Below are 72,089 nucleotides of genomic sequence, written 5' to 3' on the forward strand. Positions count from 1 at the left end.
CTTAAACATTCCAACAACTCAAACTTGAATTGTATGAACGTTTAAGCACTCTTTTCTTCCTCGTTGTTGTAGCACAAGGTCTAAGGTGAGCTTTGGGGATTATGTGAAGTGTTTTGGAGGGATGGGAAGTGGTTGGATAGTGGCTGCAATGAAGGAGAAAAACTGCACAGAAAATGGAAGGGGAATTGCGGCAATGGATGTGTATTTGTGTTGTGTGAAGTGTTGTGAATGGAAATATGAGATATGAATTGAATGAATGAATGCAAGGGTATTTATAGGAGTAGTGGAGGGAACATATGGTTGTTTGTTTAAGATGCAAGTGGCTAATTAATGATGGAAAAGTATGTGATTTAAAGGATGCAAAGTGAATGAATCATGAATCATTGTGGATGAAAGGTGGAAGTGCATGTGTTGATGACTAGGTTAGTGGGTGGAAATCTGAAAATGGCATATAGGAATGGGAGCTCACGGTTTGAATGTGTAAAGTGTGTGTGAATGCATGTGAAGATGCAATAAATAACGCATGTAGGGTTAGGAAATAATGAAGAAATGCATGTGAGATGTTTGGAAAGGAAATGGGAACCCACGGCAATGAAGTTGTTTTGTGTTGTGAATTATGATGAATGCATGTGAGTTAAAGAGGGAGAATGTGGTGAAATGATGAAGTAGGAAGGTGGAAATGCATGTGAGATGTTTGGAAAGGAATAAAGAATGAATGGTGGAAATGTGAGTGAATGATGTGCATGTGTGAGAATGCATGTGGAATTAAGAGGAGTATGGAAGTGAAATAAATGAATGATATGTTAAGTGATAAGTGAATGATATGTGGTGAGTGATAAGTGAATGGTTTGATAAGTGATAAATGAATTAGTTTAAAGGGCTAGGGTTTCAGTACATAGAATGGGCCTAAAATAGGTTGGTTTGTATGGCATAATGTGTTTGATTGGGCTAGAGCCATTGTTTTGTGTCTTCAAGTGCATACAAGGCCTTCAAATTCGTCCATCCTCTTGGCTCCATGGATAAGCTATCCAATCCATGCCCAAAAATGCTCCAAATGGCCTCAAAATGCACTTTCTTGCTCCCTAGGCCCTTAGAACCTGAAAACACACAAAAGAAGCATAAAGGACTAAAATAACGAGAGAAACATAACGTAAATGCACGAGAACAAGCCATTTAAGTCGCATGAATATGCTCCTATCAAATACCCCCACACTTAGCTTTTGCTAGTCCTCGAGCAAAACAGAATAAAAACAAATAAACAAAACGACACTAAACACGTAAAACACAACCTAAACCTTCCAACAACCGTCTTAGGGATTTCCAATGCACATGACAAGTTAAAAATCATCATTCTCACAGATTTTAGTCATCTTCACATTTAAGTACATTCTTAATCATATTCACCATATACTAGTTCACAATTAAGCATTTAAAACCATGTTTTGAATGTAGTAACATGCCTTAGAGAATTTGCTCAATTCCTTTCAAGATATGCACTCAATTTTTACTCAGATTTTCTAACTACACACCCTAATCTAGTCATATGTGAGAAGATTGATGTAAACATGAAAACGACACTCACATATATGTATCACAAAGAACGCAAATTCTGGAGTTAATAATCAAGTTTAGATATGATCTCATGAATGGAATGCTACTACTTAGATGCGAGAACCAGTGACACCATAAGCTCATACCAAGTTCAAACTCCACAAATTGAAATACACAACACTCAAGATAGAAGTCAAGGGTTGTAACGGGGCTTGGGGTATGTGGATAAAGAAGGGATATGGAAAACAAAGGTTCTTAAAGAAATAGTGAGCAAAGCATTTTAATCAACTTAGAATTCACTTTTGAATGAAAACTCAACTTTTGAACAAAAAGGGAGAATTTAGACAATTTACGCCCAGAATTGGTGTTTTGGAACCTTTCTTCAATCACTTATTCTTTTCTCTCTTTTTTTCTTTTTTTTTTTTTTTTTTTTTTTTTTTTTTTTTTTTTTTTTTTTTTCTTTTGAATCTCAAAACAAAAACACTTAAACATTCTCTCCCCCACACTTATTTTCTTTCATAATGTAACTCAAAAGGAATTCAATTAAGTCATGCTCACTATCTTTTAAGAACAAGGGTAAGGACGGTCATATTCTAGGTTAGGTGAAGATAAAGTGGGTAAACAAAGAACATGGGTTAACATGGCTCAACGGGGGTAAAACTTACAACATATACGAAATATGGGAAGCGAGGCTATTTGGCTATGGTGGCAACTACACAACTTCATCTTGATATATGTTATGCAAATCAATAACATGCTTTGAATGAAATGGGCATGAGTTCTAGCATTTGGAACTATATGATGAAACGCCTTCTAAGTAGTAACCAAGCAAAGAATAATGAGGTCATGCAACGATTTTAGAAAACAAGAAATCACAGATTATACTCTCCAAAGAACGTTATAGGCTCAAGTCTCTCAGGGTTGTAGCATTTGTTTGAGTTCCTTCCTTCAGGCATGTTACAAAAACTAAATTTTTTTTTTTTTTTTTTTTTTTTTTTTTGATTGCATGTGAAGTTATACATTATAACCATAACCAAGCATATACCAAGAGTAAATCAAACTTTTCTCTATGTTAATAACTCTTTTTAACAGTCATGCAATTACAAACCAAATCCTTATCATTGTGTTGGAAGGTATCCTAAGACACAAACACACACACAAAAACAACTTTAAAACAACTCTTTTTGGGTTTTTCAAAACAATTTTTCAAATTTTTATGGGATTTTTGAATTTTTAAGACAAAACACACTAAAACAGTTTTAAAACAGTGAGAAACAACATGTGAAGTGATAGGTGATAAAATCCAACGAATTTGCATCAAATATACTTAGTTACCCCCCCACACTTAAATCAAACATTGTCCTCAATGTTTTAAGCATAGATTCACACAAAGCATAAGTAAATACATAAAAAGCACTTAAACATACTAAACATGGCATAATGTAATTAACAAAGAGAAGAGTTTAGAGACGCAAATCTGGTTATAGAGTGTAAATTCCATCTTCTCCTTGGTAATTGCATTGAGGCTTTTGATCTTTGTGATTCCACAGGCTTACTCTTGAACTGGTTTCTGCCCATCGTTGATTTTCCTTTGTGCTACTTCTTGAACTGGGCAGCAGGATGGTTCTTTTGGTCTCCCCCGAAGGTCTGAGCTTACCCCTTTGGTCTGTTTCTTTGTTCAATCTTTCCAATTCGTATTGAAAAGGGTTGGAGGATAACTCAGCCTATGTTTGTCTCCACATGCTTCAATGTATCATTTTCACTTGCCTTACTCGCTCCCCTTTGCAGAAGTGGTCCCTTCTCCGGAAGTGTATCAACCGTTGAAGATGACTACTCGAGAGCAACGCTAGGTAAGCAATCAGGAATAGATTCCAGGCAGTTGGCTCCAGATCGGGAGACTGACTCCAAGTGCCGGCTGATTGCTTCGTTTACTTTGCCATGCGAGTAAGAACAAGGACAAAGAAAAAGACAGGGAAAGAGCATGATATGAGATACTTTTGCTTTTGACCTTGATGATATGAGATACCTTTGCTTTTGAAGAAGCGGTGAATGAATCAGCACATGTTTCAATCCGCCGTTTCCTCCTGGGTCATATGTACTCCAGGCATCTGGTATCATCTTTGGGGAAGAAGAAAGAATTGAGTATTTCGAAAGGCTTTGCTGGGAGTGCGCCCTCAGAGGTGAGGGAGAGTTGGGCATTTTCTTCAGGTTTGCCCTGCCATCAAAGACGAAGGTCGACATATATAGAGATAATATCAAGTGGTGGTATTTTTTTACCTTTGTCGACAAACGTTTTGATCCCGCAAATCCGGCTTTTTGAAATAATGGCGCCTCTTCGATTTCTGAACACACCTCTTCGATTTCTGAGCAGGCGCCCCTTCGCTTTCTGAACGACACGTGGTAGTGCAGATGCGGCTCCTTTTGACAAAGCTGCACGCGTCTTCTGAAAAGCAGAGAAAGCGTCGCCGAACTTTGCGCTTGTCGGCTAAAGATGTGTAGTTGCGGTGATGGCCTCCACGTGTTGTCTGAAAAGAAGAAATCTTTTGACAAAGTTGAACGCGCCTTCTGAAAAGCCGAGAAAGCGTCGCCGAACTTACGCCGGAAATTCCGGCTTTTTGAATTGGTGGACGCGTCGCCTTGGCTTTTTTATTGAGCTATCGATCACCACAACAAACACACTCTGAAGAAAATCGACTCCGGCCCTTTGAAATTTAACTCCATCCCTTCTCTTTGAACACTTTTGAAAAATGGCAAACTCATCGAACCTTAGCTTGGAATTGAGCCTTAGCAGTGATACGGGCGCGCCGCGTCAAGGTAACGTATGGCGCCCTTCTTTCTTTTCTTCTAACGGTCCTCTCACAGGTGAAGACTCCGTGATGCAGGACGCCACAACAGCTACAATAGTAGCTAGGAACCTCCTCACTCCGAAAGATAGTAGGCTGCTGTCAGGACGGTCCGATGAGCTGGCCGTTCAAGAGTCCCTCGCACTTAGTGTTCAGTGTGCGAGTTCTGTGTCCAACATGGGCCAACGCCTGCTTGCCCGCTCCCGTCAGGTGGAATCATTGATGGCAGAGGTGGAAAGTCTCAAGCAGGAAATCCAGCAGCTGAAGTATGAGAATAGAAGTTTGCACGTGCTTGCAAACAACTATTCGACGGGCATGAAGAGGAAGCTTGATGAGCTGCAAGAGTCTGAAGGTCGGATTCACAGTGACCGTCAAAGGTTCTCGTCTTTCCTCCAGAGGCACCTTTTTCCTGGCTCATCCAGCGCTTGGCCAAGTATTGAGGCCTGGAATGCTCTATCTTCGATGCCTTCTGCTCCTACGCCTTCCGCTCCGATGCCTTCTGCTCCTACGCCTTCCGCTCCGATGCCTTCTGTTCCTACGCCTTCCGCTTCAAGAGTAAAGCCACGTAGTGGGGCCTCAAGCAAACACCCTTTGTGAAGCACCATCTTTCTTTGTTTAGCAGTGCCTATCAATAAATCAAACATTTTCTCAATGTTACAATCATAGACTCACACAATTAATAAACAAACAAACAATAACAACTAAACAACCTAACAAGGCAGACACCAAAATGACTCAAATGACTCTAAAAACACATATTTTTGGGTTTTTCAAAAGAATTTTTTTTTTTTTTAAATTTTTATCAAATTTTCGGAGTTTTATACCAAGACACTATAAAACACACTAAAACACTCTAAAAACGCTTAAAACAGCAAGAAACAACATTCTAAGTGAAAGGTGAATAAATCCCACGAAATTCATGCAAATACAAATTGTTTACCCCCCCCACACTTAAATCAAACTTTGTCCTCAATGTTTTAAGTAGAAAGTCACAACAGAGCAAGCAAATAAACAAATACGAGAAAGAAAGCAAAGTAAAGGCAGTAAAGAAAAAGAAAGGAATAAAAATAAGTCTCTTAAAGGGGTTTCCAAGTTCTTCTCTATTCGGATGCATGGGTTGCCTCCCACGAAGCGCTTTCTTTTACGTCTTGCAGCCGGACGGTACCTCCGTTTAAGCTTGACTAGGTTCCACGGCATGGAGGGGTACCTCCTCCACGACATGCTCCTCAAACATCTCGTAATAGGGCTTCAATCGATGCCCATTCACTTTGAATTCTTGCTGCGTCTTTGACCTTTTGATTTGCACTGCACCATGAGGGAAAACATTAGTAACAACAAACGGGCCAATCCATTTAGAACGCAACTTACCAGGAAACAAACGTAGGCGAGAGTTGAAAAGTAACACTTTCTGCCCAACTGTGAAGGTCTTGGTTCGAATCATTTTATCATGGAATGCTTTGGTCTTGGCTTTGTACATCCGGGCATTCTCATAGGCTTCATTCCGAATCTCCTCAAGTTCATTCAATTGGAGCTTCCTATGAACTCCCGCTGCATCTATGTCCATGTTGAAAATCTTCACGGCCCAATGTGCCTTGTGCTCTAACTCTACGGGCAAATGACATGGCTTACCATAGACGAGCCGAAAAGGTGACATCCCAATGGGTGTTTTGTATGCCGTACGATATGCCCACAGTGCATCATCTAAACGTAAGCTCCAATCCCTCCTTGTTGGTCCAACGGTCTTCTCCAAAATTTGTTTGATTTCTCGGTTAGACACCTCGGCTTGGCCATTTGTTTGAGGATGGTAAGGTGTGGAGACCTTATGGTTGACATGGTACTTTCTTAGCAACGCCTCAATGGTCCGATTGCAAAAGTGAGACCCTCCATCACTTATGATTACTCTCGGCATTCCAAACCTAGCAAAAATGTTAGTTTTCACGAAATCTGCAACCACCTTAGAATCGTTAGTACGGGTGGCTTTTGCTTCCACCCATTTAGAAACATAATCAACGGCAAGCAAGATATAAGTGAAACCATAAGATGGAGGGAAAGGGCCCATGAAATCAATGCCCCAAACATCAAAAATTTCAACATTAAAGACAGGGGTTTGCGGCATTTGGTCCTTGGTACCTATGTTACCCATTCGTTGGCAACGATCACAAGACATACAAAAGGTTCTAGCATCCCTAAATATAGTCGGCCAATAAAAACCACACTCTAAAACCTTGAGGGCAGTGCGTTGTGTGCCAAAATGACCACCACATGCATATGTGTGACAAAAGCTTAGAATTGAGTGAAATTCAGAATCATGCACACATCTACGTATAATTTGATCTAAGCAATACTTCCACAAATAAGGGTCATCCCAAACATAGAAACGTGCATCATTTTTAAGCTTATCACGTTGGTGCTTGTTTAGTTCATTTGGAATTTGTTTAGCCACCAAGTAATTCACTAAATCTGCATACCATGGTTCACTTACCTCAATGGAAAGTAGCTGCTCATCGGGAAAAGTTTCAGGGATAGGTACGGCATGTTCATGCTCCTCGTGGATCATTCGGCTTAAATGGTCAGCCACTACATTCTCGCTTCCTTTCTTATCCCGGATTTCAATATCAAATTCTTGAAGAAGAAGAATCCAACGGATAAGCCTCGGCTTTGCTTCATTTTTCGTGAGCAAGTACCTCAAAGCTGCATGATCAGAATAAACGATTACTTTAGTACCAATTAAATATGAACGGAATTTATCTAAAGCAAAAACCACAGCTAGAAGTTCTTTTTCCGTCGTGGAGTAGTTCAATTGGGCATCATTGAGAGTCCGAGAGGCATAGTATATGACATGCGGCCGCTTGTCTCTTCTTTGTCCTAGAATAGCTCCTAATGCATAGTCGGATGCATCGCACATGAGCTCGAACGGGAGGCTCCAATCTGGAGGTACAATAATGGGGGCCGAGACTAGCTTCTCCTTGAGTTGGTTAAATGCCGAATTACACTCTTCATCAAACTTGAATGGCACATCTTTTTGAAGCAATCGGCAAAGAGGGTTGGACATCTTGGAGAAGTCCTTGATAAAACGCCTATAGAACCCTGCATGGCCAAGAAACGAACGTACCTCTCTAACCGAAGTAGGAGAGGGTAAGTGACGTACAAGGTCTATTTTCGATTTATCTACTTCAATTCCTTTTTCTGAAACAATATGTCCTAAAACTATACCTTGTTTCACCATAAAGTGACATTTCTCCCAATTCAAGACAAGGTTAGTTTCAACACATCGTTTCAAAATTAAGGTTAGATTATCCAAGCAATTATCAAATGAACTCCCAAATACACTGAAATCATCCATGAAAACCTCAATGATCTTTTCAACAAAATCGGAAAATATACTTACCATACACCTTTGGAAAGTGGCCGGTGCGTTGCATAAGCCAAATGGCATGCGACGATAAGCAAATGTTCCAAAGGGACATGTGAATGTGGTCTTCTCTTGATCATCCGGGGCTATCACAATTTGGTTATATCCAGAGTATCCATCAAGAAAACAGTAAAAAGCATGACCGGCTAACCTTTCGAGCATCTGGTCGATGAATGGCAAAGGAAAGTGATCTTTCCTAGTCATGGCATTTAGCTTCCGGTAATCGATACATACTCGCCATCCAGTCTGAATGCGTGTAGGCACGAGCTCATTCTCATCATTCTTGATAACAGTTACTCCGGACTTCTTGGGAACGACTTGAACTGGAGAGACCCAACGGCTATCGGAGATAGGGTAGATCACTCCGCAATCCAAAAGCTTGATTATTTCTTTCTTCACCACTTCCATCATCGGAGGGTTGAGACGGCGTTGAGCCTCTCGAGTTGGTTTAGCCCCCTCCTCAAGAAGTATACGGTGCATGCATGTGGTAGGGCTTATTCCTTTAATGTCGGCCAAAGTCCACCCTATGGCCGTTTTGTGCTCTCGCAGCACCCTCACAAGCTTCTCCTCCTCCATTGCCGTGAGACTTGATGAAATGATGACGGGCAATGTTTCGCCTTTTCCCAAAAACACATACTTCAAATGGTCTGGCAACGGCTTAAGTTCAAGCGATGGTGCCTGAACAACAGAAGGTAGCATCTTAGTGGAAACTGAATTTGAAAGTGAGAGTGGAACCTTACCATATTGTTGTGGCAATGACTCAAGGGCTGCCACAACCTCAATTATTTCTTCACTAGAACCCATTGCAAAGAATTCCTCCTCCTTGCCGTGGCCTTGCATTGGCCCAAATCCTTCATTTTTGCGCTCTATGGCCTTAGTGATGGTTGTTTCCAGGGCGTCCTCGTTCAATTCTTCAAGGTATACCTGCGCCAAAGAATCGATAACATCAATGGAAAAACAAGAATGGTCATCAACGGGATATCTCATAGTTTCAGAAATATTAAAATCAATCACTTCCCCATCGAATTCCATTGTCAAGGTGCCTTTGTATACATCAATCTTCGTTCGGGCCGTCTTCATGAATGGCCTACCAAGGAGAATCGGCAAAGATGTAGAATGGGCTGAATCCTCCATGTCTAGGACGTAGAAATCAGCCGGAAAAATTAAATGGTTCACCTGCACAAGCACATCCTCCAAAACTCCTTTTGGATACGCGTTAGAACGATCAGCCAATTGTATAATTACACCATCTTGTTTTAATTCACCCAAATTCATAGATGCATAAATAGAATAAGGCATGACATTTATGGATGCACCTAAATCAAGCATGGCATGTTCAAAACGATTATGTCCAATCACACAAGGAATCGTGAAACTACCGGGGTCTTTGCACTTGGTAGGCAGTTTACGTTGCAAAACAGCGGACACATTCTCGCTTACCTTCACTACCTCTTTGTTTGCCCTTCTTCTCTTTGTATTGCATAGGTCCTTGAGGAATTTAGCATACTTTGGAACCTGTTTGATTGCATCGAGAAGTGGTATGTTCACTTGCACCTTCCGGAACGTTTCAAGAATGTCCTTCTCGCTTTCTTCCTTTTTTTCTTGCATGAACCTGCGAGGAAAAGGTACATTGGGCAGATTAGGACGTGAAGTACATGAATTTGAACTTAAATTACCTGATTTGGCCGAGTTAGGGTGATCTGCCTCAGGTTGTGTCGTCTCTTCATCTACTTTCTGGGCAGATTTGGGATTGTTTGGCTCGGTCCCAACTTCTTTTCCACCCCTTAGGGTGATGGCCTTGGCGGATTCGAATCCTCCCTTTGGATTGACTGTGGTTGAGCTAGGAAGCTTTCCTTGCTCTCTAATCTATCCAAGGAACTCAGAAATCTGCCCTATTTGTTTCTTCATATCCATCATCTCCTTCTCGTTATTTTCTATTCGGTTGTTTTGATTTTGCAACCCCTGCGAAATAGAGGTTAGTAATTGCATAGCTTGATTACTTTCCAAAGACGTACCTGAATGAGATGATGCCGAAGGTTGTTGGGATTGTTGGGGTGCATACGGCTTGGAATAAAAACCAGGGGGGTTTGGCCTAAATCCTCCTTGTTGGGCAGCTTGTTGTGGCTCCCTCCATTTGAAGTTTGGATGGTCCCTCCATCCGGCATTGTAAGTGTTCGAGTATGGGTTGTTTTGATTTTGTCCTTGGAAACCAATTGCATTGGCAGATTCCCACCCACCATTATCGATTAGTTGAGGGCACTTGTCGGATGGATGCCCTTGAATTGAGCACACGCCACAAACTTGGTGTTCTTGTGCTTTTGGACCAATCACAACCTGAGAAACAAGAGAAGTAAGATTAGCAAGTTGTGATTGAATTTCAGAAATAGCACTCACCTCATTTACACTTTGTTGCCGTGAGGCTTCCCTTTGGCCCACTCCTTCATATTGTTGAGCGTTGAGCGCTCGGTTGGCTATGAGAATCTTGGCATCCCTTGGTGTTTTGTCCACCAATGCTCCTCCCGCTGATGCATCAAGCATTTGACGTTCGATAGGAAGGAGGCCCTCATAGAAATATTGAAGGAGAAGTTCCTCCTTCATTTGATGTTGAGGACATGAAGCTACAAGGCCCTTGAAGCGCTCATAATAAGCCGGGAATGTCTCACCATGATTCTGTTGAATACCACTAATTTTCTTCCGTAGGAGAATCACTCTCGAAGTAGGGAAGAATTTCTCCAAGAAAGCACGCTTCATACTCTCCCACGAAGTCACAGTTCCCGGGGCTAGTTCGTAGAGCCAATCTTTGGCCTTGTCCATAAGTGAAAATGGAAAGGCCTTCATCTTCAATATACTCCCATCCACATTGACGGGGGTCATGCTCGAACAAACCACCTCGAACTCCTTCAAGTGTTTGTTGGGGTCTTCCATAGACAAGCCATGGAACTTCGGAATATGGTGTAACAAACTGGATTTGAGTTCAAATTCCTCAGTCTTCCCCTCTGCAGCCGTGGGGTATTGGATACAAAGAGGCAATGCATTATCCAAACCCGAGGCCGAAAGCTCCTTGATGGTTCTATTATCTGCTGCCATGGCTTGTTCTTCTTCAAAAATCTGATCCGTGGGCTTTTCTTCTACACCTACTTCGTCTTCTTCAAGCCCAGGTTGTGGTGGAGGTTGTGATGGCTCTTGTTGACTCCTCGTTCTCCTCAAAGTGCGTTCAAAATCACCGTCAAAGTCGGAGATGTTCTCTATAATAGGCCGAGAGCTACGAGTCATACACAGTACCTAAAAAAAAAACAAGGAAACAAACAAACTAAGAATTTGAAATAAGAATGCACGAAAAACAAAATATAAAAATAAAGACAAAGGATTAGCAAAGTTGCTAATCCCCGGCAACGGCGCCAAAATTTGATGCGAGATTTACTTGACACTCAAATTAAACCCTCGTTTGACAATTGTAGTAGAATGGATAAGTGAGGGATCGTTCTAGACCGGGGATTAGGAGGGCTTGCTAAAACCTTCTAAATTGACTTAAAAACATAAAAACTAAATTAAAATACTCTTAACAAGACTACTATGACTCAGAAAGGCTTTGAAAAACTCAAATTGTCTAAAACAATCAAATTGACTCAAATAGAAGCTAGAACTTGATTTAGACGAATTTGCAATTGTTTATGACTCCAAAAGCTTAAAGATACAAAACTAAAACACATACGAATGATTAAAACTTAACAAAATAGAGGGGGGGAATTGTGTTTGGACGATATTAAATTAAAAAGACAGAATATAATTAAAGGCAAAATGTAAATATGAATGTGATGAAAATATGGATGATGGAATAGCCAAGGGGTTCTTCTCCACACATGTTACACTTGCAAACAAAATTGATTCTCAGTTGGTCTTTCGATAAGTTGTGAAACTCAATGCTCCAAGTTAATTAGATCCGCTTAGATTAACTTTCAGATTTCCCTAAATTCGTTGGATTGAATGGAATACGCATTACAACCAAATTATTCTTAATCAAAGTCCCTAACCATGGAATACGCATGATAGAGACATTTAACCAAGATCATTAAGTTCAACGGAAATCATAAACATCGACGAGGCATTCGTTACTATGGAATACGCATGAAACTTATGCCAAGAATTCGTTTAACGAGATTGTTTATAAGCAACCTCTACTACTTGTGAATATAAGTTCATAACGATTAGGTGAAATTCACTTATATTCTAGCGTCATATTTATGCATGAAAATTAAGCTTGCAATCTCAATGAACATACATAAATAAGTTATCAATCAAACAGTTAAACGAATTGAATCCACAACTTATGAAATTCCAACCAAACGTAATCAATTCAAAATGCAAATATAAACATAGTTTCGAATCACCCCCTAGCTAAAGGGGGGTTTAGTTCCTCATAACTTTGAAATCAAAGAAACACCTAAACATTCCAACAACTCAAACGTGAATTGTATGAACGTTTAGGCACTCTTCTCTTCCCTTCTCATACGTACAAAACAAAGAGAATTAAATTTAAACTTTGAAATCAAAGAAACACTTAAACATTCCAACAACTCAAACTTGAATTGTATGAACGTTTAAGCACTCTTTTCTTCCTCGTTGTTGTAGCACAAGGTCTAAGGTGAGCTTTGGGGATTATGTGAAGTGTTTTGGAGGGATGGGAAGTGGTTGGATAGTGGCTGCAATGAAGGAGAAAAACTGCACAGAAAATGGAAGGGGAATTGCGGCAATGGATGTGTATTTGTGTTGTGTGAAGTGTTGTGAATGGAAATATGAGATATGAATTGAATGAATGAATGCAAGGGTATTTATAGGAGTAGTGGAGGGAACATATGGTTGTTTGTTTAAGATGCAAGTGGCTAATTAATGATGGAAAAGTATGTGATTTAAAGGATGCAAAGTGAATGAATCATGAATCATTGTGGATGAAAGGTGGAAGTGCATGTGTTGATGACTAGGTTAGTGGGTGGAAATCTGAAAATGGCATATAGGAATGGGAGCTCACGGTTTGAATGTGTAAAGTGTGTGTGAATGCATGTGAAGATGCAATAAATAACGCATGTAGGGTTAGGAAATAATGAAGAAATGCATGTGAGATGTTTGGAAAGGAAATGGGAACCCATGGCAATGAAGTTGTTTTGTGTTGTGAATTATGATGAATGCATGTGAGTTAAAGAGGGAGAATGTGGTGAAATGATGAAGTAGGAAGGTGGAAATGCATGTGAGATGTTTGGAAAGGAATAAAGAATGAATGGTGGAAATGTGAGTGAATGATGTGCATGTGTGAGAATGCATGTGGAATTAAGAGGAGTATGGAAGTGAAATAAATGAATGATATGTTAAGTGATAAGTGAATGATATGTGGTGAGTGATAAGTGAATGGTTTGATAAGTGATAAATGAATTAGTTTAAAGGGCTAGGGTTTCAGTACATAGAATGGGCCTAAAATAGGTTGGTTTGTATGGCATAATGTGTTTGATTGGGCTAGAGCCATTGTTTTGTGTCTTCAAGTGCATACAAGGCCTTCAAATTCGTCCATCCTCTTGGCTCCATGGATAAGCTATCCAATCCATGCCCAAAAATGCTCCAAATGGCCTCAAAATGCACTTTCTTGCTCCCTAGGCCCTTAGAACCTGAAAACACACAAAAGAAGCATAAAGGACTAAAATAACGAGAGAAACATAACGTAAATGCACGAGAACAAGCCATTTAAGTCGCATGAATATGCTCCTATCATTAGGTCTCTTTCTTCCATATAAATACCCTTAGCTGCACCCTTAGAGACCTTAATCACCCTTCCACACAACCTGCCTTCATCCATTCAGAAAACCAACCATTGCCGCAGGCTTCCATTCAACTTCCCACCATTCCCCTACTTCCAAACCTTCATCCAATCCTCCATACACTACCCATAATCCTTGTCGCACCACCCTATCTTCCTAATCCATTCAAAACCCAGAAAATCATCCACAAAACCACCCTAACAGCTTGTGACGTGACTTAGCAAGGAGAAGGAGAAGGAAGACGAAGCCTTGGACGTTTATGCATTCAAGTTGGAGTGTTGGAACGTTTTTAGGTGTAATCTATCTTTTATTTTCAATGTTTAATTCTCTTTTCCATTGTTTTGTTATGAACATGAGAGGCTAAACTCGTTTTAGCCTAGGGATGCTTTGAAACCATGATTACGTTTATAATATGAGTTGATAAATTCCAGTTGTGATTTCATAAATTGTGAATGCAATTTACTTAACCGTTTGATGGATAACTTATTCTTGTATGTTGATTAGGGAGTCCTACTTAATTTGCATGCTTGAATTTGGTGCTAGAATATAAGGGTGTTTCACATAATCGTTACAAACTTATATTCACAAGTAGTTACGGTTGTTTTCACAATCATGTTAAGTAAATTCCTAGCATGAGTATCATGATGTCATAGTTACAAGTGCTTTGTCAATACTTATGATTTCCATTGAACGTAATGATCTTTGATTGTATCTCTATTATGATGTCATGTAGGGGACTTTTGAAGAATGCTTTGGGTTGTCGTATGATGTCATCCAATCCAATAACTTAAGGGAAATCTGAGGGTTAATTAGTGATGTCACGGTTAATCTGGGGTATTGAGGTTCATGGTTTATCGGAAAAGCAACTGGAAATCAACTTATGTTTGAATGTATCATGTGTGGAGAAGTATCCCTTGGCTAGTTCATCATCCATTTGTTTTTATTAAATTCGTCCAAAATCTGTTTTAAAGTTTTAAGTTACTTGTTTTCTTTTCAATTCGTCCAAAATCAAACCCCCTTTCCTTACTTGTTCTAAATTTGTCCAAAAGTGTCTTTTTAAGTCTTTTGAGTCAAAACTAGTGTATTTTCGTCCAAATTGAGTCTTAGAGTCTAAATTAAGTCTTTTTGATTGTTTTGAGTTGTTTTGAGTCTTTAAAGATTGTTTTGAGTCATACAAGTTTAGTTAGAGTCTTTTGAGTGTGTTTAAGTGTTTTAAAGCTTATTTTTACATCTTTGAGTCGATTTTCATTAGATTAGCAATCCCTCCTAATCCCTGATAGGAGCATATTCATGCGACTTAATTAGCTTGTTCTCGTGCATTTATGTTGTGTTTCCTTAGTTATTTTAGTGTTTAAAGTCACTTTTGTGTATTTTCAGATTATAAGGCCAAAGTGTGCAAGAAGATGCAAATTGGAGCCTTTTGGAGCAAAAGAGGAATGAATGAGTTGAAGACTTGAAGAAACGATGAATTCCTACTCAAACGAGGATTCCTACTTCAACAAGGATTCCTACTTGAAGTAGGAAAGTTAACCCTAGGTTTCCCGTTTTGGTAACCTTTCCTAATCTTAAACGTCCGTATTTTCTAGCCACTTTGAAGGCCTTGTAGGCACTTTAGGACACAAAACAAAGGCCCTAGCCCCCTTAAACCTCTTTGCCGTGCCTTTCCCCTAATTCGCTTCCCTTGCCGTGCAAGGGGGGGTAGTTTTGTCCTAGGTTGTGCAAATAAACACATGCTCCTCTCCTAATTTAAAACCCTAGCCGCACCTTGCAGCCATTCCCTCTTTAATTTCTGATTTTATTTCCTAATTCTAAAAGCCTTTGATTTAATTTTAATTAACCAAAATAAGCTAGGGTTTTATTTCTGAAACCATATATATTTTAAACCCTAGCCGCACCCTACTCTCTTCTCTCATTCATTCATTCTTCCATAATTCAGCCACAAAACCTTGTTGCCGCAGCCACCATCCCTTCTCCCACCTTCAGTCCGCAACAACCATCCATTGCAGCCACCTTCCACTCTCTGCCCCAGCACCACCATCCACACCTCCATACATCATCCCACCACCTTGCCGCACCACCATCTCCCCATAAACCCATCCCTAAACCAGAAAATCATCCAAACTCACCATAAACCTTCTCTGCCGCAGCAAGAAGAAAGGAGAAAGAGGAATTTGAAATGTGCAGAAATTCAAGTGGATTCCTTGGGTGTTTTAGGTGTAATCAATCTTTTGTTCTTTATGTTTAATTTCAATTTTGTTTATCTTTCTGTGAACATGAGAGGCTAAATCCCTAGTTAGCTAGGGGGTGATTCAAAACCATGTTTATGCTTGCAATATGAATTGATTACCTTTGGTTGGAATTTCATGAGTTGTGGATTCAATTTGTTTAACTGCTTGATTGATAACTTATTTGTGTATGTTTATTGAGAGTGCACGCTTAGTTTTCATGCATGAATATGATGCTAGAATATAAGTGATGCGAGAATTATACGCACACAAATTAAACCCTCTTTTTGACAATTGTAGTAAGTATGTAAGTAGGGATCGTTCTGGACCGGGGATTAGGAGGGATTGTTAATCACTTGGATTTGACTCAAAAACGCTAAAAACACAATCTAAAACACTATACTAGACTCAAAGAATGCAAAACTAAACTTTAAAACACTAAGACAAACCAAAGACTCAAAATGCTTTAAAGCATAAACTAAATTGATTTCTAACTAAATTGAACAATAAGGTAAAGGGGGATTTAGGTTTTGATTAAACTAAATGACAGATTGTAAATTAAAGCATAAGGAAATGAAGTAAACACAAAATGAATGAATCAACAGCTAATAAAAAGAGATAGCACAAATGGAGATGAAGCTAGAGATTCGATTTCACCATTGCTAAGCCAAGTCCATGCTTGTTAAGTCAGATTATACTCATCCCTCTACTTATTTCTTGGGTTTGTTTCACTTAGATATGATCAGCCATATGATGTGTGGATTTGATCAAATGTCTCTAATCAAGACTATGTAGTGCACAAGAAACTTTCACAAAACCAAAGGGAACACTCGACAGGATGTTTGCAAAACATTCCCTTCATTCATTCACATATCTACCAAGATTATGCATGATGTGTGCTTTAATCTTGGCTAAACAACCTGTGGTTAATTCAAATGATGATCAAGCATTAAAATCAACACACTAAGTCACAATTAAATCGGAGAATGAAACAAGAAATAGATAGATTAAATGAGAATTCCGAATTAACTACATGGCAATCTTGCAAGGCTACATCGAATCCCTAGAGAGAGATTAGTTACACTTCATGTTTACAAAAGGTTTGACATAAAAATATATAACATGAGTGAACATATGATTAAGAAGAAAGAACCCTTGAAGCAAAACTGATGTCGAAATCCTTTAAGAAATGGGAGAGTGTATCTAATGGAATGAAGCCGAGAGGAAGTTCCTCATGGTACAAAACAAAGAGAATCAAAGAAACACCTAAACATTCCAACAACTCAAACTTGAATTGTATGAACGTTTAGGCCCTCTTATCTTCCTCTTCGTCGTAGCACAAGGTCTAAGGGATGTTGTTGGTGTGTTGAATGGATTGGGGAATTATGGAAATGGATGAGGAGTGGTGTTTGGATTATAAGGGAATGGTAGCTCACGGCAATGAGGGAAGATTGGATGTGTTTGTGATGTGTTGTGTATGAAAATGAGATGTGATTTTTGTGTATGAATGCATGGGTTTTTATAGGGGGAATGGGAGAATATGTGGGTGATTGTTTAAGAGTGAATGTGGTTGTTAATTGAGAGTGCATGTGGATGAAATGATGAAGTAGGAAGGTGGAAATGCATGTGTTGAATTGGTGGTGCAATGATGAAAGAGTAAGTGCATGTGTGTGTGAATGGTGGTAGCTAGGGTGAATTATGATGAATGCATGTGGAATAAAGATGGAGAAGGTGGTGTAATGATGAAGGATTAAGTGCATGTGTGTGTGAATGGTGTTTCTTGATGGTTTTGGGGTTGTGATGCATGTGAATGCATGTGGCTAAGGGTTGTTGATTGGGCTAGAGGTTTTGCATGGCTCAAAGGATTGTTTGATTGGGCTAGGCCCTTTGTTTTATGTCCAAAGTGCATACAAGGCTTTCAAATTCGTCCAACACTTTGGCTCCAAGCATATGCTATCCATTCCAAGCCCAATTTTTCTCCAAAATGCTCCAAAATGCATCTTTTTGCTTCCTTAGCCATATGAACCTAAAAACACACGAAAATGGCTTAAACTACTAAAACAATTATGAATTAACAACATAGATGCACGAAAACAAGCTAAGTAAGTCGCCTAAATATGCTCCTATCAATAAGTGAGTTTCACCTAATAGTTACAAACTTATATTCACAAGTAGTGGAGGTTGCTTATAAACAATCGCGTTAAACGAATTCTTGGCACTAGTTTCATGCTCATCATAGTAACGAATGCCTCGTCAACACTTATAGTTTTCATGTTGCTTAATGATCTTTGATTGTATCTTTATTGTGCTTTTCACGTAAAGGACTTTTGGAGAATGTTTTGAATTGTGTATACGCTGTCCCATCCAATTCATTAACTTAAGGAGAACTTGAAGGTTAATTTAAGCGGACCTAATTAACCCGGGGTGTTGAGTTTCATGATTCATCGAAAGACCAACTGAAAATCATCTTGTATGCAAGTGTGACATGTGTGGAGAAGAACCTTCTAGCTAGCATTCCATCCATATTTTCATCAATTTCATCTTTACAATCTGTTTTAATTACAATCTGTGCATTTTATTTAATTTCGTCAAAAACTAAATCCCCCTTTACTTGAGTGTCCAATTTAGTTAGAAAGTGTCTTAGTTTGTGTTTCTAAGTGTTTTGATTCAAGTTATTACCCAAATTCGTCCAAAATAGTGTAAGTGCTCAAAACTGCCCAGATTGTGTTTTTAAGGCAGTTTTGAGTGTTTTGGGGCTGTTTTGAGTCTTTTGGTTTGTTTTAGTGTTTTATTGTTTAGTTTTGCTTTCTTTGAGTCTAGTTTAGTGTTTTAACTTTTGTTTTACGTTTTTGAGTCAGTTTTCAAGTGATTTAGCAATCCCTCCTAATCCCCGGTCTAGAACGATCCCTACTTATTCATATACTACAATTGTCAAAAGAGGGTTTTAATTTGTGTGCTTATATAATTCGCATCAATCCCCGGCCTAGAACGATCCCTACTTATATCTATACTACAATTGTCTAAAAGAGGGTTTAATTTGAGTGCTATCTTTTATCACATCAAATTTTCTGTAACCCAGAAACACAATAAGCCATTCCACCTTCTTCCACCATCATTGCCGAGTCCTCCACCACCTTCCAACCATCAAACACTCATCCACACTCAACCTACGTCCCTTGTCGTGCCTCTAAACACCCCAAATCCATTCTACATCATCACAACAACCCAGAAACCATCATCACCCAATCTGCCGCAAGCAAGGGAAATGAGACAGATTCACTCAATTGTTTGGCTCTTCATTCTGAGTTGTTGAATAATTTTGGGTGTATTCTATCTTATATTTCAATGTCTAATTCATGTAATCTTTGTTTTTCTTTGAGTATGATTGGCTAAATTCGTTTTGGCTAAGGGTGTATTCGAAACCATGATTATATATGTGAAATAAGTTGATTACTTCCAGTTATCGTTGTATAAGTCGTGAATACAATTTGCTTAACCGTTTGATTTAGAACTTATTCTTGTATTTGACAATTGTAACATATAAGTAAGTAGGGATCGTTCTTAAACCGGGGATTAGGAGGGATTGCTAAACACTTTAAAGTAAATCAAATAAATAAAACAAAGCTTCTAAACACTTAACTCAACTCAAAAGACGCAAAACAAGTTCACAAGACTCACGATGAGCTGAAAACACTCAAAACTGCCTACAAAACACAAACTGGGTAGATTTGACTCTAAACACAAAATTGGACGAAATTTGGTTCTCACTTGACTCGAAACACTTGAAAACACAATCTAAAACATATTCTAACTATTTAGACACTCTAGAATAAATGGGGATTTGGTTTTGGACGAAAATAAAATAAACAAAACAAGACTTTAAACTAGGCAGATTTGGACGAATTTGATGGAATTAAGTTGATGATGGTTTAGCTAAGAGGTCTTTCTCCACACATGGCATACTTGCATACAAAACAATCTCCAGTTGCTTATTCAATGAATCATGAACCTCAACACCCCAAGTTAATTAGGTACGCTTAAATTAACTCTCAGATTTCCCTTAGGTCATTGAATTGAATGGAATTAGCGCACTGCAATCAAATTATTCCTCAAAAGTTCTCTATGTGAAAGCGCATAATAGAAAAACAATCAAAGATCATTAGGTTCTATGGAAATCATAAGTGTTGACAAGGCATTCGTAACTATGAAAGCGTATGATACTTATGCCAAGAATTTACTTAACATGATTGTGACTAACAACCTTAACTACTCATGAATATAAGTTCCCAACGATTAGGTGAAGTTTCCTTATACCCTAGCATCAGATTAATGCATACAAATTAAGTGTGCACTCCCAATTCATATACATAAACAAGTCTTAATTCAAATAGATAAGTAAATTCAATTCACCATTCATGAAATCACAACTGAAAGTAATCAAATCATAATGCAAATATAGCCATGGTTTCGAAATTCCCCCTAGCAAAAAGGGGATTAGTTCCTCATACTCGCAAAGCAAAGATTCTTGAAATTAAACATTGAAAACACAAGAAAGATTACACCTAAACGTTTCAGCAATTCCAGGATGAATGGCATGCACGGCTAGGCTCCCCTTCCTCTTCCTTGCTGCGGCACAAGTTGTGGGTGATGGTTTTGGGGGTTGTGAATGGTGTGTTCTTGTTTAGAGGGATGAATGATGGTTGGTTATGGTGGTAGGGTGCGGCAGGTGGTGTATGGAGCTGTATGGAGTGGATGGAGGATGAGAATGGAGGCTAGGGTGTTGCGGCAACAAGGTTTCTGAATAGCATAAAAGGTGGTCCAATTTGTGGCTGATTTGATGTTTAGGTAGTCCGAGGGTTACTTAGATTAGGGTTACACTTAGCAGAGTTAGTGGATTAGGGCCCTAGGGTTCGGCAATAGGTGATTAAATCCACCTAGGATGGGGTTTGGCCCACTTAGTTTCATACAAGGATTTGTGTAACCCAAATCCATAAGGAATGAGGCCTTAGAAATCAGAATCCAAAAGGGATAGGGCCTAGAGAGGTGTGGCACACATGGAGGGAAGGATGGAATGGCTTGCAAGGCAAGGCAAGGCCTTCTAGAAGGGATTAGGCGCCACCTCTGTAGGGTTTCTAGAAAGAATGAGCTTTGTGGCTGATTTGGGGCTTCTAGAAGAGAATGCTTCTAGAAATAGGTTCTAGAAATATCTATTTAGGTCCCCTTGCAACTAGGATTAAGACATGATAAGGTTAGGATAGGATAAGATGAGATAAGGTTTTGGATAATGTTTTGGACAATGTTGGATAATGTTTTGGACAATGTTGGATAAGGTTTTGGGTAAGGTTTCCTCTTTTGAGCTACTTCCTTATCCACTTTGTCTTGAGCTTAGTTCCTTCCTCTTCTCATCATATTTCTAGCCTCTTGAACTCCAAATTCGTCCATCCATGTTAGCCCATATACAAGCTATCCACATAGTGCCCAAAACGACTCCAAAATGCACTTTCTTGGTACTTTAACCCTTTGGACATACAAACACACGAAAATGAGTTGTAATACGACATTAACTAAGAAATAATAGCACAAATGCACAAGAATAAGCTAGCTAAGTCGCCTAAATATGCTCCTATCAACCAATACTTGTGAGTTCATTCTCTCTTATTTCTCAACTCTTTTTCTTTCTTTTCACAACTTTTCTCACTTTTTTTTCTTTGTTTTCTTTCTTTGCCGTGCCTTTTTACATTCCCCCACACTTATTTTCTGCAATATGTTGATCAAAAGGAATTCACTCTAAGTCATGCTTCACTATCCTTTAAGAACAAGGGTATGGATAATCCTAATCTAGGCTAGGTGAGGATAATGTGGTTAACAAAAAAAATAGGCTAGATAAGGCTCAAAAAGGGGTAAACCTATAATACAAATGCAAAGGGATAAGGCTTTTTGGCTTTGGTTTAACTAACAACTTCATCTTATTGTATGTTTGCAATCAGTATCATGCTTTAAATGAAATGGGCATGAGTTATAGTATTTGGAACTATAATGATGAAACGCATTCTAAGTAGCAACCAAGCAAAGAATAATTGATGCGTGAATTATACGCACACAAATTAAACCCTCTTTTTGTCAATTGTAGTATAAGTATAAGTAGGGATCGTTCTTAACCGGGGATTAGGAGGGATTGCAAATCACATGGAAACTGACTCAAAAACGTAAAATAAAGTTTAAAACACTAAACTAAACTCAAGGAATGCGAAGCTAAACGCTTAAAACACTAAAACAAACCAAAAGACTCAAACATCACCCAAAACACTCAAAATTGCCTTAAAAACACTTTCTGGGCAGTTTTGAGCACTTTGAGTACTTTGGACGAATTTATGTAACAAATTGAATCACAACACTTATAAACACAAACTAAATTGATTTCTAACTAATTTGACAAGAAAGTAAAGGGGGATTTAGGTTTTGACGAATTTAAACTAAAAGAACATATTGTAAGTAAAAGCAAAATGTAAATGTGAATGTGTGATAGAATTGAATGGAATGAAGGCTAGCTAAGGGGTTCATCTCCATACATGTTATACTTGCATAATAAAACGATTTCCAATTGCATTTCAATAAACCATGAATTCTCAACGCTCCAAGTTAATTAGGTCTGCTTAAATTAACTTTCAAATCTTCGTAACGTTATTGAATTGGATGATTGCATACGACAACCCAAAACATTCCCCACAAGTCCCCTACATGATTGCATAATAGAGATACAAGCAAGAATCATTACGCTCTATGAAAATTATAAGTGTTGACGAGGCATTCGTTACTATGGAATACGCATGAAACTTATGCCAAGAATTCGTTTAACGCGATTGTTTATAAGCAACCTCCACTACTTGCGAATATAAGTTCGTAACTATTAGGTGAAACTCACTTATATTCTAGCGTCATATTCATGCATGAAAATTAAGCGCGCATTCTCAATAAACATACATAAATAAGTTATCAATCAAACGGTTAAACAAATTGAATCCACAACTTATGAAACGCAATTAGAAGTAATCAAATCAAAATGCAAGCATAAACATATATTTCGAATCCCCCCCTAGCCAAGGGGGGGTTTAGTTCCTCATAACTTTGAAATCAAAGAAACACCTAAACATTCCAACAACTCAAACTTGAATTGTATGAACGTTTAGGCACTCTTCTCTTCCATTCCTCATACGTACAAAACAAAGAGAATTGAATTTAAACATTGAAATCAAAGAAACACCTAAACATTCCAACAACTCAAACTTGAATTGTATGAACGTTTAGGCACTCTTCTCTTCCTCGTTGTTGTAGTACAAGGTCTAAGGTGAGTTTTGGGGATAGTGTGAAGTGTTTTGGAGGGATGGGGAGTGGTTGGAGTGGTGTTTGGATTAGTAGGGAAACTCACGGCCAAGGATTGGTGTGATGGTTGAATTTCTGAAATGGATGAGTTTCAATGAATGTTGTGTGAAGTGTGTATGGTTTTTATAGGGAGATGGATGGATGGGAGAGGGAACATGACAGCTAGGTTGCATGTGCAAATGCTGGAATTCTGAAATGGTGATGGGAGATGCATGTGGCTGATATTTGCATGTGATTGAAGGGTGGGAGTGCATGTGCAATGAGTGGTGTTGTTGGTGTGTGAAAGTGGCTGAATTGGTGGTGCATGTGATTAAAGAGTGAATGCATGTGTTGAATGATTTCTTGGTGAGGGAATGCATGTGCAAATGCATGTGGAATGTGGCTGCAATGAAATAGAAAGCTGGAAATGGGAAGGAATGTGCATGGCAATAATGGGTTCTTTGGTGATGAATGTGGCTGCAAGGTGTGGATGATGATGAATGCATGTGCAATGACAGCTAGGTTATGATGATGAATGCATGTGGCTGATTTAATGGAGGAACAAGTGCATGTGCACGGTTTTGGTTGGAATGCAAGGGAATGCAATCTGAAATGGGAGATGGAATGGGATGCACGGCAATGATGGGCTGTTTTGTGTTGGTGGATGATTAAAAGTGCATGTGGGTGAATGATTAAAGTGCATGTGAGTGGAAATGCATGTGGAATGGCTGCAAGGATGAAATGGACAACCTAGAAATGGGATGAATGGTTATGCACGGCAAGGTGGGCAGATTGGGTGTTGTTTATGAATGTGTTTGCATGTGGCTGAAAGTGCATGTGTTGAATGATTAAAAGGTGTGGAAGATGGCTGAAATGATGAAAGAATAAAGGGTGCATGTGGGTTAATTAATGAAGGAAATGCACGTGCAATGACAATGTGTTAGAATGGATGTGTGTTATGCATGTTAAGTGATAAGTGATAAGTGATAAGTGATGAGTGATATGATATGTGGTTATGATATGATAAGTGGTGATGATAAGTAATGATATGTGGGAGTGTGGCTGAAATGAAGGAGTGGAATGTTGGAATGTTATGCACGGCTAAGGAAATTGGAAAGGTTTAAATGTCCTAAAACTAAAGGGAACAAGGTTCCAACACTTTGGTCTTCAATTAGGTCTTCAATTTCGTCCAACACTTTGGCGCCAAGCATAAGCTATCCATCCTTAGCCCAAAAGTGCTCCAAAAGTCTCCAAAATGCATCTTTTTGCTCCTTTAGCCCTTTGGACCTACAAACACACGAAAATAGCTTAAAGTACTAAAATAACTAAAGAAACATAACGTAAATGCACGAGAACAAGCCATTTAAGTCGCATGAATATGCTCCTATCAAATACCCCCACACTTATCTTTTGCTAGTCCTCGAGCAAAACAAAACAACAAAAGAACATGAAACTAGACAAAATGAACAAAACACAACCTACACCTTCCAACAATCGTCTCACGGATTTCCAATGCACATGACAAGTTAAAAATCATTATTCCCACATATTTTAGCCATCTTTACACTTAAGTACATTCTTAATCATAGTCACCACATACTAGTTCACAATTAAGCATTTAAAACACATTTCGAATGTAGTAACATGCCTTAGAGAATTTCCTCAATTCCTTACTAGAATGCACTCTATTTTTCACACAGATTTTCTGACTACACACCCTACACTAGTTATATGTGAGAGATTGATGTAAACATGAAAGACTAGCATCTCACATATGTTATAACAAAGAAAGCATTTTCTGGATTTACGATAATGACATGAATATGATCTCATGAATGGAATGCTACTACTTAGAATGAGAACCAGTGATTCCATAAGCTCATATCAATTCCAAACTCCACATATTGAATACATAAACATCAAGATAGAAGTTGAGGGTTGTAACGGGGCTAAGGGTAATGGTTTAACAAAGAAAGGTAAAGTAAAACAAAGGTTCTTAAAGTAATAGGAAGCGAAGTAATGAAATTGACACTTAAACTCACTTTTAATGGCAGAAATCAACTTTTAAACACAAGGGAAGATTCATGCAACAACTAGGGTCAAATTCACTCTTTTGGACCCTTCCTTCAATAACCAATGCTTGTGAGATAATTCTCACTTATTTTTCAACAATTTTTTTTTCTTCTTTATTTCATTCTTTGCCCGTGCCCTATTATCTTCCCCCACACTTATTTTCTGCAGCATATTGATCAAAAGGAGTTCATTCTAAGTCATGCTTCACTATCCTTTAAGAACAAGGGGTTAACAAAGAAAATAAGCTTGAAAAGGCTCAAAAGGGGTAATCCTACAATACATGTGAAAAGGGATAGGCTTTTTGGCTTTGGCTTGACTAACAACTTCATCTTATTGTATGTTATGCAATCAATATCATGCTTTGAATGAAACGGATATAAGTTCTAGCATTTAGTTCTATCATGATACAATTGCATTCTAAGTAGCAACCAAGCAAGGAATAATGAGATCATGCAACAACTTTAGAAAACAAAGAATCACAGAAAATAACTCTCCAAAGAAGGTAATGGCTCGAGTCTCACAGGGTCGTAGCGTTTGTTTGAGTTCCTTCCTTCAAGCATGTTACAAAAACGAATTTTTCTTTTATGATTGCATGTGAAGTCATACATTATAACCATAACCAAGCATATACCAAGAGTAAATCAAACTTTTCTCTATGTTTATAACTCTTTTTAACCGTTATGCAATTACAAACCAAATCCTTATCATTATGTTGGAAGGTACCCTAAGACACAAACACACAAAAACGACTCAAAACACTCTTTTTAGGCTTTTTAAAACATGTTTTTCAAATTTTTATGTAATTTTCGAAGTTATAAAACAAAACATACTAAAAACACTCTAAAACAACTTAAAAACACCTTAAAACAGCAAGGAACAACATTTGAAGTAATGGGTGATAAAATCCCACGAATTTGCATTAAATATACTTAGTTACCCCCCACACTTAAATCAAACATTGTCCTCAATGTTTTAAGCATAGATTCACACAAAACATAAGTAAACACACAAAAAGCAACTAAACATACTAAACATGGCAGAATGTCACTTAACAAAGAGAAGAGTTTAGGGACGCAAATCTGGTTATGGAGTGTAAATTCCATCTTCTCCTTGGTAATTGCATTGAGGCATTGATCTTGGTGATTCCACAGGCTTTCTCTTGAACTGGTTTCTGCCCATCGTTGATTTTCCTTTGTGCTACTCTTGAACTGGGCAGCAGGATTCTTTTGGGTCTCCCCCGAAGGTCTGAGCTTCCTCCTTTTATCTGTCTCATTGTTCAATCTTTCCAATTCGTATTGAAGAGGGTTAGAGGATAGCTCAGCAAATGCAGTTGTTCCTTGTCTCCACATGCTTCAATGTATCATTTTCACTTGCCTTACTTGCTCCGTTGAAGATGACTACTCGAGAGCAACGCTAGGTAAGCAATCAGGAATAGATTCCAGGCAGTTGGCTCCAGATCGGAAGACTGACTCCAAGTGCCGGCTGATTGCTTCTTTTACTTTGCCATGCGAGTAAGAACAAGGACAAAGAAAAAGACAGGGAAAGAGCATGATATGAGATACTTTTGCTTTTGACCTTGATGATATGAGATACCTTTGCTTTTGAAGAAGCGGTGAATGAATCAGCACACTTCAATCCGCTGTTTCCTCCTGGGTCATCTGTACTCCAGGCATCTGGTATCATCTTTGGGGAAGAAAAAAGAATTGAGTATTTCGAAAGGCTTTGCTGGGAGTGCGCCCTCAGAGGTGAGGGAGAGTTGGGCATTTTCTTCAGGTTTGCCTTGCCATAAAAGACGAAGGTCGACATATATAGAGATAATATCAAGTGGTGGTACTGTTCTTTTACCCTTGTCAACAAATGTCTCTTCGATATCAGAACGACGCCTCTTCGATTTCTGAGCAGGCGCCCCTTCGATTTCTGAACGACGCCCCTTCGCTTTCTGAACGACACGTGGTAGTGCAGATGCGGCTCCTTTTGACAAAGCTGCACGCATTTTCTGAAAAGCAGAGAAAGCATCGCCGAACTTTGCGCTTGTCGGCTAAAGACGTGTAGTTGCGATGATGGCCTCCACGTGTTTTCAGCTTTGTCAGAAATCTTTTGACAAAGTTGAACGCGTTTTCTGAAAAGCCGAGAAAGCGTCGCCTAACTTACGCCGGAAATTCCGGGTTTTTGAATCGGTGGACGCGTCGCCTTGGCTTTTTTATAGAGCTATCGATCACCACAACAAACACACTCTGAAGATTTCCCATTCTTGAAAATCGACTCCGGCCCTTTGAGAATTAACTCTACCCGCCCCTTCTCTTTAAACACTTTTGAAAAATGGCAAACCCATCGAACCTTAGCTTAGAATTGAGTCTCAGCAGTGATACGGGCGCGCCGCGTCAAGGTAACATATGGCGCCCTTCTTTTTTATCTTCTAACGGTCTTCTTACAGGTGAAGACTCCGTGATGCAGGACGCCACAACAGCTACAATAGTAGCTAGGAACCTCCTCACTCCAAAAGATAGTAGGCTGCTGTCAGGACGGTCCGATGAGTTGGCCGTTCAAAAGTCCTGGTGCGAGAATTATACGCGCATAAATTAAACCCTCTTTTTGACAATTGTAGTAATGATGTAAGTAGGGATCGTTCTGGACCGGGGATTAGGAGGGATTGTTAATCACTTGGATTTGACTCAAAAACATAAAAACGTAATATAAAACACTAAACTAGACTCAAAGAATGTAAAACTAAACTTTAAAACACTAAGACAAACCAAAGACTCAAAATGCTTTTAAAAACACAAACTAAAATGATTTCTAACTAAATTGACATTAAAGTAAAGGGGGATTTAAGTTTATACGAAATTAAATTAAATGAACAAATTAAAACAGAATGTAAATATGAAATTGATGAAATAGAATGGATGAATGCTAGCTAAGGGGGTCATCTCCACATATGTTACACTTGCATAATAAAAAGATTTCCAATTGCATTTCAATAAATTATGAAACTCATCACCCCGGGTTAATTAGGTCCGCTTAAATTAACCTTCAAATCTTCCTTACGTTATTGAATTGGATGATTGCATACGACAACCCAAAACATTCCCCACAAGTCCCCTACATGATTGCATAATAGAGATACAAGCAAGAATCATTACGCTCTATGAAGATTATAAGTGTTGACGAGGCATTCGTTACTATGATTGCATGAAACTCGTGCCAAGAATTCATTTAACGCGATTGTTTATAAGCAACCTCCACTACTTGTGAATATAAGTTCATAACGATTAGGTGGAACTCACTTATATTCTAGCGTCATATTCATGCATGAAAATTAAGCGTGCACTCTCAATAAACATACATAAATAAGTTATCAATCAAACGGTTAAACAAATTGAATTCACAACTTATGAAACGCAATTAGAAGTAATCAAATCAAAATGCAAGCATAAACATTTATTTCGAATTACCCCCTAGCTAAAGGGGGTTTAGTTCCTCATAACTTTGAAATCAAAGAAACACCTAAACATTCCAACAAGTCAAACTTGAATTGTATGAACGTTTAGGCACTCTTTTCTTCCATTACTCATACGTACAAAACAAAGAGAATTGAATTTAAACTTTGAAATCAAAGAAACACCTAAACATTCCAACAACTCAAACTTGAATTGTATGAATGTTTAGGCCCTCTTATCTTCCTCGTTGTTGTAGCACAAGGTCTAAGGTGAGGTTTGGGGAATTATGGAAATGGATGAGGAATGGTGGAAGGGGGACTCACGGTTTTGGATTCTAAGGGGAAGTGTTTGTGTTAGTTGTGGTGTGAGAAATGGAGAGATGGAGTGGGGAGTGAATGAATTTCTCAATGAATGCATGGGTTTTTATAGGGGGAATGGGAGAATATGTTGTTGATTGTTTAAGAGTGCATGTGGCTCTTATGATTGTTGTGCAATGATGAAAGGCAAAGTGCATGTGCAATGTTGGAGGATGAATGTGTGATGGTGTGATTGAATGATTTAAAGGGGCATGTGGGTGAATTAAAGGATGGAATGCATGTGAATTAAAACCAGAGTGAATGATGATGAATGCATGTGGATTAAAGAGGTGTGAATGCATGTGAAGATGCTAATAAATAATGCATGTAGGGTTAGGAAATAAAATCATAACTTAAAGGGGAATGATTAAAGGGTGTTGAAAGGTTTTGCATGGCTTTGAAGTGATTGTGGATTGGGCTAGGGTTTAAGTACATGAAATGGACCCAAATTGCTCCCCCTTGCATGGCAAGGAATGGTGTTTGTGTTAAGCCCAAGGCAAGGTGAATGTAATTGGGTTAGGGCCATTGTTTTATGTCCTCAAGTGCTTACAAGGCCTTCAATTTCATCCAACACTTGGGCTCCAAGCATAAGCTATCCATCCTTAGCCCAATAGTGCTCCAAAACACTCCACAATGCATCCTTTCGTCAAACATGTCTTATTATCCTGAAAACACACAAAAGAAGCATAAAGGACTAAACTAACTAAAGAAACATAACGTAAATGTACGAGAACAAGCCATTTAAGTCGCATGAATATGCTCCTATCAAGTCCCTCGCACTTAGTGTTCAGTGTGCGAGCTCTGTGTCCAACATGGGCCAACGCCTGCTTGCTCGGTCTCGCCAAGTGGAATCGTTGATGGTAGAGGTGGAAAGTCTTAAGCAGGAGATCCAGCAGCTTAAGTACGAGAATAGAAGTTTGCATGTGCTTGCAAATAACTATTCGTCGGGCATGAAGAGGAAGCTTGATGAGCTGCAAGAATCTGAGGGTCGAATTCAAAGTGACCGTCAAAGGTTTGCGGCTTATCTCCAGAGGCACCTTTTTCCTGGGTCATCCAGCGTTTGGCCAAGTATTGAGGCCTGGAATGCTCTAGCTCCGATGCCTTCCACTCCGATGCCTTCTGCTCCGACGCCTTCTGCTCCGACGCCTTCCGCTCCGACGCCTTCCGCTCCGATGCCTTCCGCACCGACGCCTCGTAGTGGGGCTTCACGTAAACAACCTCTGTGAAGGCCCACCTTTCTCCATGTTTAGTATTTTATTTAATATATAAATATATATATATATATATTTTTTTTTTTTCAAATCAAACGGCATGGAATTGGTCTTTGAATGGGCGGTGATACTTGAAATGATCCGGTAATAGTTTAAATTCTAGAGTGGATGCCTGAATCATTAACGACATATTAGTATAAAAGAAAATTGAAATTCGGGGAGGCGTCTTACCTTTGTGTTCCGACAAGAACTTAAGAATAAACACCCCTTCGAAAGTTATGACTTGTCCCGTGTCATAAAATCCAACTTCCTTGGGAATTGTGGTTGCAAATATGTCCTCTTTGATGCCTTCATGAAATTCCCTATTTTGCACCTTTGGAAGGGGTTCCAAGATGTCTTTTTCACCTTCTTCTTCCTTGGAAGTTATGAATCTGCAAGGAATAGGGATATTTGTTGGAACGGGGTTAAAAATAATGAAATTTGGAACAACCTTACTTGAATTAGATGGCGTAGGAGCAATAGGTGCCTCCGGCAAAGGTGTTTCCACCCTTGCCGTGGGTTGGGTGTATTCCTCTTTCTCAAATTGCAACTCCTCATCCACTTCTAGGCTATGTTTGGACATTTTTAGGTCAGCTCCAACCTCCATAGCACTTCCCAAAGTGATAGCATTATGGATTTCAAAATCTTCCTTCGAGTTTTCAATGGTTGAACAAGGGAGTTTGCCTTGGTCTCGAAACTGTCCTACGAACTCCGCGATCTGCCCAATTTGCTTTTCCAAGTGGTCCAACCTTTGTGGTGGCTGCATAGGCGTTGAATAGAACTCCTCATATGGCTGCCAATATCCTTCTTGTTGAGCCTCATTGTCTTGATTTTGTGAGCCCTGCACCAAACAAATTAATTCATTAAGCTTTTGATTATAATCTATTGACGAACTTGAATTTGGTTGGGCATATTGAATATGAGGTTGTGGTGGCTGCCAATATCCTTCTTCTTCAACATGTTGAGCTTCCCACCACATAGAGTTTGAATGATCACTCCAATCTGAATTGTAAGTATTGGAAAACACGTTATTCCTTGATTGAAGATCAAATATATCAACGCTTTGCATTTGGGACCGTTCCATGAGCTGTGACAAAAGAGAACCATTATCAAGTGCCATGTTGTGCTTCTCTAGTACTTGAAATCAACAAACAAAACACAAATCAAAATCTAAAACTAAAATACATAACAGAAACGAACAATCCAAGAGATTAGCAAATTTGTTAATCCCCGGCAACGGCGCCAAAATTTGATGCATGAATTATACGCACACAAATTAAACCCTCTTTTTGTCAGTTGTAGTATAAGTATAAGTAGGGATCGTTCTTAACCGGGGATTAGGAGGGATTGCAAATCACATGGAAACTGACTCAAAAATGTAAAATAAAGTTTAAAACGCTAAACTAAACTCAAGGAATGTGAAGCTAAACGCTTAAAACACTAAAACAAACCAAAAGACTCAAACATCACCCAAAACACTCAAAACTGCCTTAAAAACACTTTCTGGGCAGTTTTGAGCACTTTGAGTACTTTGGACGAATTTATGTAACAAATTGAATCACAACACTTATAAACACAAACTAAATTGATTTCTAACTAATTTGACAAGAAAGTAAAGGGGGATTTAGGTTTTGACGAATTTAAACTAAAAGAACAAATTGTAAGTAAAAGCAAAATGTAAATGTGAATGTGTGATAGAATTGAATGGAATGAAGGCTAGCTAAGGGGTTCATCTCCATACATGTTATACTTGCATAATAAAACGATTTCCAATTGCATTTCAATAAACCATGAATTCTCAACGCTCCAAGTTAATTAGGTCCGCTTAAATTAACTTTCAAATCTTCCTAACGTTATTGAATTGGATGATTGCATACGACAACCCAAAACATTCCCCACAAGTCCCCTACATGATTGCATAATAGAGATACAAGCAAGAATCATTACGCTCTATGAAAATTATAAGTGTTGACGAGGCATTCGTTACTATGGAATACGCATGAAACTTATGCCAAGAATTCGTTTAACGCGATTGTTTATAAGCAACCTCCACTACTTGCGAATATAAGTTCGTAACTATTAGGTGAAACTCACTTATATTCTAGCGTCATATTCATGCATGAAAATTAAGCGCGCATTCTCAATAAACATACATAAATAAGTTATCAATCAAACGGTTAAACAAATTGAATCCACAACTTATGAAACGCAATTAGAAGTAATCAAATCAAAATGCAAGCATAAACATATATTTCGAATCCCCCCTAGCCAAGGGGGGGTTTAGTTCCTCATAACTTTGAAATCAAAGAAACACCTAAACATTCCAACAACTCAAACTTGAATTGTATGAACGTTTAGGCACTCTTCTCTTCCATTCCTCATACGTACAAAACAAAGAGAATTGAATTTAAACATTGAAATCAAAGAAACACCTAAACATTCCAACAACTCAAACTTGAATTATATGAACGTTTAGGCACTCTTCTCTTCCTCGTTGTTGTAGTACAAGGTCTAAGGTGAGTTTTGGGGATAGTGTGAAGTGTTTTGGAGGGATGGTGAGTGGTTGGAGTGGTGTTTGGATTAGTAGGGAAACTCACGGCCAAGGATTGGTGTGATGGTTGAATTTCTGAAATGGATGAGTTTCAATGAATGTTGTGTGAAGTGTGTATGGTTTTTATAGGGAGATGGATGGATGGGAGAGGGAACATGACAGCTAGGTTGCATGTGCAAATGCTGGAATTCTGAAATGGTGATGGGAGATGCATGTGGCTGATTTATGCATGTGATTAAAGGGTGGGAGTGCATGTGCAATGAGTGGTGTTGTTGGTGTGTGAAAGTGGCTGAATTGGTGGTGCATGTGATTAAAGAGTGAATGCATGTGTTGAATGATTTCTTGGTGAGGGAATGCATGTGGAATGTGGCTGCAATGAAATAGAAAGCTGGAAATGGGAAGGAATATGCACGGCAATAATGGGTTCTTTGGTGATGAATGTGGCTGCAAGGTGTGGATGATGATGAATGCATGTGCAATGACAGCTAGGTTATGATGATGAATGCATGTGGCTGATTTAATGGAGGAACAAGTGCATGTGCACGGTTTTGGTTGGAATGCAAGGGAATGCAATCTGAAATGGGAGATGGAATGGGATGCACGGCAATGATGGGCTGTTTTATGTTGGTGGATGATTAAAAGTGCATGTGGGTGAATGATTAAAGTGCATGTGGGTGGAAATGCATGTGGATTGGCTGCAAGGATGAAATGGACAACCTGGAAATGGGATGAATGGTTATGCACGGCAAGGTGGGCAGATTGGGTGTTGTTTATGAATGTGTTTGCATGTGGCTGAAAATGCATGTGTTGAATGATTAAAGGGTGTGGAAGATGGCTGAAATGATGAAAGAATAAAGGGTGCATGTGGGTTAATTAATGAAGGAAATGCACGTGCAATGACAATGTGTTAGAATGGATGTGTGTTATGCATGTTAAGTGATAAGTGATAAGTGATAAGTGATGAGTGATATGATATGTGGTTATGATATGATAAGTGGTGATGATAAGTAATGATATGTGGGAGTGTGGCTGAAATGAAGGAGTGGAATGTTGGAATGTTATGCACGGCTAAGGAAATTGGAAAGGTTTAAATGTCCTAAAACTAAAGGGAACAAGGTTCCAACACTTTGGTCTTCAATTAGGTCTTCAATTTCGTCCAACACTTTGGCGCCAAGCATAAGCTATCCATCCTTAGCCCAAAAGTGCTCCAAAAGTCTCCAAAATGCATCTTTTTGCTCCTTTAGCCCTTTGGACCTACAAACACACGAAAATAGCTTATACTAAAATAACTAAAGAAACATAACGTAAATGCACGAGAACAAGCCATTTAAGTCGCATGAATATGCTCCTATCAATAATGAGATCATGCAACGACTTTAGAAAACAAGAAATCACAGATTTATAACTCTCCAAGCAAAATTTAGGCTCAAGTCTCTCAGGGTTGTAGCGTTAGTTTGAGTTCCTTCTTTCAAGCATGTTACAAAAACTGATTTTTCCTTGTGATTACATGTGAATTCGTAAACAACAACTACAACTAAGCATAAACCAAAGAGCAAACCAAACTTTCATCCATGTTTGTAACTTTCTTTAACAGTCATGGAATTAAAAATCAAATCCTCATCATTGTGTTGGAAGGTACCCTAAGACACAAACAAACACACAAAAACAACTCTAAAACAACTCTTTTTGGGTTTTCAAAACTATTTTTCAAATTTTTGTTCAAATTTTCATATTTTGATAGGAGCATATTTATGCTACTTAGTTATGTTGTTTCCTTACACTTAGTTAGCTAATTACTACTTATTATAGTGTTTTAAGCTATTTTCGTGTGTTTGTAGGTCCGAATGACAAAGTTGGCAAGAAAAGGCAATTTTGAGCCTTTTAGAGCAGTTTTGGGCTTATTATGGATAGCTTGTATATGGAGCAAGGTGGATGGACGAAATTTGGAGTCAAAATAGGCTAGGAACATGCTACAAATGAGATGAGACAACTTTAAGACAAAGAAGGTAAGGAAAGAGCAAGAAATATAGAAAGTTATCCTAACAACCTTATCTTATCCAAACCTTATCCTACCTTATCCTAACCTAATCTTGTTCCACCTTAATCCTAGCTGCAAGTGGACCTAAAAATATGATTTCTAGAAGCCTTATCTGACCATAAAAGGGTGCCGCACCCTTCCCCCTTTTATTTCTTCTAGAAGAGCCAAAATCAGCCACAAAAGACCTTGTTTCTAGAAGGCCCAATTTTGGACGAATTTCCCTAACCTTTTTCCTCTTGGATTCTGATTTAAATTGGCCTTTTCCTCTTGGATTTGGATTGTATAAGTCCATATCAGAAATTAATTGGGCTATGACTTAATTTCCAAGCCTTGCCGCCCCCTAGGAACCCTAATCATTTGTTTATGCTAAGTTTAACCCTAATTCTAATTTCCTGGGGTTTTGCCGTGCTATATATATATATATATATATATATATGTATCTTAACGTGCCGCACCCCGTTACACACCCTATGCAGCCATTCATTCTTCCATTCATTCATTCATTCACACCACACACCATATATTCAGAAACATAACCTTTGCCGTAAACCTAGGGAGAAGGAGTGTCGTGGCTTCCATAGGAGAAAGAGACCCTTGTGCCGCAAGAAATCTGCATCCATTGGAGACTTTCAGAGTTCTTTCTTCCCTTGTTTCGTTTCCATGTTTATTTTAATTTGCTTTTCAATTGTTATGAACGTGTGTAACTAAGTTTTTCTTAGTTAGAGGTGAATTCAAAGCCATGGACTTATGTTTTATATGAATTGATTTCCTCCAGTTTTTGTTTCTTGAATTGTGAATGCGATTTACTTAATTGATTTATTGAGAACTTGTTCTTGTGCGTTGATTAAGGATGCATAATTAGTTTTCATGGTTGGATTTGATGCTAGAATATAAGGGAATTTCACCTAATCGTTATGAACTTATATTCACAAGTAGTAAAAATCACTAGTCATGATTGTGTTAAGTAAATTCTAGGCAAGAGTATCATGCAGTTCATAGTTACAAATGTCTAGTCAATGTTTATGGCTTTCAAAAAGCTTAATGATCTTTGATTGTATCTCTATTATGCGGTTCATGTAGGGAACTTGATAAGAATAATTTCGTTGTCGATGCATATTCCATCCAATTCAATGAAACTAGGAAAATCTGAAAGTTAATTTGTGATTCTCACAATTAATTTGGGACATTGTCATTTATGGTTTAAAGGGATAAAATCAGGAAATCAATTTGTGTTACATATGTGCATGTGTGGAGAAGGATCCTCTAACTAGCCTTTTACCCATTCAATTCACCTAATTTAGTGTCTAATCTGTTTAGTTTGCAATCTAATTAATTTAATTAATTTCGTCCAAATCAATTCCCCCTTTTATTAAGTCTGTTAGATTATTTAGAAAAGTGTTTGAATCTGTCAAATTTAGTGTTTTGAGTCTAAGTTAGTTAAAATTCGTCCAAATAACTTGTTATGTCTAGAATTGAGTCTTTTTTATTGTTTGTTGCTGTTTTGAATGTTTTAAGTTAGTTTTGAGTCTATAGAGTTTAGTTTAGTGTTCTTGAGTCTTATTTGAGTTGATTAGCATCCCTAGTTAATCCCCGGTTTAGAACAATCCCTACTTGCATATTGATAGGAGCATATTTAGACGACTTACTTAGCAAAACTGGGCTTGGAATGGATAGCTTATGCTTGGAGCAAAAGGAATGGACGAAATTGAAGACCTAATCACAAGAGGATTCCTAATCAAATGAGGAATCCTAGTCAAAGAAGGTTTCCTACTTGAAGTAGGAAAGTTAAGCCAAGGTTTCCTATTTTGGTTTAATCTTTCCTAATCCTCAAAGACTTCATATTTCAGCAATATTAAAAGGCTCCTACCTATTCTAGGTCACAAAACAATGTCCCTTGCAACCTAAAGTCATTGCCGTGTGTCCCCTTTGTGTTTCCCTTCCTTGCCGTGCAAGTGTGACACAAAGTCGAAAGACCAACTGAAAATCATCTTGTATGCAAGTGTGACATGTGTGGAGAAGAACCTTCTAGCTAGCATTCCATCCATATTTTCATCAAATTCGTTTTTACAATCTGTTTTTATTACAATATGTTTTCTTTGTTTTAATTTCGTCAAAACTAAATCCCCCTTTACTTTAGTGTTTCAATTTAGTTAGAAAGTGTCTTAGTTTGGGTTTCTAAGGGCCTGTTTGGTATTGGATTTGAGTCCAAAGTTTTTAACTCAAAAACAAATTTTAAGTTTTAAAGTAAAAAAACCCGTTTGGTAAGCCCATTTTGCAAAACTGGACTCAAAAAAATTTAAGAACAGCCCATTATAATTTGAAAACAACAAAAGTCAGGTTTTAGTATTTTCTTTTTCACAGATTCAGATCGCAATGGAGGTCTGAGTGACCTGTGCCGCGCAGACCACGAACAAGCCTTCCGCCTCACCAACCACGAACGACCAAGAGATTTCGGCCAGTAGGGTGAAGGTTCCGGCGAATAGCTTTAAGCTTTGAATCTCTGAGTGGTTGATTGGGGATGAGACTAGGTCATTCTCTTCACTGTCAGGAACAATCAAGGTAATGGGTCTTTCTCTTACTATTTTGTTTGGTTCCTTGGAATGGAGAAAATAATCAGAAAGTTGGATTTATGTGTTGGGTTGTGAGAAATTGAGTTTATCTATCTAATTGGTGCGATTCATTTATGTACTGTATATATGTTCCTAGCAGCGGAGCAGAGACAGTGTGGCATTGCAAATCGCAATCCAAATTGATCGATTTCGGTTCTAGGAAGAACAAATACAAGCTTTTGTTCACAAGGACATCAAATCGGACTCGGTCGTTTTCGTTCTCGATGGAGAGCGTTCTGGACAAGCCTTATTAGCTCAAGAATCCGATCATCGAACAAGGTCCTCCTCCTCATCTTCTCTGTTCTTTGATATATAGATATATATATATTAAAAATAAAAAAAAAATAAAAAAAAACCATGCTTTAATGCTTTGATTGTTCATCACTCGCATTTTACGTAGTTAGTTTCAGAAAAGGATTGGGAACCACCATCTGGTTGTGATTAATTTACATGAAAAGTGTATTAAAAAATCCATTCTTTGTTAGTCTGATGGTCATAATTTGCTATCCGTTTTTCCATTCAAACTCAACTTTTGAGGAGTTTTTGGAAGTGGGGTTTGTTTATTAGATGGCTACGAGCTTGAAAATCATCTTTTTAAGCTGGATTTTTGCTATCTTGAATTGATAGATGGCACGAATTAGCTGATGGGTTCATATCCTTTTTTTATGCTGACATGGTAAATATGTGGTTGGTTACAAAATTCATATGGTTGCTTGTTTCATAGAATGGATTTCTGACATTTGCTACATGTATGTAGCAAGTAATATTATGTGATATACTTGTTTCATTGGATGGGTCTTTGGAGTAGCCAAAATGTCAAATGTTTGAGTTCAAAAATGAATTTTTCATATTTTCTCTGTGAATGCTTTAATGACAAACTTGGTCTTTGAATTACATTGTGTTTTTTAGCGACAGTTCCTGTTTGGATTTAATAAGAGAAGTCTCGTTTTCATTTTGGTGTCGAAAATTGTGCAATTTGGATTTTAACCCTTGGAATTCAACAAGGGTAGTGATTTTCAGTTGTGTTCTCATGTACCCTTCTGTTTTTTGGAACCCTTGATTTGCTTTGATTCTCCATTTGATTCATCATGTTCAAAGGCTGGAAAGACGGGATGAGTGCAGTGGTCGAAGCACTTCCCATCTAACCGAACTTGACAAATTTCAATAGGAGCCTTTGTGAATATCTTGTTTTTATTCATTAGATACATTGGATTCTCTGGTACAAATAGCATCTACTTACCTACAAATTTCAATAGGAGCCTTTGTGAATATCTTGTTTTTAAATTTGTTAATCTGTTACAAATTAAGGGTTAATTTGGTGAATGAAGAACAATGAATAGGAAGGCAAAGTTCCAATCTTTTTTGTTATTCATGGGGGTTTATGTTCCTCGCAAAGCGGGAGACTTGTTGGTTTAGGGTTGCCCTTATTCTTCTTGTTCATTACATATTTAGCTAATTAGAACTGAATGCTACTTAAGTTTTGATCTTTCATTTTTCTGGTAAATTTGTATGACTTTTGCAATACAAAAACTATGTCCCCTTTCTTTTGGGATTTCCTTTAACCTTGTCTTTTCAACTGTGGACTTGCGTGGAGTCGTATTATCATGCCTGTGTCTTTGGAAGAGGTAAATGAGTTACTCTTAGGTCACACTGCTCTTATTTTATTTGATATTCGCATGCATAAAATGCCTTTTTTGTAACATCCCGTCCCGAAACTAACGAAACGTACGTATGAATTTACAATTTTACCCCCTAGTTCGTTTTTATCACATTAGTGTTGTGTTGTGTGGTGTTGTAGGACCACACACACTCATACCCTCTCTTTTTCTCCCGGGATTCCCTCACTCTTTGTTTCTCTGTCTCTCTCTCTCTCTCTCTCTCCCCGAGTTCTTCTTCTTTCTTCTTCAACATACGGACACACACACACAAACATACTCAAACCTTCACAAATCAAGAAACCAAGACCACCCTCGTGCTCGTGGGGCTGAGAGGAGTCCAGTGGTACCATTTTCAGGTAAGGATGTAGCCGTTTTCACGTAAATTCGAAGTAATCCGTTTTGAACACTGTTCATGCAAACCTAATCTAGCAGGTTTTTGGACTTTTGAAGCTTGTAGTTGTGTTTGTGAGGTCCCAAGGAGCCTCGGAGTGTTTCGTTGGACGAGTTTGGACGTCGGGATCGTCCTGTTCAAAGTTGGCCGAACTTGGATCGTTGTTGCAGGTATAATTCCTAAATTTTTAGGCCTTAAAAGTAGTCTAACGTGATTCTACTAGTCCTAAGCTTCATTTTGGTATAAAGATCGTGAAAAATGGTTGAAAAACGAAGGAGAAAACTAAGTTTGAAATTTTCCCAGTTTTCCGGCGCCGGAGTCTCGCCAGAGAAGAAAGGAGAATATTCCGTTAAGTTTAACGGAATATTCCTAACGGCAGTGACGGCGTCAGTTAAGTTTAACGGAATATTCCGTCAGTTTAACGGAATATTCCTGACGGCGTCAGTTGACGCCGTCAGTGTGCATGGCACATGGCCGCGCGTGGGGGGCGCGTAGGTCCGTGCCTTGGACGGCGCGTGGGGGCGCGTGCGGGGTCCAAAAAATTATTCTAAAAATATGGTTGTGATCCTGAGGTTGTGTAGAGCACGTTGGTATATTCAATTGTCCATTTTGAGCAATGTATGAGAAGTTATTACGAGAAGTTGGTTATGTGCTTTTAAATTAACGTTTTCGTAGCTATTTCACGTATAGGTGATTCGTTTCCCGAGGACGAGCGTACACACTCGAGGCAGGGGGGCTACGACCCTTCCACTTATCAGTGAGTGGGCTTTTGTTTTCCGTATATACCTATATACATTTAAATTCCCAGAAATAGATTAAAAAGAGTAATTGATTTATGCCATGCACTTTATTATTATCACTTATGCATCATCACATGCATTAGTAGCGGCATACATTTATATATGTGTATTGGTGCTGTGGATGCACAGGTAAGTGCCAGGTAAGTGGTATTCATGTTTGTATGCAATAGTAGTTTGAGATGCTTAGAGAGCTCATAATCTGCACCCCCCGTGTTAGTGCTCCCGCCCAGAGTTAGGGGCATAGCCTTCACGTGTATGTTCACCCGCACCGCATGCTCGCCTTGGATCCAAGTTAGGTGCCTAGGCTTGTCGTACATACCACATTAGGTGGTTCCGACTCGTAGGTGACCCGCGATTTATCGCCCAGCTTCACGTGATCGTAGCACTAGAGCATACATATATATATTACACCAGCCTGTCGTACAGACCACGTTAGGTGGTTCCGACTCGTGTGCAGATTCAGTGATTGAGATGAGATTGGAGCTCTATATGCAGCCGTACAGGTCACGTTAGGTGACTCCCGGCTGCCAGATTATATGTTATTGATGTGAATTACGCTTGAGCATTTACATGTGATTATGAGTTTCCGTTGTGGCATATTCTCGAGCATGAATGGCATATTTTGAAGCATGATTGGCATATCTATACATACGTATATATGTTCATTTTCTGGGAAGTATACAGGTTTTACGGCGAGGGGTTAGAATGTATTTTGCTAAAGAGTTTTCAAAGAGCTTTGTTTTTGCCCACTCACGCTTTTGTTTTTGCGCCCCTCCAGGTTCTAGTGGTCTAGAAGATTCGGTGGTTTTTCCCAGAGGGCGTCCCGGCATTTCTGACAGACACTCACCATTGTAGGGTCACCTTCGGGTGTATTTATGTCGCAACTTTCCTTTTTGACTGCTGTAGACTTGCTCTGAAATTGTGTCTCACATACGCTAGCACTTGTTTTAGTACTTTGTATGCTAGTTTTTAATTATTCGTACTTTTATATTACTATCTTAATAGCTTCCGCACGCGCACATGGCTACGTCACCTTCGTGTGACGGCCAGCACTCCCTGATCTCGGTGGGGGTGTGTCATTTTTATTTATCATCTAGTTCGTGAAAATTGAGTATATAGTACATACTACATAGAACTGAGTATATATGTGTTTTGTACATTCATAAGTGAATGTAGCTTTTAGCTTTGTACATTCATAAGTGAATATAATTATTGGTTTGTCTATATAGGATGGATTCAAATGAAGTGGACAACACTGGTTCAAGTTCAGAAAGTGATTCATCATCTGATTTGGATGGTTCAAGTTCAGAAGGGGAAAACATGCATTTGAATGACGACAATTTTATGAATGATGTTAGAGACCACATAGCCGGATCAATGTGGCTTGATTACGTCAATAACAATTAGTCTCAAAGTTTATTGGTTTTCTAGAACGTTTTAATGTAATATTTATTGTCTAAGACTTGAAGTTTAATTTGATCACCGAGCATATATGTGTTGTATTAGCACATGAATATCAAAATAGTATGTTTAAGGTTTAATTTCATATGTTTTGTATATCTTAAAACAAATACATAATTGAAAAAAAAAATGTTGTTTTTAAGAGTTAAACCAAACAAGTTTTCAAATTTTTAGAATCAAAAATAGTTTTTAAGTTCAATGCCAAACACGTTTTTGAAACCTAAAAAAAACTGTTTCTAAGAAATGTTCTTAAAAGTTAGTTTCAAGACCAATTTAAATTTTTAAGCAGGATAACAAACATGCCCTAAGTGTTTTGATTCAAGTTATAACCCAAATTCGTCCAAATTAGTGTTAGGTGTTCAAAACTGCCCAGATTGTGTTTTTAAGGCAGTTTTGAGTCTTTTGGTTTGTTTTAGTGTTTTAGTGTTTAGTTTTGCATTCTTTGAGTCTAGTTTAGTGTTTTAACCTTTGTTTTACGTTTTTGAGTCAGTTTTCAAGTGATTTAGCAATCCCTCCTAATCCCCGGTTTAGAACGATCCCTACTTATACATATACTACAATTGTCAAAAGAGGGTTTTAATTTGTGTGCTTAATTATTTCGCATCAAAAAGCAACTGGAAATCAACTTATGTTTGAATGTATCATGTGTGGAGAAGTATCCCTTGGCTAGTCCATCATCCATTGGTTTTACTTAAATTCGTCCAAAAATCTGTTTTAAGTTTTAAGTTACTTGTTTTCTTTTAAATTCGTCCAAAATCAAATCCCCTTTTCTTACTTGTTCCAAATCTGTCCAAAAGTGTGTTTTAGTGTCTTTTGAGTTAAAACTAATTGTATTTTCGTCCAAATTGAGTCCTAGAGTCTGAATTGAATCTTTTTGGTTGTTTTGAGTTGTTTTGAGTCTTTAAAGTCTGTTTTGAGTCATACAAGTTAGTTAAGAGTCTTTTGAGTTTAGTTAAGAGTTTTAAAGCATATTTTCACATCTTTGAGTCAATTTTCATTAGATTAGCAATCCCTCCTAATCCCCGGCCTAGAACGATCCCTACTTTTATCTATACTACAATTGTCAAAAAGAGGGTTTAATTTGAGTGCTATCTTTTATCACATCACATATATACTACAATTGTCACAAATAGGGTTTAATTTGTGTGTCAAGTTAATTTTCACATCAAATTTTGGCGCCGTTGCCGGGGATTAGCAAACTTGCTAATCCCTTTTGTTTGTGTCGTGTCAAAGCGTGTCTTAAGGTGAAGAGTGTCGTGAGTTTATTTGTTTCTTTCTATTTGTGTTTTCCGTGCCTTATTCCTTGTTTTTGTTTCTGTGCCGTGCCCTCTAAGAGGGTTGCTGATTTGTTTTGTTTCATTGTTTTAGGTACAAGTGTATGACTCGTAGTTCTCAGCCTGTTCGTGAGAATATATTAGAGTTTGACGACGATTTTGAATGAGCATTGAGAAGAAAGAGGTGGCATCCGAAACCTAGTCCACCTAGCTCTGAGGCCGAATCTGAAGAAGAAGAAGTGGGAGAAGAAGAACAAGCCATGGCTGCGAATAATCAAACAATCAAGGAGCTTTCTGCCTCGGGGTTGGACAATACAGTGCCTATTTGCATTCAATACCCTATGGCGACTCAAGGCAAGACCGATGAGTTCGAATTGAAGTCAAGCTTGATGCATCATATTCCCAAATACCATGGGCTATCCATGGAAGATCCAAACAAGCATTTGAAGGAGTTTGAAGTTGTATGCTCAAGCAAGACACCCATTAACGTGGATGGGAATATTTTGAAGATGAAAGCTTTTCCATTCTCTCTTGTGGAAAAGGCTAAGGACTGGCTCTATGAATTGGCACCCGGGACCGTCACTTCTTGGGAAAGCATGAAGAGAGCATTCTTGGAGAAATTTTTCCCAACTTCAAGAGTGATTCTTTTGAGGAAGAAGATTAGCGGAATTCAACAAAATCAAGGGGAGCCTTTTCCAGTGTATTATGAGCGTTTCAAAACTCTAGTTGCATCATGCCCTCAACATCAAATGAAGGAAGAGCTCTTAAGTCAATATTTCTACGAGGGACTCCTTCCAATTGAGAGACAAATACTAGATGCTTCAGCGGAAGGTGCTTTGATTGACAAAACATTGGTGGCTGCCAAAGTCTTAATTGCAAATCGAGCCTTGAATGCATAACAATATGAAGGTGTTGGACAAAGAGAACCCCCACGGCAGCAACAACAAGTGAATGAGGTAAGTGCAATTTCTAAAATTCAATCTCAATTAGCTAATCTCACTATGCTTGTGTCTCAGGTTGTCGATGGATCCAAAGTGCAAGGTGTGGCCATATGTGGAGTGTGCTCCATGCAAGGGCATCTTAATGATCAATGTCCTCAATTGATAGAGAATGGAGGATGGGAAAGCGCCAATGCCATAGGTTATCAAGGCCAAAATCAGCAAAGGAATGATCCATACTCAAATACATACAATCCGGGTTGGAGAGATCATCCAAACTTCAAGTGGAGGGAGCCTCAACAACCTCAACAACAAGGAGGATATAGACAGCCACCTCCTGGGCTCTATCAAAGGCCATACGTACCACCACAACTTCCACCACAATTTGCCCAACCAAATTCAAGTTCGTCTTTGGACAATGACAAAATGCATCAAATACTAACTTCTTTGACTTAGGGATTACAAAATCAAGCCAAAGAGATGGGGGGAGTGAAGAAACCAATTAGGCAGATGGCGGAGTTCATGGGCCAGTTTAGAGAAGAAGGAAAACTACCTAGCTCGACCATTGTTACTCCTGAAGGAGGTTTTGAAACCGCTAAGGCTATCACCTTGAGAAGTGGCAAGGAAGTTGGAACCAACCCCAAACCAACCAAATCAAGTCAAAAAGAGGATGAAAAGCTGCTGCTCGAAGAGGAGGAATTGGACAAAGCCACGGCAAGGGTGGAACAAACCTTGCCGCAGCCCCCTAGTGTACCAAAACCGTCCCACACCACCAAGGTAAGTCCAAATTCGAATTTTTCTAGTTCTATTCCACTAAATGTGCCATTTCCTAGCAGGTTTAGGCAATCAAAGAAAGAAGAGAATGAAAAGGCCATTTTGGAAACCTTTAGGAAAGTTCAAGTCAATATCCCGCTCCTTGATGCAATCAAGGAAGTTCCTAAGTACGCCAAATTCTTAAAAGAGCTTTGCACAACAAGGAAGAGGGTTTCAAACAAGGAGGTGGTCCAGGTGAGTGAGAATGTTTTTGCAGTGTTACAAAGGAAACTACCACCTAAATGCAAAGCTTCGGGTATTTTTACAATTCCTTGTGTTATTGGCAATACTAAGTTTGAACATGCTATGTTAGACTTAGGAGCTTCAATTAATGTCATGCCTTACTCAATTTATGCATCTATGAACTTAGGAGAGCTTAAAATGATGGTGTGATTATTCAATTGGCCGATCGTTCGAATGCATATCCAAAAGGAGTTTTGGAAGATGTTTTGGTGCAGGTTAACAATTTGATCTTTCCAGCGGACTTTTATGTGCTTGACATGGAAGATTCAGCCCATTCTACCCCATTGCCGATCCTCCTTGGAAGACCTTTCATGAAAACAGCCCGCACCAAGATAGATGTGTTCAAGGGGACATTAACAATGGAATTTGATGGGGAAGTTATTGATACGAGCATATTTAGACGACTTAGTTAGCTTGTTTTCGTACATTTATGTTGTTAGTTCATAGTTATTTTAGTAATTTAAGCTATTTTCGTGTGTTTTTAGGTTCATATGTCTAAGGAAGCAAAAAGGTGCATTTTGGAGCATTTTGGAGCAAAATTGGGCTTGGAATGGATAGCTTATGCTTGGAGCAAAAGGAATGAACGAAATTGAAGACCTAAAGGTGTTAGGATTCCTAATCAAAGAAGGATTCCTAATCAAAGAAGGATTTCTAGTCAAAGAAGGATTCCTACTTGAAGTAGGAAAGTTAAGCCAAGGTTTCCTATTTTGGTTTAACCTTTCCTAATCCTAAATATCCCTAAGTTCCAGCAACTTTGAAGGTACCTTATGTATTTTAGGACACAAACCAAAGATCCCTTGCACTATCCTAGTCCTTGCCGTATATATGATGCGAGATTTATACGCGCACAAATTAAACCCTCTTTTTATCAATTGTAGTATATGTATAAGTAGGGATCGTTCTAGACCGGGGATTAGGAGGGATTGTTAATCACTTGGATTTGACTCAAAAACGTAAAAACACAATATAAAACACTATACTAGACTCAAAGAATGCAAAACTAATCTTTAAAACACTAAGACAAACCAAAGACTCAAAATGCTTTTAAAAACACAAACTAAAATGATTTCTAACTAATTTGACATTAAAGTAAAGGGGGATTTAAGTTTATACGAAATTAAATTAAATGAACAAATTAAAACAGAATGTAAGTATAAAATTGATGAAATAGAATGGATGAATGCTAGCTAAGGGGGTCATCTCCACATATGTTACACTTGCATAATAAAAAGATTTCCAATTGCCTTTCAATAAATTATGAAACTCATCACCCCGGGTTAATTAGGTCCGCTTAAATTAACCTTCAAATCTTCCTAACGTTATTGAATTGGATGATTGCATACGACAACCCAAAACATTCCCCACAAGTCCCCTACATGATTGCATAATAGAGATACAAGCAAGAATCATTACGCTCTATGAAGATTATAAGTGTTGACGAGGCATTCGTTACTATGATTGCATGAAACTCGTGCCAAGAATTCATTTAACGCGATTGTTTATAAGCAACCTCCACTACTTGTGAATATAAGTTCATAACGATTAGGTGAAACTCACTTATATTCTAGCGTCATATTCATGCATGAAAATTAAGCGTGCACTCTCAATAAACATACATAAACAAGTTATCAATCAAACGGTTAAACAAATTGAATTCACAACTTATGAAACGCAATTAGAAGTAATCAAATCAAAATGCAAGCATAAACATTTATTTCGAATTACCCCCTAGCTAAAGGGGGTTTAGTTCCTCATAACTTTGAAATCAAAGAAACACCTAAACATTCCAACAACTCAAACTTGAATTGTATGAACGTTTAGGCACTCTTTTCTTCCATTACTCATACGTACAAAACAAAGAGAATTGAATTTAAACTTTGAAATCAAAGAAACACCTAAACATTCCAACAACTCAAACTTGAATTGTATGAACGTTTAGGCCCTCTTATCTTCCTCGTTGTTGTAGCACAAGGTCTAAGGTGAGGTTTGGGGAATTATGGAAATGGATGAGGAATGGTGGAAGGGGGACTCACGGTTTTGGATTCTAAGGGGAAGTGTTTGTGTTAGTTGTGGTGTGAGAAATGGAGAGATGGAGTGGGGAGTGAATGAATTTCTCAATGAATGCATGGGTTTTTATAGGGGGAATGGGAGAATATGTTGTTGATTGTTTAAGAGTGCATGTGGCTCTTATGATTGAGAATGCATGTGGCTGAAATAATGATGGAAAAATAGCTAGGAAAAGAATGATTAAAGAGGGAATGCATGTGGAATTGCAAGGGGGAAAGATGGGATTGCCAAGGTTATACACGGCAATGGATTTGTGTTAGGTGATGGGTGCATGTGTTGGCTTTATTTGTTGTGCAATGATGAAAGGCAAAGTGCATGTGCAATGTTGGAGGATGAATGTGTGATGGTGTGATTGAATGATTTAAAGGGGCATGTGGGTGAATTAAAGGATGGAATGCATGTGAATTAGGTTGCAAAGAGAAGGAGAAAAGCTGGAAAATGGAATGGGATACATGGCAAGGTGTGTTTGGTGTTGGAAATGCATGTGTTTGCATGTGAATTAAAACTAGAGTGAATGATGATGAATGCATGTGGATTAAAGATGTGTGAATGCATGTGTAATGAGTAATGAAATGGGAAAGCATGGTTGAATGATTAAATGGCTGAATTGGATTAAAGAATAAAGGGTGCATGAGTGAATGATTGAATGTGCATGTGGGTGAATGTGAAGGGAATGCATGTGTTGGTGGTTTTGCATGGCTTTGATGGATTGTTTGATTGGGCTAGAGGTTTTCCATGGCTCAAAGGATTTGTTTGATTGGGCTAGGCCCTTTGTTTTATGTCCCAAAGAGCATACAAGGCTTCAATTTCGTCCATCTTCTTTGCACCATGATTAAGCTATCCAATCCATGCCCAAAAATGCTCCAAATAGCCTCAAAATGCACTTTCTTGCTCCCTAAGCCCTTAGAACCTGAAAACACACAAAAGAAGCATAAAGGACTAAAATAACTAGAGAAACATAACGTAAATACACGAGAACAAGCCATTTAAGTCGCATGAATATGCTCCTATCAATATATCCTTACCCTTTTCTTCCAAAATCTGCCATATATCTTCTTTCCCCTTTTATTCTAGTCAATGCCGCAACTTTCCTTCCCTTTTCCATTAAAATTCTGATTTGTTACCCTTTTTCCTTGAGGATTTGGAGCTAAAAACCTTCCCAAATTAATTCCTTATTGCCTTAACCTTTCTCCCTCTATATATACATAATCTGCCGCACTTATGAGGGACTTCGAGAAAGCCATACAGATCCATACGAATTTTCTCTCATTCTCTACATTCATTCAGCCATCATCCACTCTCTACCACCATATAACCTATCCATCCATCACCATAATTCATACCCAAACACCCTTGTGCCGCAACAAAGAAGGAGAAAGAAGAGAGGAGAAGCCTTGGACGTTTTGGCCATTCAAGCTTGGATTGTTGGAGCGTTTTTAGGTGTATTCAATCTTTGTTTTCAATGTTTAATTTATATTCTCTTTGTTTTGTTGTAAACATGAGGAACTAATTTTGTTTTGGCTAGAGGAGACTTTGAAACCATGATTATATTTGCAATATGAATTGATTAATTTCAGTTGTGATTTCATAAATTGTGAATGCAATTTACTTAACCGTTTTATGGATAACTTATTCTTGTTTGTTGATTAAGGGCGCACACTTAATTTGCATGCTTGAATTTGGTGCTAGAATATAAGGGAGTTTCACATAATCGTTACAAACTTATATTCACAAGTAGTTAAGGTTGTTTTCACAATCATGTTAAGTAAATTCCTAGCATGAGTATCATGATGTCATAGTTACAAGTGCTTTGTCAATGCTTATGATTTTCATAGAACGTAATGATCTTTGATTGTATCTCTATTATGATGTCATGTAGGGAACTTTTGAAGAATGTTTGGGGTTGTCGTATGATGTCATCCAATCCAATAACTAAAGGAAAATCTGAGGGTTAATTAGTGATGCCACGGTTAATCTGGGGTGTTGAGGTTCATGGTTTATCGAAAAAGCAACTGGAAATCAATTTGTGTTTGAATGTATCATGTGTGGAAAAGTATCCTCTAGCTATCTAATCATCCATCGTTTTTCCCAAATTCGTCCAAATCCTATTTAACTCTTTTATTTACTTGTTTTTCTCTTAAATTCGTCCAAAACCCAATCCCCTTTACTTACTTGTTTCAAATCTGTCCAAAAGTGTGTTTTTGAGTCTTTTGAGTCAAAACCAATTATATTTTCGTCCAAGTTAAGTCCTAGAGTTCAATTTGAGTCTTTTTTATTGTTTTGAGTCTTTTAAGTTTGTTTTGAGTGATATAGATTTAGTTGTTTCCTCAGATTTTCCTATAGTTATTGGATTGGATGACATCATTTGACAACCCAAAGCATTCTTCAAAAGTTCCCTACATGACATCATCATAGAGATACAATCAAAGATCATTACGTTCTATTAAAATCATAAGTATTGACAAAGCACTTGTAACTATCACATCATGATACTCATGCTAGGAATTTACTAACATGATTGTGAAAACAACCTTAACTACTTGTGAATATAAGTTTGTAACGATTATGTGAAACTCCCTTATATTCTAGCACCAAATTCAAGCATACAAATGAAGAGGCCTCCCTAATAAACATACAAGAATAAGTTATCCATCAAACGGTTAAGTAAATTGCATTCACAATTTATGAAATCACAACTGGAATTAATCAATTCATATCACAAACATAATCATGGTTTCAAAGCCTCCCCTAGCTAAAACGAGTTTAGCCTCTCATGTTCACAACAAAACAAAGAAAACTTGAATTAAACATTGAAAACAAAAGATAGATTACACCTAAAAACGTTCTAACACTCCAACTTGAATGCACAAACGTCCAAGGCTTCTTCTTCTCCTCTTCTTCCTTGCTATGCTGCGACACAAGACTTTAGGGGTGATTTTGGATGTATTTCTAGTTTAAGAATGGATTTAGGTTGGTAGGGGGGTGCAGAAAAGGGTTAGGAATGGTGTATGGATGTGTGGTTTCAAGGTATGAAAGTAACGGAGTGGTGGAAGAATGGATGAAGGCTACAACAAAGTGTTTTGGTTAGAATCAAGGATGGCAGATTGTGTGAGTGAATGAATAGGGTTCTCTTTGGGTTCAGCATTGTCTATTTATTTGAAGGGAAAGATCTTAGCTTTTATTGAATGGGTTAGGAAAGAAATAAACCTCCAATTCATAAGGAAAAGGAGACCTAAAATCAGAAATCAAAGGGAAAAGGGAAGGAAACTTGCGGCCAATAAAGAATAGGAAAGGGAATGTGTTTTAAGGCTAAAATTAGGCAAGGATTTAGGATAGAATAGGTATGTAAGGTGCGGCCTTGAATAGGGTGAAAGAGGAATGTGATCTTGTGACACAAAATAGGGAATAACCACTCGCCTTGCACGGCAAGGAAAGGGCAAGCTTAGGGAAGGCACGGCAAGGGCAATAAGGGTGCAAGGTTTAGTTTGTGTCCTAAAATCCATAGGAGTCCTCAATGTTGTTGGAACTTAGGGGCTTTTAAGATTAGGAAAGGTCAAACCTGATGCGGAATTTATACGCACACAAATTAAACCCTATTTGTGACAATTGTAGTAATGATGTAAGTAGGGATCGTTCTAACCGGGGATTAACTAGGGGTGCTAATCTACTTTGAATTGACTTGAAAACACAAAAACTAAATGTAAAGACTCTTAACAAGACTACTATTACTCAGAAGAGCTTTGAAATCCTCAAACTGCCTAAAACAATCAAATTGACTCAAACAAAAACTAGAACTTGATTTAGACGAATTTGAAAGTGTTTATGACTCCAAATGCTTAAAGACAAAAAAATAAAACAAATACGAATGATTAAGACTCAACGAAATATGGGGGAAATGTGTTTGGACGATATTAAATTGAATGGACAGAAAATAATTAAGGGCAAAATGTAAATATGAATGTGATGAAAATATGGATGATGGAATAGCCAAGGGGTTCTTCTCCACACATGTTACACTTGCATACAAGATTGATTTTCAGTTGGTCTTTCGATAAGTTATGAAACTCAACACTCCGGGTTAATTAGGTCCGCTTAAATTAACCGTCAAGTTCTCCTTAAGTTAATGAATTGGATGGGTTAGCGCAACGCAATTCACCACATTCTCCAAAAGTCCTTTACGTGAAAAGCACAATAAAGATACAATCAAAGATCATTAAGCATTATGAAAACTATAAGTGTTGACGAGGCATTCGTTACTATGGAATACGCATGAAACTTATGCCAAGAATTCGTTTAACGCGATTGTTTATAAGCAACCTCCACTACTAATGAATATAAGTTCGTAACTATTAGGTGAAACTCACTTATATTCTAGCGTCATATTCATGCATGAAAATTAAGTGTGCACTCTCAATAAACATACATAAATAAGTTATCAATCAAACAGTTAAACGAATTGAATCCACAACTTATGAAATTCCAACGAAAGTTAATCAATTCATATTGCAAATATAAACATAGTTTCGAATCACCCCCTAGCTAAAGGGGGTTTAGTTCCTCATAACTTTGAAATCAAAGAAACACCTAAACATTCCAACAACTCAAACTTGAACTGTATGAACGTTTAGGCACTCTTCTCTTCCATTCCTCATACATACAAAACAAAGAGAAATGAATTTAAACTTTGAAATTAAAGAAACACCTAAACATTCCAACAACTCAAACTTGAATTGTATGAACGTTTAGGCACTCTTTTCTTCCTCGTTGTTGTAGCACAAGGTCTAAGGAGATGTTTAGGGCTTTAGGTGTATGTGGAATGGAGTGGGGAATGGTTGGATAGTGGCTGCAATGGAGGAGAAAAAACTGCACAGAAATGGATGGAGATTTGCGGCAAGGGGGAGTGTTTGTGTTGTGAATGGAATGAATGAATTGTGGCTGCAATGCATGCTTATTTATAGGTAAATGAGAGGGAACATGACAGCTAGGAATAGGTGGAAATGTGGCTACAAGTTTGGTGAATGATTATGAATGAATGCATGTGAAAAACAGCTAGGAAAACTTGGTGGAAAGCTGGAAATGCCAAGGGAAAAGCTGGAATTGTGATGGAGAGTGCACGGCAAAGGGTTGGTTTGTGAATGTGTGATGGTGTGATTGAATGATTAAAGGGGCATGTGGGTTGGAAATGCATGTGGAGTTGCAAGGTAGGGTGAATGATTATGGGTGCATGTGGCTTAAAGGGGGAAATGCTAGGTTGGAAATGCATGTGGCTGCAATGAAGGAAAGCTGGAAAGGTGATGGGAGGCCACGGCATAGAATGTGTTTGGGTGTTGGAAATGCATGTGTTTTAGGTTGTGAAAGCATGTGGATTAGGTGGAAAGAGGTGGGTGTGCATGTGAGTTGAAATGCATGTGTTTAAATGGTTGAAATGTGTAGATGATTATGAGTATGATAAGTGATAAATGTATGATATGATAAGTGATAAATGAATGATATGTTAAGTGATAAATGAATGATATGTTAAGTGATAAATGAAATGATATGTTGTTATGATAGTTTGGTCTTCAATTTCGTCCATTCCTTTTGCTCCAAACATAAGCTATCCATTCCAAGTCCGATTTTGCTCCAAAATGCGTCTTTTTGCTTCCTTAGCCATATGAACCTAAAAACACACGAAAGAAGCGTAAAGGACTAAAATAACTAAAGAAACATAACGTAAATGTACGAGAACAAGCCATTTAAGTCGCATGAATATGCTCCTATCAAATACCCCCACACTTAGCTTTTGCTAGTCCTCGAGCAAAACAGAAAAATAAAATAAAACGAAACGAAACAAACCAAACACAATCTTAAACCTTCCAACGTTGCCTCAGGGATTTCCAATGCACATGACATGTTAAAAATCATTATTCCCACAGATTTTGGTTATCTTTACACTTAAGTACATACTTAATCATAGTCACCACATACTAGTTCACAATTAAGCATTTAAAACTATATTTTGAATGTAGTAACATGCCTTAGAGAATTTGCTCAATTCCTTACAAGATATGCACTCAATTTTCACTCAGATTTTCTGACTACACACCCTAAACTAGTTATATGTGAGAAGATTGATGTAAACATAAAAACGAACACTCACATATATGTATTTCAAAGGAAGCAATTTCTGGAGTTAATAAGCATGTTTAGATATGATCTCATGAATGGAATGCTACTACTTAGATGCGAGAACCAGTGACACCATAAGCTCATATCAATTCCAAACTCCACATTTTGAAACACATAACACTCAAGATAGAAGTCAAAGGGTTGTAACGGGGCTAGGGTATTGGCTAACAATGAAAGGTGAAGGATAAACAAACATTCTTAAAGCAATAGTGAGCAAAGTATTGAATTAGGCACTTAGAATTCCCTTAAGAACGCAGAAGTCAATTTTGAACACCCAAGGGAAAGTCACACAAAACTTAGGGCGATATTCAACTTTTTGGACCCTTTCTTCAACCATCAACGCTCGTGAGTTCATTCTTACTTATTTTCACTCCCTTTTTTTTTTTTTTTTTTTTTTCTTCTTCTTTTTCTTTTGAATCTCAAAACATACATATAAACGTAAGAACAAACTTTTACTCCCCCACACTCATTTTCTTGCGTAATGTAACTCAAAAGGAATTCATTTAAGTCATGCTCACTATACTTTAAGAACAAGGGTATAGGAAAGTCCTACTCTAGGCTTGGTAAGGGGTGATGTGGTTAGCAAAGAAAATAGGCTAAACGAGGCTCAACAGGGTTAAAACTAATATATACGAAATATGGGAAGTAAGGCTATTTGGCTATGGTGGCAACTACACAACTTCATCTTGATATATGTTATGCAATTCAATGTCATGCTTTGAATGAAACGGATATAAGTTCTAGCATTTAGTTCTATCATGATACAATTGCACTCTAAGTAGCAACCAAGCAAGGATAATGAGATCATGCAACAACTTTAGAAAACAAAGAATCACAGAAAATAACTCTCCAAAGAAGGTAATGGCTCGAGTCTCACAGGGTTGTAGCGTTTGTTTGAGTTCCTTCCTTCAAGCATGTTACAAAAACGAATTTTTCTTTTATGATTGCATGTGAAGTCATACATTATAACCATAACCAAGCATATACCAAGAGTAAATCAAACTTTTCTCTATGTTTATAACTCTTTTTAACCGTCATGCAATTACAAACCAAATCCTTATCATTGTGTTGGAAGGTACCCTAAGACACAATCACACAAAAACGACTCAAAACACTCTTTTTAGGCTTTTCAAAACATGTTTTTCAAATTTTTATGTGATTTTCGGAGTTATAAAAACAAAACATACTAAAATACTCTAAAACAACTTAAAAACACCTTAAAACAGCAAGGAACAACATTTGAAGTAATGGGTGATTAAATCCCACGAATTTGCATTAAATATACTTAGTTACCCCCCCCCCCCCCCCCCACACTTAAATCAAACATTGTCCTCAATGTTTTAAGCATAGATTCACACAAAACATAAGTAAACACACAAAAAGCAACTAAACATACTAAACATGGCAGAATGTAATTAACAAAGAGAAGAGTTTAGGGACGCAAATCTGGTTATGGAGTGTAAATTCCCTCTTCTCCTTGGTGATTGCATTGAGGCTTTGATCTTTGTGATTCCACAGGCTTACTCTTGAACTGGTTTCTGCCCATCGTTGATTTTCCTTTGTGCTACTTCTTGAACTGGGCAGCAGGATTCTTTTGGTCTTCCCCGAAGGTCTGAGCTTCCTCCTTTTATCTGTTTCTTTATTCAATCTTTCCAATTCGTATTGAAGAGGGTTAGAGGATAGCTCAGCATATGCAGTTGTTGCTTGTCTCCACATGCTTCAATGTATCATTTTCACTTGCCTTACTTGCTCCGTTGAAGATGACTACTCGAGAGCAACGCTAGGTAAGCAACCAGGAATAGATTCCAGGCAGTCGGCTCCAGATCGAAAGACTGACTCCAAGTGCCGGCTGATTGCTTCTTTCACTTTGCCATGCGAGTAAGAACAAGGACAAAGAAAAAGACAGGGAAAGAGCATGATATGAGATACTTTTGCTTTTGACCTTGATGATATGAGATACCTTTGCTTTTGAAGAAGCGGTGAATGAATCAGCACATGTATTTGTTGTGCTGTTTCCTCCTGGGTCATCTGTACTCCAGGCATCTGGTATCATCTTTGGGGAAGAAGAAAAAAATGAGTATTTCGAAAGGCTTTGCTGGGAGTGCGCCCTCAGAGGTGAGGAAAAGTTGGGCATTTTCTTCAGATTTGCCTTGCCATAAAAGATGAAGGTCGACATATATAGAGATAATATCAAGTGGTGGTACTGTTCTTTTACCCTTGTCGACAAACGTTTTGATCCCGCAAATCCGGCTTTTTGAAATAGTGGCGCCTCTTCGATCTTTGAAAACGCCTCTTCGATTTCTGAGCAGACGCCCCTCCGATTTCTGAACGACACGTAGTAGTGCGGATGCGGCTCCTTTTGACAAAGCTGCACGCATTTTCTGAAAAGCAGAGAAAGCATCGTTGAACTTTGCGCTTGTTGGCTAAAGATGTGTAGTTGTGATGATGGCCTCCACGTGTTTTCTGAAAAGAAGAAATCTTTTGACAAAGTTGAACACGTCCTCTGAAAAGCCGAGAAAGCGTCGCCTAAATTACGCCGGAAATTCTGGCTTTTTGAATCGGTGGACGCGTCGTCTTGGCTTCTTATAGAGGTATCGATCACCGCCAACATACACACTCTGAAGATCTCCCATTCTTGAAAATCGTCTCCGGCCCTTTGAAAATTTACTCCATCCACCCCTTCTCTTTGAACACTTTTGAAAAGATGGCAAACTCATCGAACCTTAGCTTAGATTTGAGTCTCAGCAGCGATCCGGTTGCGCCCCGTCAAGGTAATGTATGGCGCCCTTCTTTTTTATCTTCTAACGGTCTTCTTACAGGTGAAGACTCCGTGATGCAGGACGCCACAACAGCTACAATAGTAGCTAGGATCCTCCTCACTCCAAAAGATAGTAGGCTGCTGTCAGGACGGTCCGATGAGTTGGCCGTTCAAGAGTCCCTCGCACTTAGTGTTCAGTGTGCGAGCTCTGTGTCCAACATGGGCCAACGCCTGCTTGCCCGCTCCCATCAGGTGGAATCATTGATGGCAGAGGTGGAAAGTCTTAAGCAAGAGGTCCAGCAGCTTAAGTACGAGAATAGAAGTTTGCATGTGCTTGCAAATAACTATTCGTCGGGCATGAAGAGGAAGCTTGATGAGCTGCAAGAATCTGAGGGTCGAATTCAAAGTGACCGTCAAAGGCTTGCGGCTTATCTCCAGAGGCACCTTTTTCCTGGGTCATCCAGCGTTTGGCCAAGTATTGAGGCCTGGAATGCTCTAGCTCCGATGCCTTCTGCTCCGATGCCTTCCGCCCCGACGCCTTCCGCTCCTATGCCTTCCGCTCCGATGCCTTCTGCTCCGATGCCTCGTAGTGGGGCTTCACGTAAACAACTTTTGTGAAGGCTCCATCATTCTGCCACTTTTTTTTTTTTTTTTTTTTTTTTTTTTGTAATCAAATCGGAGATCAATGGACAACTTTATTTTATTCAGTGTATTGGGTTGCCTCCCAAGTAGCGCTTTCTTTTACGTCTTGTAGCCGGACGAAACCTTCATTTCTCACTTAGAGCCCTGGTGCGAGAATTATACGCGCATAAATTAAACCCTCTTTTTGACAATTGTAGTAATGATGTAAGTAGGGATCGTTCTGGACCGGGGATTAGGAGGGATTGTTAATCACTTGGATTTGACTCAAAAACATAAAAACATAATATAAAACACTAAACTAGACTCAAAGAATGTAAAACTAAACTTTAAAACACTAAGACAAACCAAAGACTCAAAATGCTTTTAAAAACACAAACTAAAATGATTTCTAACTAAATTGACATTAAAGTAAAGGGGGATTTAAGTTTATACGAAATTAAATTAAATGAACAAATTAAAACAGAATGTAAATATGAAATTGATGAAATAGAATGGATGAATGCTAGCTAAGGGGGTCATCTCCACATATGTTACACTTGCATAATAAAAAGATTTCCAATTGCATTTCAATAAATTATGAAACTCATCAACCCGGGTTAATTAGGTCCGCTTAAATTAACCTTCAAATCTTCCTAACGTTATTGAATTGGATGATTGCATACGACAACCCAAAACATTCCCCACAAGTCCCTTACATGATTGCATAATAGAGATACAAGCAAGAATCATTACGCTCTATGAAGATTATAAGTGTTGACGAGGCATTCGTTACTATGATTGCATGAAACTCGTGCCAAGAATTCATTTAACGCGATTGTTTATAAGCAACCTCCACTACTTGTGAATATAAGTTCATAACGATTAGGTGGAACTCACTTATATTCTAGCGTCATATTCATGCATGAAAATTAAGCGTGCACTCTCAATAAACATACATAAATAAGTTATCAATCAAACGGTTAAACAAATTGAATTCACAACTTATGAAACGCAATTAGAAGTAATCAAATCAAAATGCAAGCATAAACATTTATTTCGAATTACCCCCTAGCTAAAGGGGGTTTAGTTCCTCATAACTTTGAAATCAAAGAAACACCTAAACATTCCAACAACTCAAACTTGAATTGTATGAACGTTTAGGCACTCTTTTCTTCCATTACTCATACGTACAAAACAAAGAGAATTGAATTTAAACTTTGAAATCAAAGAAACACCTAAACATTCCAACAACTCAAACTTGAATTGTATGAATGTTTAGGCCCTCTTATCTTCCTCGTTGTTGTAGCACAAGGTCTAAGGTGAGGTTTGGGGAATTATGGAAATGGATGAGGAATGGTGGAAGGGGGACTCACGGTTTTGGATTCTAAGGGGAAGTGTTTGTGTTAGTTGTGGTGTGAGAAATGGAGAGATGGAGTGGGGAGTGAATGAATGTGGTTGGAAATGGCTAAGGGGATGCACGGCTAGGAAGAAGAATGAATGATGTGCATGTGTGTATGCATGTGAAGATGCTAATAAATAATGCATGTAGGGTTAGGAAATAAAATCATAACTTAAAGGGGAATGATTAAAGGGTTTTGAAAGGTTTTGCATGGCTTTGAAGTGAATGTGGATTGGGCTAGAGTTTAAGTACATGAAATGGACCCAAATTGCTCCCCCTTGCATGGCAAGGAATGGTGTTTGTGTTAAGCCCAAGGCAAGGTGAATGTGATTGGGTTAGGGCCATTGTTTTGTGTCTTCAAGTGCATACAAGGCCTTCAAATTCGTCCATCCTCTTGGCTTCATGGATAAGCTATCCAATCCATGCCCAAAAATGCTCCAAATGGCCTCAAAATGCACTTTCTTGCTCCCTAGGCCCTTAGAACCTGAAAACACACAAAAGAAGCATAAAGGACTAAAATAACGAGAGAAACATAACGTAAATGCACGAGAACGAGCCATTTAAGTCGCATGAATATGCTCCTATCAAGCCCACGGCATGCAATGGAATCTCCTCCATAACATGATCCTTCATTTCTTTGCCATTTGTAATGACCGTTCCGCCATGTATTTGATCAATGTGTGCCTGCGCCAAAGAATCAAGAATATCAATAGAGAAACATGAGTGATCATCATTCGGAAATTTCATAGTTTCAGAAATATTAAAATCAATCACTTCCCCATCGAATTCCATTGTTAAAGTGCCTTTAAACACGTCTATCTTAGTTCGGGCCGTCTTCATGAATGGCCTCCCAAGAAGAATCGGCAAGGATGGAGCATGGGTGGTTTCCTCCATTTCAAGGACATAGAAATCCGCCGGGAAGATCAAATTATTCACCTGCACTAAGACATCTTCCAATACGCCCTTTGGATAGGCATTAGATCTATCGGCCAACTGAATAATCACACCATCATTTTTCAATTCACCAAGGTTCATTGAGGCATAAATAGAGTATGGCATGACGTTAATTGAAGCTCCTAAGTCTAACATAGCATGTTCGAACTTAGTTTGACCAATAATACAAGGGATTGTAAAGCTACCTGGATCTTTGCACTTTGGTGGTAACTTTCTTTGTAAAATAGCGGAAACGTTCTCACTTACCCTTACCACCTCCTTGTTTGAAATCCTCTTCCTCGTTGTGCAAAGCTCTTTTAAGAACTTGGCATACTTAGGGACTTGCTTGATTGCATCAAGGAGCGGAATGTTGACTTGAACTTTCCTAAAGGTTTCCAGAATGTCCTTTTCACTCTCCTCCTTCTTTGATTGCCTAAACCTGCTAGGAAAGGGCACGTTTAGTGGAATAGAACTTGACAAAGTCGAATTTGGACTTACCTTAGGCGTGTTGGACGGTTTTGGCACAATAGGGGGCTGCGGCAAAGTTTCTTTCACCCTTGCTGTGGCCTTCTTTGCTTGTTCCTCCTCTTCTTGTAGTAACATGTCCTCTTCTTGACTTGTTTTGGACGGCCTTGAGGTGGTTCCGACCTCCTTACCACTTCTCAACATGATTGCATTGGCAGATTTGAACCCTCCCTTTGGATTGACAATTGTTGAGCTAGGGAGCTTGCCTTGTTCTCGGAATTGTCCTACAAACTCCGCAATTTGCCCAATTTGTTTCTCCAAGTGATCCACCCTTTTGTCTTGGTTTTGCATGGCTTTGGTTTGATTCTCTTGCCCCCTGAGACAAATTGGTAAGTAACTTAAGAAGTGTTTCATTGTCCAACGACGTACCTTGATTGTTTTGGGCAGGTTGTGCTTGGTTTGAATTGGGGCCGAATGGCTTGGTGTAGAACCCCGGGGGTTGCTGCCTAAAGCCTCCTTATTGGTAAGGTTGTTGAGGCTCCCTCCACTTGAAGTTTGGATGGTCTCTCCAACCCGGATTGTATGTATTAGAATATGGATCATTCCTTGGTTGATTTTGGCTTGGAAATCCAATGGCGTTTGCACTCTCCCACCCACCATTCTCAATCAATTGAGGGCACTTTTCTGAAGGATGACCTTGAATAGAACATACGCCACATACAATTGGACTTTGGATCTTCATTCCTTCGGCCATCTGAGACACAAGAGAAGTAAGATTAGCTACTTGAGTTTGAAGGTCGGATTGAGAACTTACCTCATTCACTTGTTGCCGTGGGGGGTCCCTTTGCCCAAGTCCTTCATATTGTTGTGCATTTAGAGCACGGTTTGCAATTAGGGTCTTGGCTGCCATAGGTGTTTTGTCCACCAATGCACCTCCCGCCGAAGCATCGAGCATTTTCCTTTCAATGGGAAGAAGGCCCTCATAGAAGTATTGAAGGAGAAGCTCCTCCTTCATTTGATGTTGAGGACATGATGCAACAAGGGCTTTAAAACGCTCGTAGTATGCCGGAAAAGATTCTCCTTGACTTTGTTGGATTCCGCTAATTTTCTTCCTCAAGAGAATGACTTTTGAAGTAGGGAAAAACTTCTCCAAGAAGGCTCTCTTCATGCTCTCCCAAGAAGTAACGGTCCCGGGTGCCAATTCATAAAGCCAATCCTTAGCCTTTTCCACAAGAGAGAATGGAAAAGCCTTCATCATCAGAATGTTCCCATCGACATTTATGGGTGTCATGCTCGAACAAACAACCTCGAACTCCTTGAGATGCTTGTTGGGATCCTCCATGGAAAGCCCATGGTACTTCGGAATGTGGTGCAACAAGCTTGACTTCAATTCGAATTCATCGGTCTTGCCTTGGGCAGCCGCGGGGTATTGAATGCAAAGAGGGGCTGCATTGGCCAAACCTGAGGCAGAAAGCTCTTTAATGGTTCGATTGTCCACGGCCATGGTTGGTACTTCCTCTTTAACCCAATCCGTGGCTTCCTCTTCTACTTCAGGTTCGGGACTAGGAGGATTAGACTCTTGCAATTTCTTGTTCCTTTTCAAAGTCCTCTCGAAATCACCGTCAAAGTCGGAGATATGCTCACGAACAGGTTGTGAGCTACGGGTCATAAACTAGTACCTACACACAAAAGTAAACAAGATAAGTAACCAACTTAATAGACTTGGCACAAGTAAGAAAACAAGTTGCCACACACGGCACAAAAACACATACACACGGTGCAAAAAAAAATTAAAACAAAACAGAAACTAAACAATTTAAACAAGACTCAAGACAAGGGATTAGCAACTTTGCCAATCCCCGGCAACGGCGCCAAAATTTGATGCGGAATTTATACGCACACAAATTAAACCCTATTTGTGACAATTGTAGTAATGATGTAAGTAGGGATCGTTCTAACCGGGGATTAACTAGGGGTGCTAATCTACTTTGAATTGACTTGAAAACACAAAAACTAAATGTAAAGACTCTTAACAAGACTACTATTACTCAGAAGAGCTTTGAAATCCTCAAACTGCCTAAAACAATCAAATTGACTCAAACAAAAACTAGAACTTGATTTAGACGAATTTGAAAGTGTTTATGACTCCAAATGCTTAAAGACAAAAAAATAAAACAAATACGAATGATTAAGACTCAACGAAATATGGGGGAAATGTGTTTGGACGATATTAAATTGAATGGACAGAAAATAATTAAGGGCAAAATGTAAATATGAATGTGATGAAAATATGGATGATGGAATAGCCAAGGGGTTCTTCTCCACACATGTTACACTTGCATACAAGATTGATTTTCAGTTGGTCTTTCGATAAGTTATGAGACTCAACACTCCGGGTTAATTAGGTCCGCTTAAATTAACCGTCAAGTTCTCCTTAAGTTAATGAATTGGATGGGTTAGCGCAACGCAATTCACCACATTCTCCAAAAGTCCTTTACGTGAAAAGCACAATAAAGATACAATCAAAGATCATTAAGCATTATGAAAACTATAAGTGTTGACGAGGCATTCGTTACTATGGAATACGCATGAAACTTATGCCAAGAATTCGTTTAACGCGATTGTTTATAAGCAACCTCCACTACTAATGAATATAAGTTCGTAACTATTAGGTGAAACTCACTTATATTCTAGCGTCATATTCATGCATGAAAATTAAGTGTGCACTCTCAATAAACATACATAAATAAGTTATCAATCAAACAGTTAAACGAATTGAATCCACAACTTATGAAATTCCAACGAAAGTTAATCAATTCATATTGCAAATATAAACATAGTTTCGAATCACCCCCTAGCTAAAGGGGGTTTAGTTCCTCATAACTTTGAAATCAAAGAAACACCTAAACATTCCAACAACTCAAACTTGAACTGTATGAACGTTTAGGCACTCTTCTCTTCCATTCCTCATACATACAAAACAAAGAGAAATGAATTTAAACTTTGAAATTAAAGAAACACCTAAACATTCCAACAACTCAAACTTGAATTGTATGAACGTTTAGGCACTCTTTTCTTCCTCGTTGTTGTAGCACAAGGTCTAAGGAGATGTTTAGGGCTTTAGGTGTATGTGGAATGGAGTGGGGAATGGTTGGATAGTGGCTGCAATGGAGGAGAAAAAACTGCACAGAAATGGATGGAGATTTGCGGCAAGGGGGAGTGTTTGTGTTGTGAATGGAATGAATGAATTGTGGCTGCAATGCATGCTTATTTATAGGTAAATGAGAGGGAACATGACAGCTAGGAATAGGTGGAAATGTGGCTGCAAGTTTGGTGAATGATTATGAATGAATGCATGTGAAAAACAGCTAGGAAAACTTGGTGGAAAGCTGGAAATGCAAAGGGAAAAGCTGGAATTATGATGGAGAGTGCACGGCAAAGGGTTGGTTTGTGAATGTGTGATGGTGTGATTGAATGATTAAAGGGGCATGTGGGTTGGAAATGCATGTGGAGTTGCAAGGTAGGGTGAATGATTATGGGTGCATGTGGCTTAAAGGGGGAAATGCTAGGTTGGAAATGCATGTGGCTACAATGAAGGAAAGCTGGAAAGGTGATGGGAGGCCACGGCATAGAATGTGTTTGGGTGTTGGAAATGCATGTGTTTTAGGTTGTGAAAGCATGTGGATTAGGTGGAAAGAGGTGGGTGTGCATGTGAGTTGAAATGCATGTGTTTTAGGTTGTGAAAGCATGTGGATTAGGTGGAAAGAGGTGGGTGTGCATGTGAGTTGAAATGCATGTGTTTAAATGGTTGAAATGTGTAGATGATTATGAGTATGATAAGTGATAAATGTATGATATGATAAGTGATAAATGAATGATATGTTAAGTGATAAATGAATGATATGTTAAGTGATAAATGAAATGATATGTTGTTATGATAGGTTGGTCTTCAATTTCGTCCATTCCTTTTGCTCCAAACATAAGCTATCCATTGCAAGTCCGATTTTGCTCCAAAATGCTCCAAAATGCGTCTTTTTGCTTCCTTAGCCATATGAACCTAAAAACACACGAAAGAAGCGTAAAGGACTAAAATAACTAAAGAAACATAACGTAAATGTACGAGAACAAGCCATTTAAGTCGCATGAATATGCTCCTATCAAAACCAAAATAGGAAACCTTGGCTTAACTTTCCTACTTCAAGTAGGAAACCTACTTTGATTAGGAATTCTTCTTTGATTAGGAATCCTAACATCTTTAGGTCTTCAATTTCGTCCATTCCTTTTCCTCCAGGCATATGCTATCCATTCCACGTCCAATTTTGCTCCAAAAGGCTCCAAAATGCACCTTCTTGCTACCTTAGCCAAATGAACCTATAAACACACGAAAATAGCTTAAAATACTAAAATAACTATGAACTAACAACATAAATGTAAGAAAACAAGCTAACTAAGTCGCCTAAATATGCTCCTATCAAATTCCCCCACACTTAGCTTTTGCTAGTCCTCGAGCAAAACAAAACAAACAAAACAAAACACATTCTCGACCTTCCAACATGTACCTCAGGGATTTCCAATGAACATGACACATTAAAGAACATCACTCCCACGGTTTTTAGCTTTCTTTACACTTGAGCAAACACTTAACCATAGTTACCACTTACTAGTTCACATTTAATCAATTAAAACAACATTTTGGAAGTAGTAACATGCCTTAGAGAATTTCCTCAATTCCTCACTAGAATACTCTCTATTTTCACACAGATTTTCTAACTACACTCCCTACACTAGGTATATGTGAGAAGATTGATATAAACATGTACACTAACACTCACATAGGTTATAACAAAGAAACCATTTTCTGGAATTATGACAATGACATGTTTATGATCTCATGAATGGAATGCTCTACTACTTAGAATGAGAACCAGTGATTCCATATGCTCATACCAATTTTTAACTCCACATATTGAACACATAACATCAAGATAGAAGTTGAGGGTTGTAATGAGGCTAAAGTAATGGCTAACAAAGAAGGGTAAAGGATAAACAAAGGTTCTTAAAGCAATAGGAAGCAAAGTAATGAAATTGACACTTAAACTCACTTTTGATGGCGGAAATTAACTTTTAAACACAAGGGAAGGTTTGATAGGAGCATATTTATGCGACTTAGTTAGCTTGTTCTTATGCATTTGTGTTGTTTTTTCTTAGTTAATGTAGTATTTCAAGTCATTTTCGTGTGTTTGTAGGTCCAAAAGGTTAAAGTACCAAGAAAGTGCATTTTGGAGCAGTTTTGGGCGCTAAATGGATAGCTTGTATATGGAGCAAGGTGGATGGACGAATTTGGAGTCAAAAGAGGCTAGGAACATGCTACAAATCAGAAAAGGAAAGTTCAAGACAAAGAAGATAAGGAAAGAGCAAGAAATATGGAAACTTATCCTAACAACCTTATCTTATCCAAACCTTATCCTATCTTATCCTAACCTAATCCTGTTCCACCTTAATCCTAGCTGCAAGTGGACCTAAAAACATGATTTCTAGAAGCCTTATCTGACCCTAAAAGGGTGCCGCACCCTTCCCCCTTTTATCTCTTCTAGAAAACCCAAAATCAGCCACAAAACACTTAGTTTCTAGAAGGCCCAATTTTGGACGAATTTTCTATCCCTTTTCCCTTATGGATTCTGATTTGTTAGGCCTTATTCCTCGTGGATTTGGGTTATACAAATCCTTTTCTGAAATTAATTGGGCCAAACCCCCTCCTAAGTGGATTTAATGACTTGTGCCGAAACCTAGGGCCCTAATCCTTAAAAATCTGCTAAGTTGTAACCCTAATCTAGTTAACCCTAGGGTTGGCCGAACTATATATTCATATTTTCAGCCACAAATTCGTAGGAACCCTCATGCTATTCAGAAAACCCCTTGCCGCAAGCCCTAGACCCCATTCTCCATCATTCATTCACTCCGTACAACCCGATACACAACCTGCCGCAACCCTTCACCCTCATCAGCCATCATTCATCATCCCAAGCAAGAAGAGATCGTTCAAAACCCCCAAAACGACCAACCACATCTTGTGCCACGATAGAAGCATATTTATGCTACTTAGTTATGTTATTTCCTTGCATTTAGTGAGTTAATTACTATTTATTTTAGTCTTTTAAGCTATTTTCGTATGTTTTTAGGTCCTAATGGCAAAAGGAGCAAGAAAGGGCATTTTGAAGCTAAATGGAGCAGTTTTGGGCATGGATTGGATAGCTTAACTATGGAGCATAGAGGATGGACGAAATTGAAGTCAAGAAGGGCTACGAAAGGCTACAAATCTGGTGGATGAAGTCCTAATGCAAAGAAGATAAGGAAATAGCAAGAAATAAGGAACCTTATCCAACCTTATCTTATCCCAACCAACCTTATCCTTTCCTAACTCTAACATTATCCTATCCTATCCAATCCAAATCAGGTTAGGACTTAAATCTAGCTAATTAGAGGGGATTAATTACACATTCAAACACCTATTTCAGTTTCTAGAAGCCTTATCCATTTGTTTGCCGCATGTGGACCATTCCTTGTAGGTTTAGGAGTTGCAATCCTTCCTCTACACCTATATCATGAGTCCTTATCCATTTAGGTCCAGAAATCTACCCTTTACCCCTTCTAGAAGTCTAAATTCTGCCAAAAAATACCTAGTTTCTAGAAGCCCTTAATTTCTAGCGAAAATTCCTTATCCCTTTCCCTTTTGGTTTCTACAAAGACTTAACCCTTTTTCCATGGGATTGCGCAATCCTTGTCCTTCACTAAGTGTGCATAATTAGCCTATATAAACAACCAATGCCTCACCATTTAATCCATCCATTCACTCATTCATTCATTCATACTTTCAGCCATCAAACACCACCATTCACCCTACACCACCCTCTACCACAAATTCACACCACACCATCCACCACACCTCAAGAACCTAAATTCACACAAATCCCCATTGTTGGCAGCAAGGAAGGAAGGAGGAGCCACCTGGAGTGTTTCTAGGTGTATTCTATCTTTGTTTTTAATGTTTAAGTTTAATTATCTTTGTTTTGCGAACATGTGGAACTAACTTCTTTTTAGTTAGAGGTGAATTCGAAGCCATGATTATATGTTTTATATGAACTGATTACGTCCAGTTATTGTTTCTTAAGGCATGAATGTGATTTGCTTATCTAAGTTATTAAAACTTGTTTATGTATGTGGGTTGGGGGTCGACACTTAATTTGCATGCATGAATTTGATGCTAGAGTATAAGGGGGTTTCACGTAAGAGTTATTCACTTATATTCACAAGTAGTGGAGGTTGCTAGTCACAATCGTGTTAAGTAAATCCTTGGTATGAGTCTCATGCGTTTCATAGTGATGAATGCCTAGTCAATGCTTATGATTTTCATAGAACTTAATGACTTTTGACATGTATCTCTATCGTGCGTTTCATATAGGGAACTTGAGAAACATAATTTGGTTTAGATGCGTATTCCATCTAATTCAATGAAATAAGGAAAATCTCATGGTTAGTTGTGCGATGCAACTAACTTGGGGTGTTGTCATTCATAGTTTAAAGGAAAAATAACTGGAAATTGGTTTATATGCATATATCATGTGTGGAGAAGGACCCTCTAACTAGCCTTTCACCCATTTAATTTACCCAAATTCGTTTTTACAAAGTGTTTTCTACAAAGTTTTTGTTTTAAGTTTTAAATTCGTCAAAAACAATCCCCCTTTCATTTAGTCATGTTATTTGAGTCAAAATCTGTTTTCTTTGAGTCCTTTGAGTCAAGTTAAGGTTTATTTTCTTCCAAAACACTTGTTAGGTCTAAAATTGAGTCTTTTTGAGTGTTTGTTGCTGTTTTGAGCGTTTTAAGTTAGTTTAGAGTCTATAGAGTCTAGTTTAGTGTTTTTGAGTCTTAATTGTGTTGATTAGCATCCCTTCTAATCCCCGGCCTAAAACGATCCCTACTTTCATATACTACAATCATAGGGTTTTAATTTGAGTGTTAGAATATTTCACATCATGCCACAGCAAGGAAGAAGGAGGAAAGCCCTAGACATGCATGCCATTCGACTTGGAGTTGCTGGAATGTTTTAGGTGTAATCTTTCTTGTGTTTTAATGTTTAAATTCAATAATCTTTGTTTTGTGAGTATGTGGAACTAATCCCCTCTTAGCCAGGGGGAATTTCGAAACCATGGCTTTATTTGCATTATGATTTGATTACTTCCAGTTGTGATTTCATGAATTGTGAATTCAATTTACTTATCTATTTGAATTAAAACTTGTTTGTGTATGTGGGTTGAGAGTGCACACTTAATTTGCATGCATAAATCTGATGCTAGGATATAAGGAAGCTTCACCTAATTGTTGTGAACTTATATTCATAAGTAGTAAAGGTTGTTAGTCACAATCATGTTAAGTAAATTCTTGTTATAAATGTCATGCGCTTTCATAGTTATGAACGCCTCGTCAACACTTATGATTTTTATAGAATTTAATGATCTTTGAATGTTTCTCTACCATGCGCTTTCATGTAGAGAACTTTTGAGGAATAATTTGATTGCAATGGGCTAATTCCATTCAATTCAATGACTTAAGGAAAATCTGAGGGTTAATTTAAGCGTACCTAATAAACTTGGGGTGTTGAGGTTCATGATTCATTGAAAAAGTAACTGCAGATTGTTTTGTATGCAAGTATGTCATGTGTGGAGAAAGACCTCCTAGCTAGGCCATCATGCATTTATTTCCACCAAATTCGTGCAAATCTGCCTAATTCTAGTTTTTGTTTTGTTTACTTTATTTTCGTCCAAAACCAAATCCCCCTTTATTTTAGAGTGTCTAACTAGTTAAAATCTGTTTTAGATTGTGATTTCAAGTGATTTGAGTCAAGTTAAAACCAAAATTCGTCCAAATTTGTGTTTAAAGTCAAATCTGCCCAGTTTGTGTTTTTAGGCAGTTTTGAGTGTTTTTAGCTTATTTTGAGTCTTGTGAACCTGTTTTGAGTCTTTTAAGTTGAGTTAAGTGTTTTAAAGTTTAGTTTTATTTATTTGAGTCAGTTTAAAGTATTTAGCAATCCCTCCTAATCCCCGGTTTAAGAACGATCCCTACTTACATATATACTACAATTGTCAAAAGAGGGTTTAATTTGTGTGTTAAGTTAATTTTCGCATGAAGGTTCATGCAACATTTAGGGTCAAATTCAAACTTTTGGACCATTTCTTCAACAACCAATACTTGTGAGTTCAATCTCACTTATTTCTCAACTCTTTTTACAACTTTTCTCTTTTCTTTTTCTTTTTCGACGAATTTTTTCTTTATTTTCTTTCTTTGCCGTGCCCTATTACCTTCCCCCACACTTGTTTTCTATAATATGTTGATCAAAAGGAATTCATTCTAGGTCATGCTTCACTATCCTTTAAGAACAAGGGTATGGAAAGTCCTAATGAAGGCTAGGTGAGGATAATGTGCCTAACAAAGAAAATAGGCTTGAAAAGGCTCAAAAGGGTTAATCTTACAATGCATATGCAAAAGGGTTAGGCTTTTTGGCTTTGGTTTAACTAAACAACTTCATCTTATTGTATGTTGTGCATTCAATATCATGCTTTGAATGAAATAGACATGAGTTCTAGTATTTGGAAATATAATGATGAAATGCATTCTAAGTAGCACCCAAGCAAAGAATGATGAGATCATGTAACGACTTTAGAAAACAAGAAATTGATGTGATATATAATAGCACTCAAATTAAACCCTCTTTTTGACAATTGTAGTATAGATATAAGTAGGGATCGTTCTAGGCCGGGGATTAAAAGGGATTGCTAATCTAATGAAAACTGACTCAAAGATGCAAAAATATGCTTAAAAACACTTAAACAAACTCAAAGACTCTTAACTAAACTTATATGACTCAAAACAAACTTAAAAGACTCAAAACAACCCAAAACAATAAAAAAAGACTCAATTTAGACTCTAGGACTTAATTTGGACGAAAATAGAATTGGTTTTGACTCAAAAAACTCAAAAACACTCTTTAGGACAGATTTGAAACAAGTAAGTAAAGGGGATTGGGTTTTTGACGAATTTAAGAGAAAAACAAGTATTAAAAGACTCGAATAAACTTTGGACCAATTTGAGAAAAACAATGGATGATTAGATAGCTAGAGGATACTTTTCCACACATGATACATTCAAACACAAATTGATTTCCAGTTGCTTTTTCAATAAACCATGAACCTCAACACCCCAGATTAACCGTGACATCACTAATTAACCCTCAGATTTTCCTTAATTTATTGGATTGGATGACATCATACGACAACCCAAAGCATTCTTCAGAAGTTCCCTACATGACATCATAATGGAGATACAATCAAAGATCATTACGTTCAATGAAAATCATAAGTATTGGCAAAGCACTTGTAACTATGACATCATGATACTCATGCTAGGAATTTACTTAACATGATTGTGAAAACAACCTTAACTACTTGTGAATATAAGTTTGTGACGATTATGTGAAACTCCCTTATATTCTAGCACCAAATTCAAGCATGCAAATTAAGTAGGCATCCCTAATCAACATATAAGAAGAAGTTATACATCAAACGGTTAAGTAAATTGCATTCACAATTTATGAAATCACAACTGGACTTAATCAATTCATATCATAAATATAATCATGATTTCAAAGCCTCCCCTAGCTAAAACGAGTTTAGCCTCTCCTGTTCACAACAAAACAAAGGAAAATTGAATTAAACATTGAAAACAAAAGATAGATTACACCTAAGAACGTCCAACACTCCAACTTGAATGCACAAACGTCCAAGGCTTCTTCTTCGCTTCGTCTTCCTTGCAAAGTTGTGGCACAAGAGTATAGGGGTGATTTTGGATGGATTTTTGGGTTGTGAGTGCATTTAGGTTGGTAGGGTGGTGCGGCAAAGGTTGGGAATGGTGTATGAGTGTTTGGGTGAAGGTATGGAAGTAGGAGAATGTTGGAAAGATGGGTTGAAGGCTGCGGCAAAGGGTTGGAGGAAGGATGAAGGATGGCAGATTGTGTGGGTGAATGATTAGGGTAGAATAAGGGTGCGGCTTTGGTATTTATTTGAGAGAAAGAATCCTAAGGTTTATTACATAGTTTAGGAAAGGATTGGACCCCCAAATCCATAAGGAAAAGGAGATATAAAATCAGAAAATCCAAGGGAAAGGGGAAGGAAACTTGCGGCATAAATTGTATGAAAAGGGAATATGGTTTAAGTCTGAAATTAGGCAAGGATTTAGGATGGAAAAGGTATGTAAAGTGCGGCATTAACTAAGGTGAAATAGGAATGTGATTTTGTGACATAGAATAGGAAACAAGCCTTTCCCTTGCACGGCAAGGAAGGGAAAGTCTATAGGGTGCACGGCAAGGGTAATTAGGTTGCAAGGAAGGCTTGGTTTGTGTCCTAAAATGCATAAGAGTCTTTAATGTTGCTGAAACATAAGGTCTTTTAGGATTAGGAAAGGGAAAGGTTAAACCAAAATAGGAAACCTTGGCTTAACTTTCCTATTTCAAGTAGGAAACCTTCTTTGACAAGGATTCCTCTTTTGATTAGGAATCCTCTTGTGATTAGGAATCCTCACACCTTTAGGTCTTCAATTTCATCCATTCCTTTTGCTCCAAGCATATGCTATCCATTCCAAGTCCAATTTTGCTCCAAAATGCTCCAAAATGCACCTTTTTGCTTCCTTAGCCATATGAACCTATAAACACACGAAAATAGCTTAAACTACTAAAATAACTAAGAACTAATAACATAAATGTACGAAAACAAGCTAACTAAATCGCCAAAATATGCTCCTATCAGAAATCACAGATTTATACTCTCCAAAGAACGTTTTAGGCTCAAGTCTCTCAGGGATGTAGCGTTAGTTTGAGTTCCTTCCTTCAAGCATGTTACAAAAACTAATTTTCTCTTTGTGATTACATGTGAATTCGTAAACTATAACTATAACCAAGCATAAACCAAAGAGTAAATCAAACTTCCATCCAAGTTTGTAACTTTCTTCAATAGTCATGCAATTAAAAACCAAATCCTCATCATTGTGTTGGAAGGTACCCTAAGACACAAACAAACACACAAAAACAACTTTAAAACAACTCTTTTTTGGGTTTTCAAAATGTTTTGCAAAGTTTTTCTAAAATTTTCGTATTTTGTGATCCAAACACTTCAAAACACACTAAAAACACCCAAAAACAGTGAGAAACAACATTAGAAGTGATAGGTGATAGAATCCCACCAAAATCATGCAAAAACAACTTGTTTACGCCCCCCCCCCCAACACTTAAATCAAACATTGTCCTCAATGTTACAAACAAAGACAAACATTCAAACAAACAACATAAACTAACTTAGCAGGACGAAATAAAAGCAATAAAGAGAGGAGTTTAGGAATGCAAATCTGATTTATTTTAATGAATTGTTGGATTGCCTAAGTCCTCCTTAGTTGAATGCATGGGTTGCCTCCCAAGAAGCGCTTGCTTTAACGTCTTGCAGCCAGAGGAACTCTCTTCTTAGGCTAAATTGGAACCCACGGCATGGAGGG

General features: G+C 38.2%; 1 long non-coding RNA gene and 1 pseudogene across 2 annotated transcripts; both read left to right on the forward strand.

Moving 5' to 3' along the window:
* Window positions 1-37,080: 37,080 nt before the first annotated feature.
* On the forward strand, window positions 37,081-41,780 carry LOC148695073 (uncharacterized). 2 transcript variants are annotated; one of them, XR_015964972.1, is made up of 3 exons: window positions 37,081-37,458; window positions 37,606-37,787; window positions 41,587-41,780. It is a non-coding gene; the product is annotated as an uncharacterized LOC148695073 (long non-coding RNA). The 2 variants fall into 2 exon arrangements; XR_015964973.1 differs by having other exon boundaries at window positions 37,609-37,787.
* Window positions 41,781-43,841: 2,061 nt separating this feature from the next.
* On the forward strand, window positions 43,842-44,486 carry LOC148695074 (uncharacterized; annotated as a pseudogene).
* The last annotated feature ends 27,603 nt before the right edge of the window (window positions 44,487-72,089 follow it).

The sequence above is a fragment of the Pyrus communis genome, chromosome 8 (genome assembly GCF_041283825.1).
Source record: "Pyrus communis isolate YQ-2024b chromosome 8, ASM4128382v1, whole genome shotgun sequence".
Classification (NCBI taxonomy): Eukaryota; Viridiplantae; Streptophyta; class Magnoliopsida; order Rosales; family Rosaceae; genus Pyrus; species Pyrus communis.